General features: G+C 40.1%; 3 protein-coding genes across 3 annotated transcripts; 1 reads left to right on the top strand and 2 right to left on the bottom strand.

Moving 5' to 3' along the window:
* Nucleotides 1-33,303: 33,303 nt before the first annotated feature.
* On the bottom strand, nucleotides 33,304-36,369 carry LOC133290805 (probable GTP-binding protein OBGM, mitochondrial). The gene is made up of 6 exons (XM_061488919.1): nucleotides 36,251-36,369; nucleotides 35,591-35,809; nucleotides 35,367-35,475; nucleotides 34,717-34,799; nucleotides 34,565-34,627; nucleotides 33,304-34,449 (listed from the first exon to the last, which is right to left on the bottom strand). The coding sequence occupies exons 2-6, from the start codon at nucleotides 35,723-35,725 to the stop codon at nucleotides 33,304-33,306; spliced, it is 1,536 nt and encodes a 511-aa protein (XP_061344903.1). The 5' UTR covers nucleotides 35,726-35,809; nucleotides 36,251-36,369.
* A 6,959-nt stretch (nucleotides 36,370-43,328) lies between these two features.
* Nucleotides 43,329-44,567, bottom strand: LOC133290804 (uncharacterized). Its single transcript, XM_061488918.1, has one exon. It carries the CDS (start codon nucleotides 44,565-44,567, stop codon nucleotides 43,329-43,331), a length of 1,239 nt encoding a protein of 412 aa, XP_061344902.1.
* A 25,365-nt stretch (nucleotides 44,568-69,932) lies between these two features.
* Nucleotides 69,933-70,445, top strand: LOC133290803 (uncharacterized). Its single transcript, XM_061488916.1, has one exon. The coding sequence runs from the start codon at nucleotides 69,933-69,935 to the stop codon at nucleotides 70,443-70,445; it is 513 nt and encodes a 170-aa protein (XP_061344900.1).
* The last annotated feature ends 1,644 nt before the right edge of the window (nucleotides 70,446-72,089 follow it).

Below are 72,089 nucleotides of genomic sequence, written 5' to 3'. Positions count from 1 at the left end.
ATGAGCATATATGGATGCTCCCTCTATTATCCTGCATCTCAAGGAGTTGTATGATATTAAAGGCAGGCATGAAAGGTATGAGGCCTATAGAGAATTATTCTCTTGTAGGATGTCTGAGAGCATGTCTATGAGTAGTCATGTTCTTAAGATGATCAGACTCATTGAGAAGCTAGGAAATCTAGGCTTCATCATGGATGCCGAGCTAAGTAATGACTTAGTCCTCACCTCACTTCCACCTTCCTTTAGTCAATTCATTATGAATTACAACATGCATGGGATGCTTGTGAGCTTGCCTGAATTGTTAAGTATGTTAACAACTGCTGAAGTGTCTATCAAGAAGGATAGGACACAAGCTCTTCTGATTGGTGGGCCTAGCAAGGCCAAGGGTAAGGGCAAGGAGCCTGCGAAAGGCAACTCCCTTAAGCCCAAAGGAAAACTCAAGAAAAAGAAAGGAAAAAAGAAGGGTAAGAATGCATCCAAGGACAAAAGCGATGTTGAGTGCTTCCAATATGGCAAGAAAGGCCATTGGAAGAGGAATTGTCCAGACTACCTGAAGAGTGTGAAGGACAAGAAGCATGGTGATGCTTCTACCTCAGGTATTTACATGATTGAGATAAATTATTCTTGTGCTAATTTGACTTCATGGGTATTGGATACCGGTTGTGGTTCTCATATGTGCAATGTGTTGCAGGTGCTTAGGAACCCTAGAAGATTGGAGAAGAACGAGGTGGACCTCTGCGTTGTTGATGGAGCAAGAGTTGCTGCTAATGCTGTTGGAGACACCGACCTTATTTTGCCTACGGGCCTTTTGTTGCATTTGAATAATTGTCTTTATGTTTCTAGCATTTCTAGAAACATTATTTTTATTTCTTGTTTAGAACAAGATGGTTTTGCTTTCACTATTAGGGATGGTACATTTCTATCGTTTCGAATGATATTGTTTTTGGTACTGATTCTTTAATAAATGGCTTATATGTTTTGGAAATGAGAACTGAAGTGCTCAATGTAAATGTGAAACGACCTAGGATAGATAATCAATCTTATCTTTAGCACTGTAGGCTAGGGCACATAAACGAAACAAGATTGTCTAGGATGCATGCAAATGGATACCTAGATTCCATGGATTTGGAATCCTATGGACAATATGAATCTTGTCTAGCTGGGAAAATGACTTGTCACAAGCCCAAAGGGCTTGAGAGTCATAGGGCTAGTGAGTTATTAGAACTCATTCACTCTGATGTTTGTGGGCCAATCTCTATAGAGGCTAGAGGAGGATACTCCTATTTCATTACCTTTACTGACGATAAATCGAGATTTGGGTACGTGTACCTAATGAGATATAAATCTGAAGCTTTTGAAAAATTCAAAGAGTTTAGGAATGAAGTAGAGAAACAGCGTGGCAAGATGATTAAGACATTGCGATCAGATCGTGGTGGTGAATATCTGAGCCATGAGTTTCAAGATTATCTGAGAGAAAATAGAATTCTCTCGCAGTTTACTGCACTTTAGACACCACACCAAAATTGTGTCTCCGAAAGGAGAAACAGGACCTTGTTAGACATGGTCAGGTCTATGATGAGTGAGACTCAACTTCCAAAATCGTTTTTGGGATATGCCTTAGACACAGCGGCATACCTTCTAAATAGGGTACCGTCTAAATCTGTTCAGACCACACCATATGAGATATGGAATGGTAAGAGACCCAACCTGAGTTACCTCAGGGTATGGGGATCGCCAGCATATGTCAAAGCGTTGGCATCAGACAAGCTTAGTGCTGAAAGTACTAAATGTATATTTGTGGGGTATCCCAAAGGTACTAAGGGATACTACTTTTACTCTATGGATGAACACAAGGTGTTTGTGTCCAAAAATGCTGAGTTCCTTGAGAAGGATTTGATCTCTCAAGGAGCCAGTGGGAGTAAGATTGATCTTGAAGAAGTTCAAGGACCACAAGAACAGATTGAGGAACCCGAGTCTGCTCCACAGGCGACGTTCTCCAATGGAGAAGTAAACACACAACTCCGTAGGTCTACTAGGGTCATCCATCCACCTGAGAGGTATGGGTTTGTGATTGAGAATCAACAAACCGTCGAGGATGATGAACCTAGTAACTATGAGGAGGCGGTCAAGGATGTTGACTCCTCTAAATGGCTTGAAGCCATGGAATCTGAAATAGATTTGATGCATCAAAACAAGGTATGGACCTTGGTTCCTAAACCACAAGGAATAGTTCCTATCGATAATAAATGGGTCTTTAAAAGAAAGACTGATGCAAATGGCAACGTTCAAACCTGCAAAGCTAGGTTGGCTGTGGAAGGATATCGTCAAAGACACGGAGTTGACTATGATGATACTTTCTCAACAGTTGCCATGATCAAATCTATTAGGATCATGCTTGCAATAACAAGCATCAAGGAGTTGGAATATTCGTTTTGATGAAGTCGTTAGGAGTAACGGTTTCATCAAGAATGAGGATGAACCTTGTGTTTACAAGAAGGTTAGTCGGAGTAATGTCGTCTTCCTGGTACTTTATGTAGATGACATATTGCTAATAGGAAATGACATCCCCACATTACAAACAATGAAATACTGGCTTTCAAAAAGCTTCACCGTAAAGGATTTGGGAGAAGCGGCCTTTATACTTGGTATAAAGATCTATAGAGATAGATCCAAGAGGCTGCTGGGTTTATCTCAATCCACGTATGTTGACAAGATGCTAAAGAGGTTTAGCATGGAAAGGTCAAAAGGGGTTTTCTTCCTGTTAGTCATGGGGTACATCTTTCCAAGGCTATGTGTCCTAAGTCACAGCCTGAGAAGGATCGCATGAGTGGAATTCCATACGCTTCGGCTATTGGATCCATCATGTATGCCATGATATGTACGAGACCAGATGTCTCATATGCTTTGAGCATTACGAGCAGATACCAGTCTGACCCTGGAGAGGGTCACTGGACAGCAGTCAAGACCATCCTTAAGTACTTAAGAAGAACTAAGGATGCGTTTCTGGTCTATGGTGGGGTTGATGAGCTTTCAGTGAAAGGGTTCACTGATGCCAGCTTTCAGAGTGACAAAGATGACTGCAAGTCACAGTCAGGGTTCATATTCACCTTAAATGGTGGGGCAGTATCTTGGAAGAGTTCCAAGCAGGAGACAACAGCAGATTCAACGACAGAAGCTGAATACATTGCTGCTTCAGAAGCGGCTAAGGAGGCCGTGTGGATCAAGAAGTTCATATCTAAACTAAAGGTGGTTCCAAGCGTGGATGAGCCCATGCAGTTGTTTTGCGACAACACTGGAGCCATTGCGCAGTCAAAGGAACCTAGGTCTCATCAAAGATCTAAACACGTGCTCCACAGTTATCACCTGATTAGAGTAATCATTGATAGGATAGATGTAAAGATGGATTATGTTCCCATAGATAATAACCTATTTGATTCTCTTTCAAAGGTTGTTTCTCAGAGAAAACATGATAGTAATTATGAGGCTTTAGGTATACGACTTAGGTCAGATTGGCTCTAGGCCAAGTGGGAGCTTGTTAGTATATGGATGTCCTAGAGACAATCTTTTGATTAGATGAGGACATATGTGGACCTTTTATATTGTCGCAAATCAATAAAAATCACTCTTTATCCTGTTTCATACTTTGTTTCAATATTATAGTTAATATTTTATATGAGTAACTGGATGAACCCCTTGGAATAAAATAGGTATCTCTTGAGTATCTGTGATGAGATCACGATCATGAGGATTCAAGGATACTGGATGTTTATTCCTAATTTTATGTTCCTAGTCTAGAGACACTGAGAATGGGAATCAGTGATCTCGGGTAAGACTAGCACGACTAATCTACTTGTATTCGGATGCAAGGTAAAGACCTCATGAGTTACAGATATGGAGATGTCTTAGCTAAGGTCGTGGGTGGACCTATAAGAGTATAGCTCGCACTGAACAGACCCACAAAGAGACTCTATGAGGAAATCTTACAAAAGTATCATTAGAGAAGTCTCTTAATATTTGGGTATGTCTTTCCTTAGACCATAAGTTGTCACCTAGATTGTGTTCTAGAAGGCATGTTTTGATTGTATACCTCGTCTGTCTGAAACATGGAGACTCATAGGTATACTTTTGGGCATGTCCTGAAAGAGCACAAGCCTAGGGTGATAAGCTGAAGGAATTCGTCAAATCTCTGTAAAGGATTAGGTTATCTGTAAACCGGAGAAATAAGGATGACATTTACAGGACTCGGGAATCTATGCATAGTAAAAGAGATCATGAGATGATCTGTCTTTAGAGTTAGTAAATTGAAGATTTCCTATTTCGAATAAAGCTTACCCTAAACCGCAAGGGTTGATACGTTTCCTTGCCCTAGGTTTAATGGAAAGGTAACCGAGACAAAAGGAAATACATACGGTAACCAAAAATGTATAATAGGATGATTATGTCATTAACCTAACTATCTCTGGGGCAACAAAGCATTGCTAGTGCTCTGTGTTGTCATTAGATGGGTTGTGGGCTTGTTGGGCCCAAGCCCATTTATGTCAGTGGCTATGTTGGGTCTAATGGGTCACACACTAACACCTTATTGTCATAATGATATAGCATTAAAGGTATTGGGCCTAATAATGGTTGTTAGCCCAAGAAGAAGTTTGGAAGCCCACCTAAAAGGGAAAAGGGCACATGGATCATGTAATGGGCTTGGATGGTCCAGGACATTACTAATTAATTTAATTAGTTAAATTAATTATCAAATATTTAAATTTTGAATTTTGAATTTGAATTTTGAAATTCGAATTTTGAATTTTGAATTTTGAATTTTGAAATTTGAAATTTGAATTGGAATTTTGAAATTTGAATTTTGAATTTAGAATTTAAATTTTGAATTTGAATTTTGAATTTAAATGTTTGAACGTTTGAATTTAAATGTTTGAATTCGAATTTGAATTGGCTATGAAAAGTTGTTTCATAACAAAAGGATAAGATAAGATCTTGTTGGAACAAATCCCTAGGATCAAGAGGAGATCTTTGATCACATCCAAGGCTGAATTTGTGGCGCCACTTTGGTTGTTGTGAGTGTCATCTTGTCAACCAAATAAGCTCCAAATCAGATTTGGTTTGTTGAGAGAATCAGTGAGCTAGTTGGTTCAAATTTGAATGCAACTGCACAACGTATCTGGACTGTTTTTGGGGCTGAATTGGGCGCACCATATGGCTTGCCATATGATGGTTGTTAAGTCAGGTTTTTGTTAAGATATTGACTTGATATCATGAGGATATGATAGGAGGTTGTTGGCAAGATTTGATTTTGCAACAACTCTATTTTTCCTCTCTATTGGGCGCTACTTATGGTCAGATTTTTAGAGAAAAATCTGATCCAATTTTGATAGTTCTCTCATCTCCTTTGGTCATCCTTTTGTTAGGGTTTTTCTTAAGAGGTTTTGAAAAATAACCTAGCCATAGATCATCAAATCCATGCTCCACTTTTGTGAATTTTTAAGCTGAAAATTTCACTCTTCTAAACACTTTTACCTAGCCTCCTCCTTCACACATTGGACGCCTAGCAAGCTTTTGTGGTGATCAATTGGTGGCTTTTCAAGAAGAGTTCTTGCATCTTGACGTGGGGTGGTGTGGATCAACGTTAGAGGGTTTGAACCCTTCAAACCTGACACTGATCTCTTGGTGTTTAAATCACAAACAAAGGTAACATCATGTTGTCTTAAAGCATGAGTCTTGATTGCATGTGTGATTCCGCATGGAAAAATTTTGTTTTTCCTTCTCTTATGCTTCGGCCTTCAAGGTCATTTAACTTTCATCACGTGCGAAGGATTCACTACAACCTTGCGAAGTTGAGACACGTGAAACGCGTCTTGGGTGTTGTCCAAGTTCGGAGGTAAGGCAACCGGTAGGCAACAGATCCTACTCTACCACGTAACTGGTATGGCCCAATGAATTACGGGCTCAGTTTCCTCACTCCGAGTGCCCAAACAACACCAGTGACAATGAAAGTTTCACAAACACGTGCTCACCCGTACTGAACTCCAGTGGACGATGCTTTACATCGTAGTAACTCTTCTGGCGATTCTGCACCTGCTTCAGCTTTTCCCTGATCATCTGGATCTACATGGTGGTATCTTGGACGAAGTCCAAGCCAAACAACTCACGATCCCCAACCTCAGACCAGCAGGTAGGAGTACGACACCTCCTACCATACAACGCCTCGTAGGGTGCCATGCCCAGGCTAGCAAGGAAAAACACAATTGTACAAAACGCAACCGATGCCAGGTACCTATCCCATGTTGAGCCCTGCCCCAAAGTGCAAGCTCTCAGCATATCCTCCAAGATCTGGATGGTCCAACAGTCTGAGGGTGATAGGCTGTACTCAGTCTCAACTGAGTTCCAAAAGCTCTTCGCAGTGCCTCCCAGAACTGAGATGTGAACTTCGGGTCCCTATCGCAGAAGATACTCTCGGGCACCCCGTAAAGCCTCGCGATCTCGCGAACACACAGTTAGCTATGTCCTTCTTCATTCCTGACCACCAGAAATTTCTCTTCAAGTCTTGATACATCTTTGTCGCACCAGGGTGGACAGTAAACTGGCCCTTATGGGCCTCTGCCATAACCTCTTCAGTCAAAGGACCTCGAGGAGCGACAATCCTCTTCTGAAACAACAGAAGTCCATCCTCCTTCCAAGGCACACCGTCTTGGTTCTTCACGTAATCCAGGCACTCTCTCTGAACTTGCTCCTCTTGGATCTTATCCAAAGCTCATTCCTGACTCTCACAGTCTCCATCTCGAGAAGTGCACCCCCAACAAAGAGGTCACCGACAAAACTCGAAGTTTCACAATGACATAAAAAATGTCATTCAAATCTCTAGGATCACCAGTCACTCTCTCAAAAGAGGTGACCTAACCCAACAGCTCAAAAATCCACATAAAACTCGAGTGAGTTTGGTCCTATTCCATGACTCTAACATCGACAAGTCTCTCAATTTGATAAATCATTATTTTCAAAATAATTTCATATTCCTTTCACCATGAGAATTCACAATCAAGTTCATTTCAACTCATACATGTTAGTTAGCATGCTAATTCACACAGTAACGTACCTTAGTTCACGTACACCAGCAAAATTTTAAATCTTAATAATATAATAGTTCGAATACATAAAACACATTATACCTCAATCTCCATGGCATCTGCAAAATCAGAACTCAATTAAAGGTGAAATGACATTGATACATTACAACAACCTATCGTACTCATTTCATGCTTAACACTATCCATGATGTTAATATGCGAACAGCTTATGAAGTATATTAATAATCAATATAACAACTTAGAGTCATGGAGACCACTCAACTCACCAGTACTACTTCTACATGCACAAGCCTCGCATATACAAGATCACGCGTGGCCTTTGCCACAAATTCCAAGTGTTACACACTCAGTTTCTCTGAAGAGAATTTCACATTCTCACACAGAGCACCTTCACGCTTAAGTAATGGCGTAAGGCATCTTGCCTCAAAAACAACATGACCGGTGCTTCCCAAGGGGACACGCTCGGTCGGATGAAGTCTTTCGCCGAAAGACCCTCAGAACACTACTTCAACTCAACCAACTCTGGTGGCAACATCCGGTATGGAAGCTAGTAACAAGCCCCACACCAGGCAGCGATTCAATAGAGAACTCTATCTCCCTCTGAAGCGAAAACTCAGTAATCTCCTCCGGAAATACTTCGAGGAATTCTCTCACCACAGGAATGCCAGTGATATCCTTCTGTGTCCCACTCACCAAACCTCCCAACATGACATAACCAGTCAATAAAATGACCTAGGATCATGTGTCATGGCCTTATATAGGCCACTTAAGTTTTAATCGCGCAGTATTAGCATTAATATCTACGCTTAGAATTTTAATTTCAAACTTTGGAATCTGACCCTGCTCATTTTTCTAAGATTTATCATATTTTTATATTATTTTTCGCAGCACCTTTTTGGTACGCGCTTTTCATAGCCAGTATCAGTTTTTGGCACCAGTTCTCATTATTTTAACTTGAAACTTGTTTTACTAGTCCTATATAATATTCTAGGAATTATCATGCACTTATTATAATTTTCCGGGATACTTTTTTGGTACGCATTTATACCGAGTAGCAGAACCGGTATCTGCACTTTTCGTCCGAAAAGCAACTTGCAGCATTACTAACCACTTTCTATATTTATTTAAGCCTCATAATAATTATTAGGGTCAATTATGGAATTATTTCTTAATTTCACATAATTAATTAATTAACTTCCTTAATTAACGATGCGGGTTCTTACACAAAGGATTTTCACTCAATTTTCACCTCATACAATCTCATTATATCAACATACAATCATGCAACAACTCATCAATCCAATCCTAACACATTTCCAAAACTCAAAGTCTTGACATCCTAAAATTTTTCGAAGTTAAAATTTCATATTTTTCATCAATAATTTTTATTGCATTTATGGATACTACACATCATTCTAAGACACATTCATGTACAAACATTTTTCATTTGAGCTCTCTAAACACATCAATCAACCAAGCGCTCTTTAGGGTTCATGAAAACAAAACTCATCAAATCAACCATGAGAGGTGTTGAAACTTACCCACAATCAAGTCACAAGACTCCTTCTAGTGATCCCCAAGGAATGGCTTGAGCAATCAACTCCAAAAATCCCTTGAATTTCACTGTTGTTTTTGCCTCATATCTCTCAAATGAGAGGGTTTCAAGGAAAACTAATCGGTGGAACGGGTTTGGGTGGTCGTTTCCATCGAATCTCAAGACAAGAATCGTCCAATTTGGTTAAGAATCGATGAAGTTAGCAAGAAAACAAAATTGAATCTAATATGGTTCAGGGGGGCTGGTCGGTTTTGTGGTGAGAGAAAGAGATATGAGAGTGATAGTGAATAGTGACAAGCTTAGGTGTTTAAGTGACTTTAAGTGGGGTGGGTCCCCCGCCACCTCACGCGATTTAAAACTAATCCGAATTTCCACTAAACGTCCGTAATTTCACAACCTATTTTGAAACTCTAATTTTTAACAATAACCATTGTCCTTTAATTATACTTGATCAGATGAATCCGGAGTTTTTCGGTCGTTCGGAGAAAATGTTGTTTTAAGCTGTTGCGCGCGCCGTTGGCATGCTTCCCCAAACTCACTCATTTCCATCAAATTTATCAAAATTTATATTCCCTTGTTCTATAAACCATTTATAACTCATATTTAAAACCTAGAGCTCAAAACTCAATTGACACGTTTTACGGTGCAACTGTACCGCGGTATTTTGACCCGGTAAAACACTATCACTGAATTTTCTGAAACTTGCCTAACCACTCAATTTTTCATTCTGAATCCATTTCCAGGGTTATTTTTATCATCTGAGACCTTTTACTCAATTTTTATCTTCCTAGGGTTGCGTGTTGGTTAATTACCGTTTTGCCCTTTCTTTGTATTTTGGCCTAATTTTCAGGATTTTCACTAATCCTTCCCTTTAATTCTCACTTAATATTTTAATATTTGATTTAGAATTGCGAGGTGTTATAGAGGGTGCCTCAGTTGGATGTTCTAGGAACACGCCTTGGTTGAGACCCGTAGCCTTATATGCCGAGCCATTAGGCAGGACGTTGCGTGGTATTGGTAGCGACCATTCCAGCTTCGTTGTATTTTATATCCCTATGTTCCCCATTTTCACTCAATCCTTTGCTATGTCCCGTTTTCAAGATGTTATTTTATATTATTTATATGCATCGAAGTGAGCCATTGGGCGGAGTTTTCTCCGGAACCTCTGGGTTACTGAGATATATTCGTATATCTCACCCCGTCTTGGGGGCTTTATTTCAAGAGGTAGCAATGGTGCAGGAGCGGCGGGAAAGAAGCCCGTAGGATGACTAGATGGAGCATTTTATCTTTTGCATTTTGATGGCCACTGGGCCTAGGCTAGACTTAGGGCATGAACATTTCATATGTATGTAGGAGGAGATTCATAGTCATATTTGTTCATGTCATTTTGCCTAAGTCTAGTTGTAAATTGTATATATCATGGGAAGCCTTGTAAATTGTACATAAGTTGATGTAACTATGAAGTATATGCAATATGATCGAAGGGTCTTAGGCCTATTTTAGGATTATGATTATGTGTATGATTAGTAAATGCACGCAATTGGACTTTGATGATTGAAACGTGTTAAGTACTAATAAAAGAAGCAATGTGATACGTAGTGTATAATTAATATAAACTGTGATGGGTTGTAAGTGCCCCAAGGCATTATTAGTCCCTGTGTGTCACCCAATGATTATTAGGTACATTGAGGTCTTAGATCACATTGGAAAATTTGGGAATTTTTGTAAAAACAAAGGAAACTCTGGCGAAATTTCTAGAAATTGGCATAATTTAGGCAAACTTTGGGAGAGCATATCTCCCTCCATAGAGGTCCGATAGAGACGTGTCATACGCAATTTTGAAGCTTGAGATGTCCTCTATCTTGTGGTAAAATTTGATAAAAATCTGGTTTTGAAGTCGGCCTGTAGAAGTTAGGGAACGCAGACTGCCTGTTTGCTTACTGCACATGTGGCAGTTCTGGACTGGTTTTGGGAAATTAATTCCTGCTTCGTTCCTTGGTAAAATTAGGTGTATGATATATCAAATTGAAGCTTGAGGTGTCTAGTTTGTTGTATAAAAATGTGAGAGCAATTGTGTAACATCCCATATAATTAGGGGACAATGAGTAAACTACAATTAGAATTACGGAAGCTATTTGGATTCGAACTATGTATGCATAGCTCGAGTGGGATTAAAATTGGTTTAGGAAAAATTACATTGTTAGAGTTATGGGTGAGAAAATATATGTCTTAAGAATTGGGAACTCTAGTTAAAAATATAGAGCTAATGATATTACAATGTGTAAATATTTTAGTTAATAAATTAAGGGCACATGAAAAAATAAATAAGGGGATTATGTCCAGCCTTAATTATTTAGTGAGCCTCACACTTTATATTCCTTCTCATGCGCTGGTTGTAGGAGAAAATAAAAAGGAAATTCTAATTAAATTACTTGTTTGAGTGTCCCAAAGCAATTCACCTTGCCGCCCCATGCAGCCAATAAATTGAAAGTAATCCCTTGCATGTGATCCGATTGGCCAATGGCAGCCATCATCAAAATTGTGCATCCCTTATGTGTTGAGATATTCAAGTGTGATGAGTCCCACATTGGTTGGTAATGAGCTAAGTGAAGAGTATATAAGTGAAAGGACCCATGGACCCAATGCCTTAAGGTTTTGGGTTGAGACATGGTGTCGGATCCACTTGCTACGGTTGGTGTAGCCTTAGCTCATTGGTGGTGGTTCCCCGCCACGGGCTTCCCCTGGACCCGCTTGACATTGGAGTTTGAGGGAACGAATTTCCCAACAGTGGTATCGACGGGCTCTGAGGGAGACAAGATGGAGACCAGTGGCATAACTCATGATGGAGATATGTTCAAGTTGACCGCAGACAACTTCACTTATTGGAGACCGATGATGGAAGATCATCTCTACTGCAAAGATTTGCATGAGCTCATTATCCTTGATGAAAGACCGGCAGGCAAGACCGATAAGGAGTGGGAGATCCTGAGTCGGAAGGCGGTAGCCACGATCAAGAAATATATTGATAAAAGTCTCTTTGAGCACGTGTCCGAATTCACGAACGCATATGAGTTGTGGACGAAGCTGGAGTCCATGATTCAGAAGAAGACTCCCAAGAACAAAGCACACCTGGTTCGCCGACTTGTTAAGCTTGAATACAAGGACGGCACGAGCATGATTGAACACCTGAACACCTACAAAGGTATTGTGAATCAGCTGTCAAAGGCTGATATGAAAATTGATGAAGAATTGCAGGCATTGTTGCTGTTGAGCTCGCTGCCAGAAAGCTGGGATACTCTGGTGGTGACCCTGAATAACTCGACTCCAGATGGAAAATTGAAGATGGATGTCGTGACAGACAGCCTCCTGGGAGAAGAATCCAGGAGAAGAGAACGAGGTACTTCGCGTACGTCTGAGACCAACGTTGCTGAGAACAAAGGGAAATTCGACTCCCGCGGTAGAAGCAAAAGCCGAGGTAGAGGTCGTGACAGACGAGACAAGTCCAGAGGTTGGTCAAAGCCGAAATATGAGTTGAAGTGTTTTTACTGTGGAACGGTCACAAGAAGCCAGACTGTTGGACCCTGCAAAATGACGAGAAGAATGGCTCTGTGAAGCCGGATCAGATTATTCCCAAGAAGAGGGAAGACAAGAGCACCACTGCGGTGGCTGCAAACCCCGATGCCGAAATATTCCTCCTTGGTGAGGATAATTATTTGAATGTTGCTTATGATGACTGCACCTGGATTGTTGACTCTGGTGCCTCCTTCCACGTTACTCCACACAAAGGTTTTTTCTCCTCTTATCGAGGTGGTGATTTTGGAGTCGTGAAGATGGGAAATCAGGTGACCAGCAAGATTGTTGGTGTCGGTGATGTAACTCTGACCACAGATGTCGGATGCCGACTTGTGTTGAAAGATGTAAGGCATGTTCCTGACATGCGTTTGAACCTAATCTCGGTAGGCAAACTTGATGATGCCGGGTTAGTGAACTACTTCGGTAGTGTGAGATGGAAGCTGGCCAAGGGAAACTTGGTCGTGGCCCAAGGTAAGAAGGAAGGCTCCTTGTACGTGATGCAAGGAAAAATTAATGGCGGAGAAGCCAATTTTGTTCGAGATGAACCTAGCTTGGATCTATGGCACAAGCGCCTCGGCCACATGAGTGAGAAAGGCTACAGATACTGAACAAGAAAGGATTATTGACCGGGTTGAAAGGTCAAGCGTTGGAGAGTTGCACGCACTGCCTAGCTGGAAAACAGCACCGGGTTTCTTTTGTGAGACCGGATCAACCAAGAAGACGAAGGAATGTTCTTGACCTCGTCCATACTGATGTTTGCTCCATGTCGGAAAGATCCCTTGGAGGAGCTCAGTACTTTGTTTCATTTATTGATGACCATTCCCGCAAAGTGTGGGTGTATTTGTTGAAGACTAAAGACCAGGTACTCCAATCCTTTAAAGAATTCCATGCGATGGTTGAAAGGGAGACTGGCAAGAAATTGAAGGTGGTCTGATCTGATAATTGTGGTGAGTATTGCGGCCCATTTGATGCATACTGGCTGAGCGGATGAACAGAACTATTGAAGAGAAGGTCCGAAGCATGTTATCTAATGTCGGATTGCCGAAATCATTCTGGGGAGAAGCTGTCAAAACTCCTGTTGACTTGATCAACCTCTCACCATCACGGCCACTTGAAGGAGAAATTCCAGAAGAAGTCTGGACAGGTCGGAAAGCGGCCTATAATCAATTGAAAGTGTTTGGATGCCGAGCTTTCGTGCATATCCCTAAAGATGAAAGGGCCAAACTTGATACTAAGACTAAAGAATGCATTTATCTTGGTTCGCCGAGATGTGAGTTCGGGTTCCGACTTTGGGATCCAATCAATAAGAAGATAGTGAGAAGCCGAGATGTGATCTTTCATGAGCATGACAACATTCATGACATCTCGAAGCCCAAAGTCCGGGTTACTGTCAGACGTGAAGAACCCGTCCCTCCTGTCCGAGCTGAAGCAGGGGGAGAAAATCAAGATAATGAAGAAATTGATGACCAGCAACAAGCTGAAGATGACCAAGACATTGAGGTTCGAGTTGATGATGAGATCCGGGATGAAAATGATGAACCGGGTTCTCAAGCTGAAGAACAGCCGAGATATCCAACTCGAGAAAGAAGACCCTCTACAAGGTACCCATCTGATGAATACACCGTTGTTGCTGAAGACGGTGAGCCTCAGAGTTATGATGAGGTTGTGACTAGCTCAGAGAAAGAAGAATGGGAAAAGGCAATGCGAGACGAGATGAAGTCTCTGCACGAGAATCAGACTTATGAGCTGACCGAGTTGCCTAAAGGAAGACGAGCTTTGAAGAATAAATGGGTCTACAAGATTAAGAATGAAGAGAACGGGCAAAAGCCGAGATATAAAGCCCGGAGTGTAGTGAAAGGCTGCAATCAGAAGAAATGAGTTGATTTTGAGGAGATTTTTTCTCCTGTGGTGAAAATGACCTCGGTCCGAACCGTGTTAGCCATGGCGGCTTCAATGGACCTCGAGGTAGAACAAATGGACGTGAAGACGGCATTTCTTCACGGTGATTTAGAAGAAGAAATATATATGGAGCAACCTGAAGGATTCCAAGCTCCAGACCAATAAGACTTGGTATATCGTTTGAAAAAGAGCCTCTATGGCTTGAAGCAAGCACCTCGGCAGTGGTACAAGAAGTTTGAATCATTCATGACTGATCATAAGTTTGAAAAGACAGATGCCGACCACTGCGTATTTGTGAAGAGGTATGAGGGCAGAGATTTTCTGATATTGTTGTTATATGTTGATGACATGCTTATTGTAGGGAAAGACAAATCGAGGATAGCCGCCCTGAAAAAGGCGTTGAGCTCGTCCTTCGCAATGAAGGACCTCGGCCCTGCAAAGCAGATTCTCGGAATCAAGATCATCAGAGATAGACAGAAGAAGCTACTGTGGCTAAGTCAAGAGAAGTACATTGAGAAGATATTGAAGAGATTCAGCATGGACAAAGCCAAAACAGTGAGCACCCCCCTAGCCGGACACATAAAGCTGAACCAAGAGCAATGTCCGAGATCTGATGAAGACAAAGATGAGATGATGAAGGTCCCTTACCAATCCGCCGTCGGAAGCTTGATGTATGCAATGGTTTGCACTAGACCCGACTTGGCGTATGCTGTGGGAATGGTAAGCCGGTATTTGTCAAACCCCGGCAAAGAGCACTGGGAAGCAGTGAAGTGGATCTTCAAGTACCTCCGAGGTACGACAGACTTTTGTCTCCGATTTGGAGAAGGCAAAGCCAAGTTGCAAGGATACTTGGATTCTGATTTAGGGGGAGACGCCGACTCAAGGAAGTCGACTACAGGATATTTGATGAGATTTGCCGGAGGAGCTGTCTCTTGGCAATCAAAACTTCAGAAATGTGTTGCACTATCGACAACTGAGGCTGAGTACATTGCCGCTACTGAGGCAAGCAAAGAGATGCTGTGGATGAAGAAGTTCCTCATGAAACTCGGCCATGATCAAGACAAGTACGAGTTGGGTTGTGACAATCAAAGCGCAATCCATCTTGCAAAGAATTCTACCTATCACTCCCGCACAAAACATATTGATGTGAGGTATCACTGGATCCGGGATGTGGTGGAAGGTGGAGAACTCGAACTCGTCAAGGTGCACACTGACCAAAATTGGTCCGACATGATGACAAAGCCGGTTCTAGCAAGAAAATTTGAAGACTGCTGTGAAGGAGCCGGGTTGATGCTGAAGCCGACGCATTGAAGTCGGAGGGGGAGATTTGTTGGGCTTCCTCCTTCAATGCTAAGCCCAAGCCCATTTGAGGGGTTTCCTAAAAACCCTAACCCTAATTTCCACCTCATCTATATATACTCATTAGTTGAGGGTGGAGGCTAGGTTAGATTTTGAGAGGTCAGATTTGAGAGAACAAATTTGAGAAAATTATTTGATTGTTTGAGCAAAAGCTTTATGCTTTGCATTTGAGAGATCTCTAGAGAGAGTTTGAGTGAAACATCTCTAGGGTAGTTTGATTATCACCATTGTTGGAGAGGTTGAGTTAACCACCACATTGGTGTATTTGATTATTTGTAACCATTGTTTTCATAGTGGATTTCTGATCTGGACTAGGTCCCGTGGGTTTTTACTTCTTCATTGGAGAAGGTTTTCCCACGTTAAATCTGGTTGTGTTCTTCTGCTCTCTCTCTCCTGTGTTTACGTTTTGATTTTTCCGCTGCGCTGCCCGACCTGGTGAAGTTCAGGCCGAGGTATTGCCGAGATCCGAGATCAGGATCTTGTTGATTGACTTCCGCACAAAGGCCCCTGAGCCGAGCTTGAGGGAACCGAATTTCCCAACAGTGGTATCAGAGCCAGATTGGGCTCGAGCTAGCCTAGTGATTGGCTAGGAGGCGGGTCGAGTACTTTACGCTTCGGGTACTCGGTTGAGGGGGAGCATACCAATGGTGGGTCTCACACTTGAGGGGGAGATTGTTGAGATATTCAAGTGTGATGAGTCCCACATTGGTTGGTAATGAGCTAAGTGAAGAGTATATAAGTGAAAGGACCCATGGACCCAATGCCTTAAGGTTTTGGGTTGAGACATGGTGTCGGATTCACTTGCTACGGTTGGTGTAGCCTTAGCTCATTGGTGGTGGTTCCCCGCCACGGGCTTCCCCTGAACCCGCTTGACATTGGAGTTTGAGGGAACGAATTTCCCAACATTATGCGCATGGAGTGAGAAAACCGATTTGAAGTGTTAGCCTTTGGTTCAGAATTGTGGTCCAGTACTGTTCCTTCTCCTTATTCACGTTTTTGGCCAACCTCAATTCTTACATGCGCAAATTGAAAGGGGGAGTAAACTGATCCCTTCTCCTTAATCCTCCTGAATCAAACTCAGCTAAGTTCATCCTTCTTACCCCCCTGCGTAGACCAAAGAACCGTTCAAGAAATAGGATTGTCATTCTTGATTCAGATTACAATTAGTTTCCTTTATGGTCTCACTCACCACCGTAAGTCTCCATGAGAGACATCTCAAACCCTGCGTGCAACCTCTTTCTCTTCACTCCCTTAAAAACGTGAACACCATAAGAAAACCATGAAGTAACTTAGCAGCTTTTCCACCTCTCACTGTTCGGCTGAACCCCTTCGCCAAGGGAGTAATGTGTCCTCTCGGTTTCTAGTTCCCCATACACAGCTTTGGCTTGGGTGGAGTATTTCTCTTGCATACAGCTGCAGGCACGGTTCTTACTAGGAAAAATCGCTACTCTGAGTTCGGCACTACCATCCATTACATGCAAGAACAAGTGAGCCTTCTCCTACCTTCCTTGTTTTTGGTCTCAACGCATGAGATGTAAGAGTGAACTGTTTCTTATTCTGTTTCTGTTGTAATTCCTTGACATGGGGAGAGACGGAGGTGTTGCCATGAAGTTGGTGCTGTTTCTGCAATCCATTTGAGAGGTGTTGGTCGTATACCTTAAGGTACAACCGAAAAACAATCTTCTTGTGTCCACCTCCTTAGTCGGCCTTCATATGTGTGAATTAGGGAGATAACCTTTTTGTCAATCTTTTCTACCTGCTGTACAGCCGTGAACCATTTGGCTATTGATGAATACAAAACTTAAAGACTAAAACTTTGAAGCTTGAAGTACAGCCCCCTTAATGTTGTTAAATCGGTCCTTGGGTCTTGAAACTTGGTGGAACCGTGTTATACTAAAAATGTTTATACAGTTTGCTAATGATATTTTTTGCCCACTCAACCGTAAGCTTTATAAGAAGAAGGTTTCTTTTGTTTTGTCATTCTTGCCATTATTCTGCCCCTCTTTGAACAACATTGGAATTGATTCATATAAGCCAAAACAGAATTTTTGGTAAACTTGGAATATGGCTCTCTGTTTACATTATTGGACTTCCTATTTGATTAATCAAATTAATTAGATTCTGGCATGTATTAGACTTAAATGTACATCATGTTATAAGCCCCTTTAATGCACCATAAGCCTGGTGGGAAAAGGTTAGTCGTGTGACCAAATGGTGAGCTCTTAGTTGCTAGCCAAAAAAAAAAAAAAAACAATTCTGTTTGAGTTGGGATTTCTTTTCGCTGCTACATGTGGTCAATTAATCTGGAGTCAGAAATTGCTTAGAATAAGAACCATGGAAAGAACCTATTTGGATTACAAGAAAGATAAGCTTTTGTTAATTCTTTTCCCTCCTTGATTCTGCCCCTCTTGGAACCGTTTGGGTCTTATACTTCTAAGCTCACAGAGTCGTTTTAATAGTTGGAAAATAGCCTCTCGTAAATTGGGGGGCTGTTTTGTTGGTTTATATTGTGTAATTAGCTTTTCATGTTGTGTGTTTCATGGGGCAGCATGCCTAAAGACCCTCTTAGTGTAATCAGAGGTTTAGAAGAAGAGGCTTTGTGACAAAAAAAATATCTTGAGCACCTTTCCAACTTAAGGAAACCGAATCAGTAGGTGTGGGACTTAGGATTTTTCTACTGTTAACCAGTCATTATATTAGTATGAAGTCAGGAATGGGCTAGTATAAGAAGCATGTTAATCTGAGTAAAATACAAGAATTTGAAAGGCATGGAATTAGTATATGAATAATAGGAATGTATGAATAAAATTCTGACTTGTGGTGCACTTGATTAGGTGCGCACAAATTTATGTGAGTGGGCTGGATTTATGACTCAATTGGTTTAAAAGGCTGAACGCATCCAAGGTAGGTGTTAGGCGGTATTACCTGATGTGACTATTGACTAGTGTATGAATTGTGAATTGTTGCTCACATGTGCTTTATGATTATTCTGCCATAAATGATGAAATTATTCTGCCTATGGAAATGTTATGATTATGGAAATTCTGTCATGAAAAGAAAGAATGGCTTGGCAGTATGGCATCCAATGTACATGAAGTATATGTTATGAAATGATGATATATGCATGCACCGTACATCATACCGCACGTGTCTTTCTGTTTGTGTGTGACAACATAGCATGACATGCATGTACCAAATTCATGTTAGCCTTGAGTCTTAGAATAGTTATATATATAGGACCATGTGATTGAGCACGCATCATATAGGCATCCCTTGATATCAGGGTACTGGGACAGTTGGCGTCAGTCCGCATAGGCCACAGTGGAATTCCCCAAATGATGGTGTCGTGCATGGAATTTTCACTGTGTATGCACGCGCACAACGGTGCTATGAGCGTGATGAAGGCGTTATATACGCAATATGATATATGATGAAAAGGATATACGATGAAAAGGTTATATGATGAAAATGATTTCATGTTTGAAGCGACTGTTTATAATTTTGTGCCTAGTTTAATACTGTTGCATTATTGGTTTTGTTGCCACACTACTGGGATTTTTCTCACCCCTTTGGGGCTGCTATTAAAATGGCAGGAGGACGTAAAAGCTTTTGAGGACTTGGATATTTGCTGTTGGTTTCTACTGTTGGGCATGCTGCTGTGATTGTATTAATTTCATGGATGACTGTACTAATTGTGGATGTTTAAATTATTAGTGAACTATGTTTGCATTCTCTTTTAAGACTTTTGAGAACAGCAAGTGTTTTGAAACGGATTTCAGAAACGTTTTTACGAAAACTGATTCATGACGTTTTGAAAGCTAAGTTAAAACTGTTTGTGCGAGCATTTTGTAGGTTGGCGTCTCGGGGCTACAGACCTTCGATTTTCTTATAATTTATCTGCACGCGTAGCCCCAGGTGTCTAGTTTCATTATATAAAAACCTTTCAATGAAATTCTGAAAGCTCAATTTATTATGATTTTTGCAAGTCAGGTCGTTTTATATAAATTCACTGATTTTAACTCTCGCCTTACGAGTTATGTTTCGAGGGGAAAACGACCTTCAAATTACTATTATTTTATATGAACGCGAAGCCCCGGATGTCTAGTTTCTAGATTACAAAGAATATGTTTTTGAATCGTTGAAGTGAATTTTATACGAATTTTTAAATACAGCAAGGTCTGCCAGGAAAGTTATATTTTCAGTAGTTGAGAAATTTTGAAAGTATACTCTGATTTTTGTGACGAACCTGATTTCAATTATAAGTTTTTAATTGGCATTGTAAAAGTGATTTTCAATATTTGAAATATCATTAAAGAACTCTAATCCGCTTAGCAAATAACTCTCTTGGATGCATACAAGGGAGGGTGTTACAAATTGGTTGAGTGAATTTTCTGCAGTAATTCGTGGAGTGAGGAATGTTTAGAGCTGTTTTGGGGTTGGTTGGCAGTTTTGCTTGTCCAACTTCAAACGGCGATATCTATTTTGGTATGGCACGTCCCTATCGGATCTCTGTAGAGGGAGATATGCTCTCCCGAAGTTCGCCTAATTTATGCCAATTTCTAGAAAATTCGTCAAAGTTTCCTTTGTTTTTCCAATAATCTTCAAATTTGTACAATTGCCCTATGACCTCAAGTGTACCTAATAATCATTGGGTGGCACACACAAGGACCAACAATGCCTTGGGGCTGTTACAACCCATTACATTTTATATTAAATTACCCAATTCATACCACATTGCTTACTTTCTTAACACTTAACATATTTCAATCATCAAGGTTCATTTGCATGCATTTTCTAAATATACACATAATCATAATCCTAAAATAGGCCTATTGCCTTTTCATCATATTACATGCTTCCATATTACATCAAGTATTCATGTATAATTTACAACTTCCAAATGAAATATTACACTTTACAACCCATAATCTTTGAATACAACATAAATGAATAAACCTCAAAATGACATATGTAACTAGACTTAGGAAAAATGACATAAACAAATATGACAATAAATCTCCCCCTACAACCATATGCGATGTTCATGCCCTAAGTCTAGCCTAGACCCAATGGCCACCAAAATGCAAAATGGATAATCCTATGTCTTAGTCATCCCATGGGCTTCTTGCCCACCGCTCCTGCACCACTGCTACCTCCTGAAATAAAGCCCCCGAGACGGGGTGAGATATACGAATACATCTCAGTAACCCAGAGGTACTGGAGAATACTCCGCCCAATGGTTCACTTCGATGTATATAAATAACATAAAATAACATCTTGAAAACGGGATAAAGCAAGGGATTTAGAGAAATCAGGGAGCATAGGGATACAAAATACGATGAAGCTGGAATTGTCAATGCCAATACCACGCAACGTCCAGCCTATTGGCTCGGCATATAAGCCTACGAGTCTCAACCAAGGCGTGTTCCCAGAACATCAAACCAAGGCACCCTCCATCCATATCCACCCCAGACTTCCTAGTGTGCTCATATCTGGATCATACTCCACGACCCCAGGTCAACTGGAACTCCCTCTCGGAGACCTATCCAGTGGAAGTTCATAACGCCCGAAGGCAAAAAAGTCTACTGGCCAGAGACACGGTACATCTTGTGTACCAACACACATACAATATGCATGAACATGTTATCCTATATTATTTACATACACGCTTCCTACCATCACCCTCAACGGGCATGATGAAACACACAAGGGGATCAAACCCCAGTACCAAGAGGTTACCTGTGTAATCCTGTCAACGTAGCTCCACTGCAATATGTATTCGGAGCTCGTTACACAACAGAAATGCCTATACAGAGGACATTCCCAATTAATCACCATTCATACAAACTCATTCAAGTTATTAACTCTACAAGCATGGTTCCATAATACTCACCACAATACCACTTGGTCCGGGACCAAGGGCAACCCACCGAGCTCATGGTTCGGGGTTCAAATCCATGTACGACAACCTACGACGACCATATACGGATCGTCAGAACACGGTAATTCGATCAAAATACAAAAACGTCAAAATCCTCCCCCACTTCTAGGTACGTTCGGCCAACATAGTGTAATTTTACAAATTATTTTTCTTTATTTTCTTTCTTATTTTCTTAAGCATTCTTACGCTACCAAGATACCATTTTAGGTGCCAATTTGTATCCTACATCATTCAAATATCACTTTGCCTAATAATTTGCTCTAGGTCCAATTTCACAATTTCACACTATCCAATATTTTTCCATAGGTTCTCCTACCTTCCAACCATCACACAACCCTTCTAATTACCATACAATACACAACACATCATCCAAATAATTTTACAACATCTCATTCCTCTCTTGGCCGAATTCAACATAGACAAACCCCGAGGGATTTTCAGTCCAATTTAATTATTCCACACCTCATACAATCCTATTATAACATCATACAACCATACAACAACTCACCAACACCATCCTAACAATTTTCCAAATCACAAAGTCATGGCATCATCCAAAATTTTCTAAGTTAAAATCATATTTTCACCAATAATTTTTAATGCATTTATAGCTCTAACACATCATTCTAAGACATAATCATCTAATACACATTTTCCATTTGAGCTCTCTGACAACACAAATCAACCATACAAGCTCTAGGTTTTCATGAAAATAAATCATCAAATTAATCCATGAGAGGTGTTGAAACTTACCCATAATTAAGTCACAAGGCTCTTCCTAGCACTCCACAAACAATGGCTTAAGAAATCAACCCCAAAATCACAAAAAATCCAAGAAATTCGTGGCTGAAATCTCCCCTTTTCTCACAAATGAGAGGGTTTCAAGGGAAACTAATCGGTGGAATGGGTTCGGGTGGTGGTTTCCATCGAATTTCAAGACAAAAATCTCTCGATTCGGTTAAGATTTGATGAAGTTATGGAAGGAAGAAATAAAAAACTCCATGGACAAGGGGGGGCTGTCACGGTTTTTGAAAGGAGGAGGGGAGAGAGAAGATGATGAATAGGACATGTGCTTAGGTGTTTTAAGTGGTATAAGTGAGTGGGCCCACCGCCACCTCACGCGATTTCAAACTAAATTGAATTTTTTCTCCGATTCCACTAAACGTCCATAAATTCATAACCTATTTAGAAAATCTAATTTTAACATTAACCATTGTCCTTTACTTACTCTTGATCAGATGAATCTTGAGTTTTCCGAACGTTCAGAGAAAATGCAGTTTTAAGCTGTTACGCACGCCGTAGGCACGCTTCTCTAAACTTACTAATTTCCGTCAAATTTCATCAGAATCATATTTCCTAGTTCTATAAACCATTTATAACTTGTATTCAAAACCTAGAGCTCAAAACTCAATCGACACGTTTTACGGTGCAATCGTACCGTGATATTTTTACCCGGTAAAATACTATTCACTGAATTTTCTGAAACTTGCCTATCCACTCAATTTTTCGTTCTAAATCCATTTCCAGGATATTTTTATCATCTGAGACCTTCTACTCAATTTTACCTTCTTAGGGTTGTGTGTTTGGCAATTTACCGTTTTACCCTTTCTTTGTATTTTAGCCTAATTTTTCGGATTTTCACTAATCCATCCCTGAAATCCTTATTTAATATATTAATATATGACTTAGAAATGCGAGGTGTTATAAAAAAGGATGTTGCAGAGTACGTATCAAAGTGCTTGGTTTGTCAGAAAGTGAAGATAAAGCATCAAAAACCCGCGTATTTACTTCAGCCACTGGATATACCAGAGTGGAAATGGAAAAGCATCTGTATGAATTTTGTTGTTGGTTTTCCTCGAGCTCGAGTTGGTTACGATTCTATTTAGGTTATTGTGGACAGACTTACGAAGTCTGCACATTTTCTGTAACAGCCCAAAACCCTGTAGCATGATATTGTCCGCTTTGCCCTCGGGCTCACAGTTTTGTTTCTTGGGACACCCCACAAAAGGCCTCACACTAGAAGAGGTATCCACACCCTTATAAGGCATGCTTCGTTCCCCTCTCTAACTGATGTGGGACATTACATCCTCCCCCATTGGGAATACAACGTCCCCGCTGTACACACCGGTCCAGGGCCAGGCTCTGATACCAAATGTAACAGCCCAAAACCTTGTAGCATGATATTGTCCGCTTTGCCCTCGGGCTCACGGTTTTGTTTCTTGGGACACCCCACAAAAGGCCTCACACTAGAAGAGGTATCCACACCCTTATAAGGCATGCTTCGTTCCCCTCTCGATGTAATGTCCCACATCGGTTGGAGAGGGGAACGAAGCATGCCTTATAAGGGTGTGGATACCTCTTCTAGTGTGAGGCCTTTTGTGGGGTGTCCCAAGAAACAAAACCGTGAGCCCGAGGGCAAAGCGGACAATATCATGCTACAGGGTTTTGGGCTGTTACATTTTCTGCCGGTGCGAGTAGATTTCTCTACGGATAGATTAGCAAAACTTTATGTGAATGAGATTGTAAGGCTCCACGGGATTCCGGTTAGTATTGTAAGTAATCGGGACCCGAAATTTACTTCACGCTTTTGGGGAGCCTTGCAGCAGGCTTTTGGCACTCAGCTCGGGCTGAGAAATGTGTATCACCCGCAGACTGATGGTCAGACTGAGAGGACCATACAGACACTTCAGGATATGCTGAGAGCTTGCACACTGGAGTAGGGTACTGCTTGGGACAAATACTTGTCATTGGTGAAATTCTCGTATAATAACAATTTTCATTCCAGTCTGGGCATGGCACCGTATCAGGCATTGTATGGACATAGATGTCAAACTTCTACTTGTTGGACTGAGGTAGGTGATAAAGAAAGATTTGGTCCGAAATTTGTGCAGGAGACTACAGTGCAAATTGAGATAATCAGAGAAAAACTTAAACAGGCACAGAATCGGCAGAAAAGTTGTGATGACAATAAACATAGACCGCTTGAATTTGAAGAAGGTGACCATGTATTTGTGAGGTTATCTCCGCTCACGGGTGTTGGCCATGCATTGAGAGTAAGGAAGCTGAGTCCTTGGTTTATTGGGTCGTATAAGATCATGAAAAGAGTGGATTAGTGGCCTATCAGCTTGCCTTACCTCCACAGTTGTCGAATCTACACGACATTTTTCATGTGTCACAGCTGCAGTGTTATGTTCCGGATGAATCACATGTGATAATACCGGATGATATTGAAATTCGGGAGAACCTGAAGACTCCTGTAGGTCCAATTAAAGTACTTGACCGCAGTGAAAAGAGATTGAGAAGAAAAATAATTCCAATGTTATAGATTCAGTGGAAAGGATGCACACCTGAGAAGGCTACTTAGGAGCGGAGGATAAGATTCTTCGGCTGTATCCTGAGTTAGCGGACAGGTACAATTTAATTTTGCGGATAAAATTTCAAAAATGAGGGGTGAATATAACACCTCACAATTCAAAAATCACATAATTATATTTAAAATATGGATTAAAGGGTAGGATTGGTGAGAATCCTGAATTTGGAGTCAAAATACGTAAAAAGGGTAAAACAGTAATTTGCCAAACACGTAACCCTATAAAATGAAATGTGAGTAGAAGATCTCAAATGGAAAAAATAACCCTGGTAATTAATTCATAACAAAAAATTGAGTGGTTGGGCAAGTTTCTGAAAATTTGATAAATAGTGTTTTTATCGGGTAAAAATACAGCGGTACAGTTGCACCGAAAAGCGTGCCGAATGAATTTTGAGCTCTAGCTTTGGAAGTAAGTTATAATGGGTACATAGGTCTAGAAATTATGATTTCTGATGAAAATTGATTGAAATTAGGGTTTCTGGAGAAGCGTGCCCACAGTGCACATAACAGCTTATAACTGTGATTTCACTGAATGACCAGAAAACTCCGGATTCATCTGATCAAGGACAATTAAAGGACGTTGGTGAATGTTAAAAATTGTAGTTTCTAAATAGTCTAGGAATTAATAGACGTTTAGCGGATTAAGCGGGAGATTTGAATTAATTTGAATCGCGTGAGATGGCAGTGAGACCCACCCCACTTAAGTGGACAAAGCCACATGTGCATAGTCACTATTCACTCTCTCCTTCCCTCCTCCCTTCCTCTGCAACCCGCGGCCTTGCATGTTCTTTGTGCAAGTTTTTCAACTTTGATTTTCTCCATTAAAACTTAACCAAAATCAAAGTTCCTCCACACCAAACTTCAAATAAAATGCATTCTAAACCCAACCATAACCCTTGAAACTCACTAGATTGGGAGAAAACCTTGAACCATTGCCACAAATTTGTGTGAAAAAGTTGGTGTTCTTGGAGTTGTTTGATCCTCCATTGCTTGGGTATTGTGTGGAGGAGCCCTAGGCCTTGATTGTGGGTAAGTTTCAACACATTTCATTGGTTGATTTGTTGGATTTGATTTATGAACCCTAAAGCATGCTTGTATGGATTGATATGGTTGGAGACCTCAAATTGAAAATGTGAATTAGATAAAAGTGTCTTAGAATGATGTTTTATGATGATTGAGCTCATAAAAATATTTGATGAAAAGTTTAATAACTTAGGAAAAATTTTGATGAGTATGCAAGACCTTGTGAAATGGAATTGTTGTGGGATTGTATAATTGAGTTGTGGAGTAATTGTATGACTTCATTATAGGAATGTATGATGTGTGGAAGTATTGAATTGAATTGAAAACATTTGGGTATGTATCCATCAACAATTCGGCCATTCAACGAGAAATAAGGATGTATTCAAAAATCATGTAATTGGTGTTATGTGGTTGTGAGCTAAGTTTAAATGAGTTGTGTGTTGGTGTGATGCATTAGAATTGGAAGAAAAACCATTGGATGTGTGTGATGCTAATTTTTTGCCATAATGAGGTATTTTAGGAAAAATGGTGTTGAGATGTGATTGAATGGAGTTAAGGACTTGAATTGGTGTTATGGTGAGCTTAGAAAAATATTGGGACATTGTAATAAAATTAAGAGTAAACACCCTTTTTGGATCCCTAACAAAAAACATGGTCCCAACTTTAGTCCCTTACAAAAATAAATTAGTCAGTTAGTCCCTAACAAATTCAAAGTGGACCCATTTTAGTCCTTTTGAGGGACTAATATGTGTCATTTTTGAATTTGTGAGGAACCATGATTTCAACTATATGGGTCCACTTTGAATTTGTTAGGAACTAATTGACTAATTTATTTTTGTAAGGGACTAAAGTGGGGATCGTGTTTTTTGTTAGGGACCAAAAATGGTATTTACTCTAAAATTAACAACATGGTTAGATATTTTGAGGCCAAAGGGCCGAACCTATGTATGTAGGATTGGGAAGTGTTTGCTTTGTGATTCAACTTGAGTTACAATGTATTGATGATCCTTGTGTGGTTGATGGGATGAAAATTTGTTCCCATCTAAGCTCATTTTTGGCAGTAAAAGGCCATTCGTCCTTCATCTGGTGACCAATTTTTGCATTAAAAACACGTTTAGATCTTTATAACAAAAATAAATTAAGGAATGGATGATTAGGTAATCATTTGAGAAATATAGGAAAAAAGGGAATAGATTGGTTCATTAAATACACCTGCTCCACTAACTCAATCTCTCTGACCACTTTGCAAGAAACTTTGAAAAGAAGCTTCCAAAAAGTAGGAAGAAACATGTACAGCAGAGAATAAAGAGTTACCATTGGGTGAAACGAAAAACAAGCATGGGGAATACAGAAGAAAAGGCAAATCTCAACAATAAGTGTCTCATCCAGCAACTTGCCTCCCAGAAGAGCACTGTTCACACCGCCCCTTCATGCAGTCAAGAAAACAACTCAAATGAAATTACAAGCTTTGTCATCCACTCTTCTGGCCTACAAATAGGACGTTCCAACACGAAGAAATCATCGAATTCCTTAAGAAGAGATCACTTAAGATAGTTTCAATTTTTACTTTCTAGTTGTATAATTTTTAGCAATAGTTAAGTGACAACCTCCTCCATTCTATATCTTCTATTTGAGACTCCTCACGAGCAACTACCATACTTCTCCATTTTATTTTCTTGTAACCTAATCTTATTTTTTAATAATATAAGTTGTTATTTCTCTTCTCTTCCAGTCGATATCTCTGAACTGAATCTCGGGTCTATGAGACTTCAGTTTAGAATAATTATATTTATAGTTATAGCCATGGGCTAAGTTATTTATGGAACAGAAAAGTTGTGAAGTTCTTAAAGAACTATATTCAAAACTTTTGCACTAAAGCTTTTGTATTTCAGTGATTAAGTGGGCTTTATTCTTTGCATATCAATGGAAATTGAACTCAAACTGAGAAAAGAACTCCCATAAAGAAGGGATTTCAGATAACTTAATCAGAGGAGGAAGGAAGTGTTGTGAACACAACACTACTGGTTGCCTTAGGAATAAGGAATCACCCCGTTCACTGAAGGTTCTGAACTTAGTAACTGTTGGAGTATCCACTCAATTTTTCGTCCTGAGTCTGTTTCCGACATTATTTTTGTCATTTGAGGTCTTCAACTCAATTTTCATCAGCCTAGGGTTGCGTGTTGGCTAATTACTGTTTTTCCCTTTCTTTGTATTTTGGCCTAATTTCTAGGATTTTCACTAATCCTTCACTTAATTACTCATTTAAAATTTTAATATTTAATTTATAATTGCGAGGTGTTATACTATTCATCAAAATTTTCGAAACTTGCCTATCCACTCAATTTTTCGTCCTGAATCCATTTGCGGCATTATTTTTATCATTTGAGACCTCCTACTCAATTTTTCATGCCCCGGGTTACGTGTATGGTAATTTACCGTTTTGCCTTTTTCACACAGTTTGGCCTTAATTTCTGGATTTTCACTAATCCTTCCCTTTTAACCCACAATATAGCATATAATTTCATATTTAGATTTACGAGGTGTTATAATCATCATCACAAAGTTCCTTTCTAGGCAAGGCATGGTTAGTCTCATTAAATAAAATATTAATAGACTCTTCAATGACCATTGTTCTCTTATTATAGACTCTATAAGCTCTACTTATAAGTGAATAACCTAGAAATATGCCTTCATCGGCTTTAGATTCAAATTTTCCAAGGTTTTCTTTTTCATTGTTTAAAACAAAACATTTACAACCAAAGACATGAAAATATGAAATGTTGGGTTTTCTTCCTTTGTTTTAGTTCATAGGGTTTTTTTTAAAAAAAAAATAGGTCTAACTAAAGCACGGTTCATAACATAACAAGCGATGCCAACGACTTCCGCCCAAAAGTATTTTGGAAGATCATTTTCATTAAAGTCCATGAGCTGAGGAATCAGAGTTGGCAGTGAAAAGACCTGAACAAATTCAGAAGGGTTAAGTCTTGAGTTGAGAATATAGCCATTTAAAAATCGAATAGTGGATCTGTTCCTTGTGTTAAAAACTGTTTTTATCCATCATATTGTTGTTTCTTAAATATTGTTATCTTGTAGTTATTTCCTTTCATAAATCTTGTGACTATAAAATCAAAACCCCAATGAATCTTGTCATTCCTTCTCACATCAAGAAGAATTTGGTATATAACGATGCGAGGAGTTGTTTGGAGTCAGACTGAACTTACTATCTTTGTGGAATGTTTTCAAGATAGTAGGGAACGAATGACCAAATAGTTCAAATGTTGTGTTTTCTTTTCATATTAATTCTTTGTAAAATAGTTTAAGGTATTATTTAGAGTTTTATTCTCGTGAGAACGATAATCTGGGCATTAATAATCCCATTTATTACTTGATGCGTGCACTTGCGTAAATTTGGTTGATTTCAAGAGAACAAATGTGTTTCTCTTGATGAACTAAGTCAAGGGAACGTCCTTAAAAGAACATCTAAGCAACCAACAAGTTCATTAGGTACCAAGGCATTGTTGGTCTTTGAGTGCCACTCTTGTCTATTAGATGCCATTTGATGATAATAACAACCTTTTGATAAAGTGGGATATGTTGAATAAACAAAAGAGGTGCTGTTGAAATTTATATAAAATGGAAGTTTATGGGTTAACTTTGGGAGAGCATATCTCCCTTCACAGAGGTCCAATAGGGACGTTCCATACATTATTTCGAAGATTGAGATGTCAAATATGTTGTGTCAAAATTTGGTAGACATTGAAGTTATGCGCAGACCTGTAGAAGCATTTGAGTAAGGACTATCCAGAATGCTCTGCAGCAGGGCGCTGTCGGGTGGCAATTTTAGAAAATTTATTTCTCCCTCAATTATTGGTCACATTAGGCCTATGATATGTCAAATTTAAGCTTAAGGTGTCTAGTTTACTGTATAAAAATTTGAGAGCAATTGGTAAAGGGGTTTGTTCAGAATCGCAGAAATGGTGAGGTATGTTTAGTGTCCAGTTTAGGGTTGGCTGGCAGCTTTGCTTGTCCAACTTCAAACGATGATAACGAGAGCAAATGAGAACTTTATGGGGCGAGAGATACCTTGTTGGAAAGATAATTGAGTCTAGAATAACATACTAACATATGAGAGGCTTGTAACAACTAAATCTCTTGCAATGTCCAGATTACTGAACCATGTTCAGTTATGTAAAAACCGTAAAAGTGAGAATTATGCTAAGTGAGTTTATGGGAACCCCTTAGTGACTTAAGATAAGCATAGTGTGATGGTAAAACAATTACTTTAATTATTCTGCATTTAGATTTCAGTTATGATCACAGCTTTTATCATTACATTTTATTATTATTTTTAAATGTTTACGTAATGAAAAGGAAAAAGTTTACTCACATTTTTAACTAAGTTGCTGTGATTGTAACTGCGCTTAATATCATAATCAATGTTAACAATACTGATGTACTTTAATTCACCTCACTTAAAATCACTTAAATTCACCACTAATCTTCCATTAGTTCATGAACTATCCATTAAATCCAAAATTTAATATTCACCAAAGTCCTTTAATTGTCTTTGGACAGATGAATCCGGAGTTTTGTGGTTATTCGATGAAATCACAGTTTTAAATTGTTATGTGCATTGTGGGCACGCTTCCCTAAAATCCTAATTTTAATAAAATTTCTTCAGAAATCATAATTCTTAGTCCTATGTAGCATTTACAACTCATTTCCAAGCCTAGAGCTCAAAATTCATTTGGCACGCTTTTCGGTGCAACTGTACCACTGTATTTTTACCCGGTAAAAACATTGTTCATCAATTTTTCAGAAACTTGTCTAACCACTCAATTTTTCAGAAACTTGTCTAACCACTCAATTTTTCATTCTAAATCTATTTTTAGGGTTAATTTTCCCATTTGAGACCTCCTACTAACATTTTACTATTTAGGGTTACGTATTTGCCAATTTACCGTTTTACCATTTTTACGTATTTTGACCCAAAACTCAGGATTTTCACTAATCCTACCCTTTAATCCTTATTTTAAGTATAATTAAGTGTTTTGAAATTACAAGGTGTTATAGCAGCCTTATCAGGATGGCCCAAAGCTCAGCAAACAGGGGGGAACAAATACCAAATTTATACATAAAGCCAGCATCCACCGTCCTTTGTCATCCCTAAGTAGACCACCACAAGAAGCTGAAACTGGATTCTTCTTCACTACTGCATTGACATTAATTTCCCACCACCCTTGAGGGGGGACTTTCCACCTTTCCACACTATGTTGAACACTGTCTCTTTAAGGAAGAAATTGACAGGCGATAGCTCCTCTAATTTCTCCAATATAACCTTAGGTTATGACTTGAAGTAAATATGGTATGTTGGCACCTGAGCCCTTATACCAGTGTCTAAGGCGTGAACATTAGACTTGAAGTAAATTTTGTATACAGGAACTTGAACCCTTATACCGGTACCTAAGGCTTGAACCTTAGGTCAACAAAGTGATATTAAATTTGCGACATGAAACTTGGATCAGCGACATCTCAAAAGACTCTCAGGTATCTCGCAGAACGACATCAAAATAAATGAAGGTCAACAACACGACATCAAACTCAAACAAGCGACATCCAAACAAAACTTAAAGCGACGACACAAAATTCAGGATATCTTGCAAAACGACACAAAAAAAAAGATCCCGAAGTGAAGCAAACACGTACAAATATAGAAAGGTATGCAAATATATGAATTATGATATGTACATGTAAGGAGCAGGGCATAAATATTGTTGTGAAACACCCAAGCACCTGCAGAATACAAATCATAGTACAAAAAGAAAGCAAAGCGAAATGAATCTTCTAGGATTGATAAACAGACAAATCACCCCTGGAACTTATGCATCTCAATACTCATGCTCTTAGCATAAGCAACGAGCTGGGGGACCTTCTGATTTGGAATGAATATTGAATTACAAGGCCCATATTGAAAGCCTTCACCATTAAAAAAAGGCTCTGTCAACAAAGGCTGCTTGACATGATTGCTTCTACAAACTTCACCTCCAAGGAAAAAGCTTATCTCAGCCACCCACAAAAACCAATTGGAAAGCTTGCCGCCTCACCACTTGCAAGCTGGTCATCTCTTCTCATCTCTCCACCAAGCTGGACATCTATCTACTTAAATATGAATGTGTTAAACCATAGGTACACATATTTTCCTACATGAATAAACCAGCTTACACAAAATCTGACTTGAGCGTCAGAGTGTCTTGCAGGTACCCCCCCCCCCCCCCACATTGTTCCTGTGAAGACCCATGGATTAAAACTGCACCAACTCATTTGTACAGAGGAAGATCACATGATCAAGAAAAATGGTTCTTATGATCTAATAATAATAATAATAATATAATCATTTGCTCTATATCTATCCCCAATCATTGATGGATTTTTTCTTTATTTGTTTGGAACGGATTTTTCCATTAATAGAGATGGATATTTGCAAAGCAAATTTCATTCGTGACATTTGATTTTCTTAAAAATAATTATATTCAAAATTCAATTTTTTCTGGAAACGTAATATTAATTATCATTTAATATTCTTATACCAAATTCAAACGACAAAAAAATATAAAATAACTAATACTGAATGAAAACAAACCACTATAATACAATGTCTTAACGTGAATTCATGAATAATAATAAATGAATAAGCTCCTAATCACATGTAGGTATCATAATTAAGTCTCTAATTGCATTTTCTTAGCATCTTATTTTTTTTATTTGACCCAATAAACATATATTTAATTTAAAAATAGATCCCACATGGTTCGATGAAGTTATGACTATTGTTTTTAAGGAGAATATTTTGGTTTAAACATACCTTGTGCTTATGCATAAATTGAATAAAGTAAAATACTCAACTCCACGTTAATATATATATATATATATATATATATATATATATATATATATATATATATAGGGTAAGGATCATTTTACACCAGTGTAAGTTACACTATTAATCTTGTCCATTGATCTCATTTATATTTAAGGGCTCAAATTTTTTAGTAACGTGAGCCATTGGATACAAGTTGATCAATGGTCAAGATTGAGTGTAAGACTTCTAACTCTTACACCGGTGTAAGAATATCCTGCCCCATATATATATATATATAGGAGCAGAGTATTTTTACACCGGTGTAAGAGTTAGAAGTCTTACACTCAATCATGACTATTGATTCACTTGTATCCAATGGCTCACATTACTAAAAAATTTGAGCCCTTAGATATAAGTGGAATCAGTGGACAAAATTGAGAGTGTAACTTACACTAGTGTAAAATGATCCTAACCCATATATATATATATATATATATACCCCTAAAGATATCATGCAAATTTATTTACAAAAAAAAAAAAAAAAAAGATATCATGCAAATAACATTTTTAATTCTATCTTTCCTCGTATTAGGACATCTTGACATAGATTTACGAGTTGTTAATAATAATCTAAGCAAGCAAAATTTGATCTAGACAAAGGCTATCAGACATTTCACCATTGACAAGCATTCTAAGGCTGGCTTTAAGCGCTGGTATCCCTTCCCCCAAAACAGCACACACCGGAAAGATGGGAACACCGCGGACCCTTCTTTTTAACTCTATATACACTTCATTTGCACCTTCCTCGTCAATCTTATTTGCAACTATCAAGGATGGCCGATTGGATAAACCATCCTGATGGTACTCAAGCTCTATAATTAAGTCATGCAGCTGTTCCCAGGGTGGAATTCCCTTCCTTCCATCTAGTGCAGCAGACAAGTCTACCACATAAGCCAGAACCTTCGTGCGTTCTATGTGGCGCAGAAATGCATGTCCAAGTCCACGATTTTGGTGTGCACCCTTTATAAGTCCAGGAATATCAGCCACGGTTATTGAGAAATCGTCATAGTTCAAATTCCCCAAATTTGGCCTAAGAGTTGTGAACGCATAGTGACCAACGGTAGGCTTAGCCCTTGATATGGCCCCAAGTAAAGTGCTTTTACCAGCATTAGGCATGCCCACAAAGCTCACATCAGCAATGCTCTTGAGTTCTAATATGAGAACAGTCTCAGAACCAGGCAAACCTGCACTCATGGAGGAGTAAAAACTGTCAGAGTCCTGAAGATTAGATATGCGTTTACAGGTCCCTGCCTTCATAGTCATAGGCTTCCTTAAATAATCTTTGGAAATAGACACATTGCCTGGACCACCCTCTCCTCCACAAGCAATGATAATTTGTTGACCTTCTTCTGTCAATTCAAGAACATTGTATAATATCTCTTCTTGCTCTCCTATATCCTCTGTACCAAAATTGGGAGTTCCATTAGAAGTGGAAAGTTGAGAAAATACATTTGTTGATGCAACTTGCCTTGATTTTACAGATTTCTTAACATTTGTTTCAGCAGCTTGTGATGAAGAGCAGCCAGTAAGATGTATTGCTTTGACTTCTTCGCTAATAACATTGGAGGCAGAACCATTGCCAGGGTTAGGAAGATCATCAACGAGTGCACCAGGAATCTCCCAAGGATCTTCATCTGCTGAGGATTGAGTTTTGAATATAGAAGGAATTTCTCCACTAACAAGATGAAGTACAGTGCCGACTGGTACATGGACAACCTATAAAAACATGTGATTTTGGAAACGACTTGCAATTTGTGTGGCAAACATCGTAAATCAAAAGAAAATTTATCAAACATTTTAAAAGCTGAAAGTGAGGGTAAAGACCAATTACCTTATCAGCACCCTTGGTTCCTATCTTATTCTTCGATGATCCTCGTCCTCCTTTCTCTGCTATCTACGAGACACCATTAGTGTCACAGATCTTTTAGACATGATAAATTTCATCATTTCACAGAAATTTGCGAGAAGATTACAAGTGCATACTAGGTGATGCTGCAAACCACTGAAGTCCCAAACTCTGGGTGAGCATTCCAGAATCACGTCACCACCTCTCCCGCCATTTCCACCTAAATTAAACAAAAACATCAAAGTAGCATTGTCATCAGTTTCATCGCATACCATCTGGATTTCTTAACATCAATCTGATAATAGTATTAGAGATAGAAGTAAAGCACATTTCTGACGGCTGAATATTTACATTAGAAGAACAGTTATCAACAAAAGGGCCTAATAATATTAAACACTACTTCAACAACATCATCATCTTTATTCTAAACTAATTGACATCAACCGTCAATGAAACCAAGTAAAAAGCAAGAGCAGATTGAGAAAAAAAGAAATAATAAATAAGAAAAAATATATATACAATAATAATAAAAAAATCAATCATTAAAAATAGAGAAAAAATCTACTTCACAATATTAATAGCTTTTCTCCACTTCGTCCAAAGAGTAGGCTACAAGCTAATCTATTTTTCAATTCTAAGTCTTATTTTAATACTTTCCTAAGTAAGTTTGGTCCAAACTCTTTCTTTCTTTAAGCATGCTCTCTCAGAAGTGAAAATAAATGAATAAATTTTGAATAAACTACAACGGTATACAACTATACATAATAAAGACAAGTAGAGAATGCACCATCAGGTTTGCCCTGGCAATCATGTCGGCTACGGCGAAAGCTGGAGCAACCATGACCTCCATCACCTGCTTTCGCAAATACCTTAAACTTGTCTATCATTCTTCTCTCCTACAAATAAAGACCCCAAACCCCAATGCAGTGCTTAGAAAGAGAAAATAAATCACTATCCAATTTATTTTTTATGCAGTGAGCAAGTTGTAGAAAAAGCGAGTTGGGGATCAACCTGCAAAGGAGCAAGCTTAGACTTCTTGAGAGGAATATCCGAGTAACAAGAATAAAGTGTAATAAACCAACTAGATATACACGTTTGAGTATAAGCTTCTATATGTCGAATGGATCTTGCTTTAAAGACCAACATCTGTGTATGTTCAGTTATCTTTCAATAAAATGTAACTTCTTGGACTGGAACCAAGTCAGTCCTTTGTGTTTTGAAGCTTCACACCTACATAAAGAAATGCACAAAAGAAGATGGAAGATTTATATATAACATCAACACCAAGCATGTTATTTCATATAAAATTAGCCTTTTTTTTATAGGATTTCTCCTTGCGGAGTTTTATCAAGCAAGTGTCATGCATGGCCAGATTTCAAGGCTTCATTTTCTTTTTCTTTGGTTGAATAGATTAGAAAAGTTCTCTTAAAAAATTAGATTATAATACATGAGTCTGAGTGAAGACATTGGACCATCAACATTTTTAAGCACAAATCAACAATTCGGCCAACTCAAAGACAGAGATAAGCAAAATAAAACATATGGAAATGATTGAAGTAGCTTAGAAAACTGAAAATGAAACAACAAATAATGAGTCAAAGAAAATAAAAAGGAAATATAATGCAAAAGCAAGCTTCTATACAATTCGTTGTGAGCGAGGGATAACCAAACCTTAATTCAGCTGGTAAACCACCCGAAAGCTGTGCAGAAAATTCGAAAGTGCCTCCTAACTAGGATTCCGTAGCAGTAGGAGTTACGAGTTGGGTTTCGCCACTTGGCTCTAATTCTCCTGGCTATTGGGCTTAAAGTTTGTAATACTCCACCCCATTAAGCCCTAGTACATGTGGGTCCAAGCCAAAAAACCCACAAACATAAAAGTCTGCATCAGCCAAAAGCCAAGGGTTACGGCGAGGTTGTGGAGAAAAAAACATTTCAAACTTTTCAATTAGAAAATATTTAAAATTATTTTTCAGAAGATGCCCAATAAATAAAAGGAAAATAGTGTTCTCATTTTACCTGAGAAAATTTTTCTCATGTAAAATGAGAAAATTAATTCCCTAAATAAAATGTATGTTTTCTGCATCCACAATCATTCGTGTAAAGTCTAGATCACCTATCAAACATTCAATAGATACTTACTGATTTATTTGTATTGTTTCAATTAAATACCCTTTCCCAAACTATAATTCTGGTAAACATGCAAATGCATTAAATTCGGAATGACACAAAATTCGCACAACTAAAGACCATTTGCCAACAATACAAAGTGGATCGATATGCTGATTTTTAATTGAATGTAGTCATGTAGACTTGCTTTGCATCGGCATAATTACATAATTTCCAGTTCTTCAACAATACACGACACAGTAAAGGGGAATAAAAAGTTCAAGGGGAAATCAAGCAGGCATAATCATGTAATTTAGTTGCAAGTGTCTTGAATTTCAACTCTTTAGCACTGAAATCTGACAAGTGGTGGGAAATCAAGCAGGCATAATCATGTAATTTAGTTGCAAGTGTCTTGAATTTCAACTCTTTAGCACTGAAATCTGACAAGTGGTCTGTACCGTTGGAATCTATAAGCTCACTATGTTCCTTTTAGGGGGGTTGTCACTATATGGATGATACCACTAGCTTAGGTAAAGACCAGGCTAGATGGTATGATTCCAAGTATAACAAGTTAATAACAATAGAGGAATGATGGTTAAATATATGACTTAATAGAAATGGGCATAATAACGATACATAAGATACCCTCTGGTGTGCCCCTGGGGGGCTATTTATAAGAGAAGATTTTGCTTACTGGGTGAAGGTTGGTGGGGAGAAGGTCAACTCTCCTTGGGGTCTCATACCGATGGCAGTGTTGGGCGTGACAGGCGCTGCCATCGTAGCAGCGCTGTGCCTTCTGCATCCGGTGGTGCCAGCGTGGGTTACAGTGGGACAGCTTCCTCTTATGGCATTTGGGCGACTGCTTTCGGTAGTTGAGGTCCCAAGGTAGGATACTTTGGTGTTTAACCTTGGGAAGTTACCACGTTGGCGGGAGTGCGTTGCCCCAGCAAGTAGGGCTGACGTGGAAGCTTGGCGGGTGCTGGGCTTCGACCATTGGGCCTGACTCTTGTTGGGCCATCCAGAACAGGAGCCCCCCAGCTTGGCAGCGAGTGTAGGTTGGTGCCAAGGTGGACACGTTGACAACACCTTGTTTGGCGACACGAAAGTACTGGGCTCTAGTAGTTTGGCGATCTTGGTAACTAGTGTAGGTTGGTGCCAAGGTAGGCAACTTGACAACGCCTTGTTAGGCGATACGAAAGTACTGGGTGGGAGTCGTTCCTTCTGATGACAGCTGTAACATCCTAGTGGTTTGGCGGTGATTGGCTGAGGGTTTTTTAGAAAAAGCTGCCACCTCTGGTATTCTCGGGCTTTCCGGTTTTCGAGGAGCCGTCATGATGAGTTATTCCATCATTGAAATTTATTGCAGGTACCCAAGCGTCACGAGGCACATTGCATTAATGTGACGTGATGGGTGACCTGTCCTTTTAAGGTGACCATTTTGTCGTTCATCACAACCGCTCGTTGCACGATGACTATGTCATCTTACGGTTGGGTGAGGAGGGCTTACACGTGTATGTACGTGACCTTCCTCCTCCTCTTTCTATATAAAGGGGGAAACCCCTCGTTGGGGTCCTTCCTCACGCGAACTGTAAACTTTTGTGCCTCTGCCCTTCTGCTTGTTTCCTATCCTCAGTGAGTGTGATAGTGCCGGTCTTCTTTCTCTCACTTTCTGCAATTTCCCAGGTATAGTGTTTCTTGCTTCTTCCTTCATCATTTCGCTTCTTTGTTTTTGGTTTCCTTCTACGTCTTTTTCTGTTGCGTCGATGGTTAGGTTTACAAAACCCATCCCTGGTCTCATACTTCCTGAGTCGGAAGTGGAAATTAAGGAAGAGGAGTTTGATGAAGCCTTTGAGGCACTGGGAGATAGTGTGGTGGGGCCAGCAATGCAAGAGTATCTTGCTAGTTGCGCCCCAAGTCGTCCTTTAATTCCTGGGGTTGGGAAATTGCCCCATGGCAAAGTACCCGAACGTCTGGGTTTTAGTGAAGAGGAGATCCAAAATCCCCTTCCCGAAAGAGCTTTAAGGCCAGTTCTCCCGTATGTCAGTGAGGCGTCATGTTCTAATTTGCATAGTGGACGCCGTGGAGTGATTGGAGAGGGAAATTCCAGATCTGGGGGGCGTTCGTCTGCCAGGTCTAGGATACGGCGGTTAGGAGCATCAGTTGAGGGGGCCAGCCTTCGTTCTTCACGAAGAAATCATTCTAGGCCTTCTAGGCGCTCACGCGTCTCGAGGGTTGCTTCCCGTCGTCATGTTTCGCGGCGTTATGAACTTGGAGTTGGGCGACTTATTCGGCCCGTATCCAATATCAATCGCCAACCACAAAATCATCCTTTAGAGTATTATTTCAACCCTCGCCCTTCTTCAATTGCCTTTCGCACGTCACACAATCAAATTCCCCCCATCCCCCAATCTTTCCATCTTCGTATGTATAACGAGTCCGCAGAGAACCGGTTAGGTAGATACCACCCAGAGGATGGTCGCCTTATAAGGAATGGCGTGTGGGACGCCATCTTTGAAGACATAGGACTTTATAAGATACCGCCTTCCTGGTGGCCTTCTAATCTGAGCTATTCAGATTTTTATTCTTCAAGTTCCTCAGATACCTCAGATTCTGATGGTGAGTTAACTGTGTTTTGCACTATTTCTTTTTGTTGTGTTTGGCGTGGGGGCGTTGGTGGTGACAGGAGTGTTTGTAAGGCGTGGTGGGGTGTCCAGTTTCTCTTTGTAGTGGTCTTCTGGCGTCAGTGAAGTTTTGAGGATTGACTGTGTGTTTGTCGCTCCCAGGTAGGATTTGAACACTTTTTGACTTATGGTGGTTGCTCAATTGGACGACGGTCTTGAGGCGAGGAATTGGGTTGACTCGGTGGTGGCTACTACTTCTTCAAGTTATGCTGATCGGGACATGTTGTGCCGCCACTATAAATCTGAACTTAGCTTCACCATTACTGAAAATAGTGCATACGAGGCGAAGTGGCAACCGTGCGCGGTCAGTGCTGATCGCCGAGTTTGTGACGCGCCTCACATGGCGGCAAGAGCTTGATGGCGGTTTATGGTGTACAAGACTCATTTCACTGATCAGAAAGTGAGGTTTCCGCTGTCAGAGTTTGAGATAGGGGTATTATCCCACTTACAGGTCGTGCCTTCACAACTACATCCCAACGCTTGGGAGTTTGTTCGAGTGTTTGAGAGCATATGCCGGTAATTTGGTTGGGCGTACTCCGTACGATTGTTCTTTTACTGTTTTCAAGTGTCGTCGTCCAATAAGAAGCTTGGTTGGGTTTCGTTAAAGGCGGGTAATGTGATTGGATCAATCTTTGCCCAGTACGCCAATTCGTATAAGAACTGGACACACACTTTCTTCTGGATTGAACCTGTGTTGGGCGAGGGTGAACTTCCTTTTTTTGTTGACCGGTCGAGTAGGGAGTGTCGATTTCCCCTCTACTGGACTAAGGCCCATTACGAGACGCTTGTTGGTCAGTATTCATTTGCTCTAGGGGCCTTGTCTCCTGAGGAGGTACAGGTGATCGGTTGGTTTGTGGAGGTAAAGGAAGGTCTTGACCAGTGGCCCATGAAGCAAGTGTTGTGCCATGGAGGTGTGGTGGCGCTCTGTGTTGTTTTTTGTTTGTGATGACCTTGACTATTTTCTCTTGCGTTTGTCTTTACCAAAGTGATCTATATTACCCCTGTCTTTACTGCTTGTAGTTGGAAACATGGCGGCAGAGATGTTGAAGCTTGCTCGCGATGCGGCTGCTAAGCTGAAGGCCAAGCAGGGCGTGGCTCCTCAAACTCAGCCCATCCTTCTTTCGAAGAGGAAGGACACGGATAAAGGAAAGGATAAAGAGATCAGGGCTAAGAAGAAGAAAATTCGTTCTGCCGCTGACATCCCTGCTGGGGAGTTGGAGAAACGAGCCAATCGCTCGATTATTAAGGAACCCACTGGCGTGGTGGGCAACTCTTCGGCCAGCGAGTCGACGCTGGGATCCGGATCGTCGGCCCTCGAGGGGTCTAGGTTGAAAAGGGGTGCGAATGCAAGTTTGACACCGCCCCAAGCTTTCAAGGCAGCACGCAACGAATTATCTGGGGGTGGGCAGGGATGGTGCCTGTGAAAGTGACCAGGCGATCAACCATGCTTCTGGCGATAGAGGGGGCGACCATCCTCGCGTGACGTCTGAGACTGAAGATTCTCCTCCCCTTATGCAGAAATTACCGTGGGCAGGGCCCTAAGCTTGTCAGAGAGGGACCTTGTTAATGGATTCCCCAACGTTGGACGTCCTAAGATAGCGGTGCCTGAGCGTCTTGATCGTCAACAATTTATGAATTGCACCCAGGTGGTTATTGGCCGCATCTTAGGGATGCAGGAGATCGCCCTTGCTGTTGACGAACGGTGTTCCCTTCAGGAAGATCGCCTTGCCGATTTAGGGCGACAGGTGGACGGTCTGACCGCTGAGGTTGGGCGTCTTGGTAAAGAAGTTGCTGACAGGAAAGCTTCCAACCAATCTTTGTCTGGGCGGCTGAAGAAGGCAGATGATGAGGTTAAGCGGCTGTCCAACGAGAAGGATGACTTGAGTAAGTCATTGGAAGAAATTAGGAAAGAGAAGGAGGTTCTCCGGACATAAAGGGATCAACTTTCCTCCAACTCGTTTGCTGCACAGGGGAGCCTCCACGCCAAAGATGAGGACTTCAAGAAAGCTGCAGGGCAGGTGGAAAAGTTGGAGGAGGCTTTGGCCAACCTGATGTATCACTCTTTCAACAATGCCCTTCAGCAGGTTTCTGTCAGGTATCCTGATGCTGACTTGACTGGTTTGGATCCTGCTTATGATGTGGAGGATGGCACGATTATCGAGCTCCTGGAGAATGATGTCATAAGAGTGATTGAGGCAGCGCCGGAGACTGATGACGACGAAGGCGCGCGAGGCATGCTTCCAATGACTGATACTGATAGTTATCACGGGCAGGATGATGATGGGCGTGTCATGCAAGCTGAGCCTGTCGCCGAGACGTTGGATGAGCCTGTTTTGGCGGGTGTGGGGGGTGCTGTCTCTGAGCAGATGGTGGGTGTTCAAGCTCAAGCGGTGTTCGCTCCGGCAGTTGAGGAGGACGTGACTGATCAGGCTCAAGATGCTGAGACTGTTACGGCTGATGCTTAGGACTTAGATTTATTTTACCTTTTTTTTGTTGTGGTTGGCATGTAGACCACGAGCTTGTACCTTTATTTCTAAAATATCAATGAATTTCCTTTTCTTTTCCTGCTCTAGCTTCCACATCTTAAGAGTTTTAATTTCCTCTAGTTAGGTGGGTGTTGGCTGGGGTGAGGGCAATCCCAGTCCAACTATGGCGGGGGTGAGGACCATCTCGTTAGTTGGGTGTTGGCTTGTGGTGAGGACCATCCCAGTCTAATTACGGCGGGGGTGAGGACCATCCCACAACTTGTACGTTGGCTGGGGGTGAGGACCGTCCCAGTCCAACTATGGCAGGGGTGAGAACCATCCCGTTAGTTGGGCGTTGGCTGGGGGTGAGGACCATCCCAGTCCAACTACGGCGGGGTGAGAACCATCCCATAACTTGTACGTTGGCTGGGGGTGAGGACCATCCCAGTCCAACTATGGCGGGGGTGAGAACCATCCCGTTAGTTGGGCGTTGGCTGGGGGTAAGGACCATCCCAGTCCAACTACAGCGGGGGTGAAGACCATCCCACAACTTGTAGGTTGGCTGGGGGTGAGGACCGTCCCAGTCCAACGATGGCGGGGGTGAGAACCATCCTGTTAGTTGGGCGTTGGCTGGGGGTGAGGACCATCCCAGTCCAACTATGGCGGGGGTGAGAACCATCCCGTTACTTGTACGTTGGCTGGGGGTGAGGACCGTCCCATAGCTATACTTACAAAACTTCGAACGAAAGAGTAGTTTGACCCAAAATGATTTATTAATTGTTGGCTACCTGCCTCATTAAAAACCTTTCCAAGTAAAACCCAGTGGGATAAAAACTTGGAGAGGAAAAGAGTACAGTGTGAAGGTTACAATGTGATTCAACTGTAGTATCTGGGGAGCTTGTTAGCGTTCCAAGCCCTTGGAATAGGTTTCCCTTCTAATGTTTCCCGGGCGTAAGATCCCCCGCCAAGTACATTTGCTATTCGATACGATCCTTCCCAATTTGGGACGAGCTTGCCATCGCGTGCGTTCTTGTTTCCAATGTCGGCTCGCCTAAGAACGAGGTCAGCAGCTTGAAACTTCCTGAGGATAACTTTTTTGTTGTATCTACTGGCCAACCTCTCTTTCGACCGGCGTTCTGATTGCGTAGCCCGTTCTCAGATTTCCTCAAGCAGATCAAGTGCTTCATTGAGTCCCTGGCTGTTGGTTACTTCTGTTACCTGTTCCTTCTTCCAGGATGGTTCGCCAATCTCTACTGGTATCATTGCCTCCGTGCCGTAAGTCAAGCGGAAAGGGGTTTCTCTGGTGCTCGATTGGGCAGTTGTGCGATATCCCCACAAGAGGCCCTGTAGATTTTCAACCCAAGCTCCTTTATGGGAGACTAGCTTCTTTTTTATTCCTTTGGATAACATCTTGTTGGCTGATTCAACTAACCCATTAGACCGCAGATGTTCTACTGCTGCAAAATGGTGCCGAATTTGTAGGTCGGCCATCAGTTCTCAAAACTTGGAATCAGTGAACTGGGTGCCATTATCAGTAATGACCTCACCTGGAATGCCAAAACGGTAAACGATGTTTCGCCAGAAAAATTTCCTAACCTTCTGGGATGTGATGGTAGCAACTGGCTCAGCTTCTACCCATTTGGTGAAGTAGTCGATGGCGACAATCAGCCATTGCACACGCCCTGTGGCCTTTGGAAATGGTCTAAGAATGTCCATTCCCCATTTGTGAAATGGCCAGGGCGATGTGATCGACATTAACTCCTCTAACGGGGCTTTGTGTATGTCGACAAACCGTTGGCACTTTTCACATTTTTTAACATGGTTATGAGCATCTCGCTCCATGGTTGGCCAGTAGAATCCTGCTCTAAGTGCTTCCCTTGCCAGGGAGTGTCCATCGATGTGGTGGCCGTTGATTCCTTCGTGGATTTCCTCAAGCACGTATTCCACGTTGTCCGAGCTCAAACACTTCAGAAGTGGGGTTGAAAAACCTCTTTTGTATAACTGGCTGTTCATCATGCAGAAGTGGGCACTCCTTCGTACAGTCTTTTTGGCTTCTTTTTCGTCTGGCGGCAGCGTTCCTTCTACCAAGTAGTTTGCGATTGGAGTAAGCCATGAATCCTCGGCGATCGCGCCTTCCGCAACTGTAATACTCATGACGACGCATGGGTTTGGCAGATTATGCTGGATGACAGAACGATTATTACCTGGGCTCTTTGTACTGGCCAATTTTGCGAGGATGTAAGCACGCGTCTTTTCTGCCAGCCTAATGTGTTCAACCTTGACTGTCTTAAAGGTCGACATTATTTCTTTGACTCTTTTTAAGTATTTGCTCATCAGTGGGCCTTTGGCTTGATACTCGCCTGAAATTTGAAAGGTAACTAGCTGTGAATCGCTAAAAACCTTGAGGTGTTGGGCACCCAATTCTCTGGCTTGAAGCAGACCGGCTATCATAGCCTCATATTCAGCCTGGTTGTTGGTTGTGTTGAAATCAAAAGTCAAAGAATGTTCCATCACCACGCCATCTGGATTTTCGACTATCATACCGGCACCTGACCCTTTGGCGTTGGTCGAACCGTCAACATACAGTTTCCACGTCGCCTGGGTTTCACTATTCTGATTTTCCACTGCACCAGCGTGGGTCATCTCTGCTATGAAGTCTGTGAGGGCTTGAGCTTTTATGGAAGCCCTTGGTTCATAACTGATTTGGTATTCCGATAGTTCAATTGCACACGACATCATTCGCCCCGCCAGGTTGGCGAATGGGTTGATTAGTTCTGACGGTGATTGGATGACATTGGAAGTATGGTCGTAGTCTTCGTGCTGCAAAAATGAGCGTGAGGGTAACCTTTTCAATCTGCTGATACCTAAGCTCAGCACCCTATAGCACTTTGCTAACGAAATACACTAGTTTTTGAGCTTCCCCATTTGGCTCTCTGACCAACGCGGCGCTGATGGCCTCCATTTCGACGGCGAGATATAAATACAAAGTCTCTCCATCGTCTGGCTTCGTGAGGACAGGTGATATGCCTCTAGCATATATATGATTTTTAGCCAAAATGAGAAAGAAATCTTGATTAATCTTGGAAAAAAGGGCTAGAATTACTATTAATTTGATAAATCTCAATCAAAGATTGTGCAACTGATTTCCTTCAATTTTGTAGGAAACAGGACAAAAATAGGCACTTTTAGAAGTTCAGGCCAGAGTCCCACGCTAATAGCGTCAAACTACGCTAGTAGCGTGAGAATCCAGAGACATCCACGCTCATGGCGTGAAACTCACGCTAGTAGCGTCAGTCATTATTGCCATCCACGCTCATAGCGTGAGATCCGCGCTAGTAGCGTGAACATCCAGAGACATCCACGCTCATAGCGTGAAACTCACGCTAAGAGCGCCAGATTGCGAAATCACAGCACCGTGTTTTTAAAAGGGCAGTTTTGGAAGATGAAAAGAGGGACTATAAAAAGGATGCTCAGCACAGAATTAGGAATTCTGGACCTAAGGAGACCATCGTGCTTCAGAAGGAGAGCTCCGGAGAGAAATTCTTAATCTTCTTTATTCTTCCATCTACATTCTCAAGTAACATTGAATATTGAATTTATCAGCCATGATAATGGTTGGCTAAGTACTTTTTATTGTAGTTAGGATCACAAAACCTATGTGAACCCTTGTTACGACGAATTGGTTTATTTCTACTCATTTATATAAAGTTCTTTATCTTTACCTTGTGCGACATTTATATTCTCTTTATTAGAATTGATCAATCTGATAGTTGAGGATATTTTGAGGGTTAGAACCCTATATAGGAATATTGGGGTTTTCATCCTGAAAAGGGGGTAGGATAACTGTTCGTATGCATGCTAGGAATATATGTGTATTGAATTGCAGATGTTTGATTATCGTGTTCATTGCTTAATTCTCCTGAGAGGTTGCTAAGGGATTATGATTCCAATTGAGATTAAAGGGTTAAATTGCCAAGGGATTGGAATTTAACTAATTAATTTTATATGATAATTATCTGAGTATTTATATAATTAAATATTTTTAAATCAATCCAAAGTAATAAGTGGGGATCATAAGGTGAGTGCGCTCTGGCTATAATGCTTTTCTCATTTTTATAAATCAAATCATTCTTGTTCTTATTTTTATTCTTCATCACAGAAGAATTACAAAAACAAGTCTTTATTTCAGTTCTCAATTTTACACAACTCGACATTATTTGTCACAAACAAACTCTTCTCAACTTTTCCATTCTTGAAAGGAATATTAATTGATATTCGACCCAATCCCTGTGGAGACGATACTCTACTTACTTTCTATATTACTTGTGCGATCGGTATACTTGCTGGGAAGCATCAATTTTTTGGCGCCATTGCCGGGGATTGGCGTTTCTTATATCAATGAATTTTGATTTTTAAGATTGGATTTTATTTTTATTTTCTTATTTTTTTTTATATTTGAACGGTGCTACTACTCTCTTTTCTGAGTTGTATGCAAGGTAAAGAGCCAAGATTTCCACTTGATTTGGAGATTACCAAGACTGAAAAGAGATACAGAAAACTTGTTCGGCAGAAGCTTGCATTCGACAAGTTAGAAATTATTTCTTAAGAAGCATACACCATGGCAGCAAACGATGAAGCGGACAATCCGCTCATGGATACCATTCTGACTCCATCGTTCAACAGGCCCAATGCGGATATTGTTCAGCCGAATGTTGTCAACAATTGGGAGCTCAAGTCTTCCCTTATTCAATTGGTAGAGAGAGCTCAGTTTGGAGGAGAGAATAGTGAAGATCCTCATAGGTTTATTGACAGATTCTTGATGATCTGTGACTCCAACAAACATCCCCAGGTGTCTAACGATGCAATCCGATTAAGGCTGTTCCCTTTCGCTCTTAAGGGAAAGGCTCTTAGTTGGTTGGAACGACAGCCTGCTGCAAGCATTCCAACCTGGGATGATTTATCACAGAAGTTCTTTGCTCAGTTCTTCTTGATGGAGAAGTACAACCAGATGGTGAATGATATCACCAATTTCACTCAATCTGAGGGTGAATCAATGTGTGAAGCATGGAACCGGTTCAAGGATTTGATGAGAAGGTGTCCTTAGTATAACCTGACTGCTGGTAATCAGGTTAGAATCTTCTTCAATGGTTGCAAACATGAGGTTCAGATGGTGTTGAATGGTGCAACAAGAGGCACTATTAAAACTCTGAGAGCAAACGAGACTCTTGAGCTGATTGAGATGATGGCTGCCAATGAAAACCAAGTGTTGTCAACAAAGCCTAAGAGAGGTACCCTTCAACTGGAAGGTAATGATGCGGTGTTGGCTGAAAACAGTTTGTTTTCTCAGCAGGTAGCAAACTTAACATCAAGGCTTGACAAGATGCAGCTTGCTAGTGTTCAGGCTAAAGCTGCTGCTGTTGTGTGTGAATATTGCCAGGACAATCATGAGTCTAATGAATGCCCTTTGATGCCTTCTGATATTCACCTCAACAAGTACAAGTGAATGGCGTTTGGTATGATCAAAGACCTTCGTCACAAAATACTCCAAGAAATCAGAATTTTCCTTCTGGAAATAGCAATTTTCAGTGGAGAGGTCAAGGAGGTGGTCTTGATTATAGTTCTAACAATTATCTGCAGCCTCCACCAATTCCAGCTAAGGAACCCTCTGATTTGGATAAGCTAGTGGGACAGATGGCTCAACACTCCAATGCCTTTATGGAAGAGACTAGGGCTAATACCAAAAACATGAGAGCTTCTATCAGAAATCTGGAGAATCAAATTGGCCAGTTGGCCAAGCAAATTGCTGATAGAACTCCAGGTACTTTCCCTAGTAACACAGTCACCAATCCAAAGGAAGATTGCATGGCCATCACAATTAGAAGTGGTAAAGTACTTCCATCTCCTGAGATTGAAGAGAAGATGGATACTGCAGGTAAACCTGAAAAAGAAATTGAAAACCTGCTAAAGTTGTGAAGTCTCTGCAGAAAGGTGAAAAAGAAGAGCAACAGATTGTTGCTGAAAAAAAGAAATTTGAATTGAATCCTGATTATGTAAGAGCCATGGCACCCTATCCTGACAGATTCAAGCAGGATGCCTAGAAGCAACAATATGCCAGGTTCCTTGATATATTCAAAAAGCTTCATATCAATCTTCCATTTGCTGAAGCCTAGGCTAATATGCTCAATTATGCCAAGTTTATGAAGGACCTGTTGTCAAGAAAACACAAGCTGCAGAAATGTCAAACGGTGACACTCAGTGAGGAGTGTAGCGCTATCATTACAAAGAAGTTTCCTCCTAAGCGTCATGATCCAGGGAGCTTCAATATTTCTGTTGAAATTGGTAACACCAAAATTGGCAGGGCATTATGTGATCTAGGGGCTAGCATTAATTTGATGCCCCTTTCTGTTTGTAATTCCTTGGGGATCACCGAGTTGAAGCCTACTTTGGCATCTCTTCAACTTGCTGATAAGTCTATAAGGAAGCCTAGTGGAATAATAGAAGATGTTCTTGTGAAGGTGGACAAGTTCATCTTTCCTGCTGATTTTGTGGTGCTGGACATGGAAGGGGAGCTGAGATGCCTCTTTTGCTGGGTAGACCTTTCTTAGCTACATCTCGTGCCATGATTGACGTTGAGAATGAGAAGCTAGAGTTAAGGATGAATGATGAGTCCATTACCATCAATGTATTTGACTCTATGAAACAATCTTCTGGCAAAGGCGATTGTTTTAGACTCGAGCAAGTGGTGAAGGAAGAAAAATCTTCTAGTCAAGAGCTTGATGAAGAACTTGAGGCGCATAAGATTGTTCCTGCTAAGGGAAAAAAGAATGTAGTGTTTGAAGTTCCTGAAAAAGCAGATGATTACAAAGAAGATGGAAGCTTAAAAGTGGAATTGAAGGATCTTCCTCAAACTCTAAAAGATGATGTCAAAGAGGTGAGGACGCTTCAAAGGAGGCGTAATCCTACAAAGAAGAAGGCAATGAGAAAGGAAGTGGTGAAACTCTTTGATACGAGTTGGAAGAGACACCGGGAGCTGAAGTTTGACAAGAGACACCGAGACTCTATCTCTCGGAAAAATCAATGCTTCAAAGAGTTCTTAACATGGCTTCATAGTTTGGAACATATTTGGGAATGGTGGTCTCATACACCAAAGCATCCAGTACCACCGGGACTCTCCATTTGCTGAGTCATCCCACGTTGCTGAAGAGGATGATATGGAGGGTTGATTATATCCCCTTGCTGACAGAGGTTTTGTATATTAGTTTATTTTTCTGTTTTGTATTTTTAGTTACTTTGTGTTAGTATATCTCTCTCTGCTATTTTAACGTGCGCATTATAGTTTATCCTATATGTCACTGTTTGTTCCATTGTGCAGGTTTTTCTTCTTTCTTGTGGTTTAATTATTGCTGAGGACAGCAATTCTCTAAATCTGGGAATGGTAGGCTTGCATCTTAGAACTGCTGCAATTCTTCTAGCAGGGGAGATATTCTAACTCTTTTAATTTTATTAGTTATTTTTGTAGTATTTTGTGTGCCCTTGATTTAAAAAAAAATGATCTGTTTTTCAAGTAATTCTCAGGTTTAAATGTGTTTATCTAGTTAATGTGCTTGACTGAATTCTTGGAAGCATGTTGTATGACTTTCTGGCATGACATTGCATAGATACAATTGGATTACATGATTGCTCGTTTGCCTGAACTGATGTTGTGAAATTCTGATAATATCTGAGGTCAATTTTCTTAAGTCTATATTGATACCATAGTTGTGAGGTTTGAGCTTAAACACTGAATTTTCTTGTTGAGAGACCTCACTGTTGTAACACTCTAGAACTTAATCTGTTTCTCTGTTATGCATACATTGGTTGAAGTGATAAAGGCATTTTGTTCTTGTTAGCTATTAGCCAAAATAATCCACCTGTATGAAATTTTTCCATTGCTAGCCCCTTGAGCCTGAACTTAATTTTGTTGATAAATGACCTGTGCCTGATTGATGGCTTAGCCTATATCCATGTGACTTACCTTGATTGAGATTGAATTACTGATGTGTTGAAAATAAAACAAAGAAATTGAGGTAAGCTCCACCAAGGTCAAGTAATTAGGGGATGTAAATTTCATTTGTGCCCTTAAAAAAAGGGGAAAAAAAGCAAGAAAAAGAAAAAAGGGTGAATGTGCATAAAATGTGTTTTGCAGGAATTAATTCCCGAAATTCTGTGGGAATGTTAGTGGAGCAAAACCATTGAGTTGAATGCGTTAAAGTGAAATAATATCAGTTTTTCAAACTCATTGTTGTTTGAGCTACCGTCCATATATTCCTACCCTTTAACCCGGCCAAGTTACAACCTGTGAAGTCTTTTTGATCAATTGATGCATGTGTTTGATTCTTCATTTTTAAGAATTTTTGAGAATATGATCAAGCCTATGGTAGTGTTATAGCTGTGATTGATTGAGTGCTCATGATACCCTTAAACACTGAGTGTTGAGTGGACTTTATTTATCTGTGTGAGGGGTAATCAATGTAGACTTGTACCTTTAAGTAGCTGATGACATTGTTGGGAGTTTATGATATTGGGTCAGGCATGCATGGCATATTGTGTCTGAGAGTGTCTATGGATTGTTATGTTGGATTAATTGAATATGTCCTGGATCGAGTCTTGTACATTGTTGGGACAGCAACGTTTAAATTTGGGAATGATTTGATATGCCTCTAGCATATATATGATTTTTAGCCAAAATGAGAAAGAAATCTTGATTAATCTTGGAGAAAAAGGGCTAGAATTACTATTAATTTGATAAATCTCAATCAAAGATTGTGCAACTGATTTCCTTCAATTTTGTAGGAAACAGGACAAAAAGAGGCACTTTTAGAAGTTCAGGCCAGAGTCCCACGCTAATAGCGTGAAACTCACGCTAGTAGCGTGAGAATCCAGAGACATCCACGCTCATGGCGTGAAACTCACGCTAGTAGCGCCAGTCATTATTGCCATCCACGCTCATAGCGTGAGATCCGCGCTAGTAGCGTGAACATCCAGAGACATCCACGCTCATAGCGTGAAACTCACGCTAAGAGCGCCAGATTGCAAAATCACAGCACCGTGTTTTTAAAAGGGCAGTTTTGGAAGATGAAAAGAGGGACTATAAAAAGGATGCTCAGCACAGAATTAGGAATTCTGGACCTAAGGAGACCATCGTGCTTCAGAAGGAGAGCTCCGGAGAGAAATTCTTAATCTTCTTTATTCTTCCATCTACATTCTCAAGTAACATTGAATATTGAATTTATCAGCCATGATAATGGTTGGCTAAGTACTTTTTATTGTAGTTAGGATCACAAAACCTATGTGAACCCTTGTTACGACGAATTGGTTTATTTCTACTCATTTATATAAAGTTCTTTATCTTTACCTTGTGCGAAATTTATATTCTCTTTATTAGAATTGATCAATCTGATAGTTGAGGATAATTTGAGGGTTAGAACCCTAGATAAGAATATTGGGGTTTTCATCCTGAAAGGGGGTAGGATAACGGTTCGTATGCATGCTAGGAATAGATGTGTATTGAATTGCAGATGTTTGATTATCGTGTTCATTGCTTAATTCTCATGAGGGGTTGCTAAGGGATTAGGATTCCAATTGAGATTAAAGAGTTAAATTGCCAAGGGATTGGAATTTAACTAATTAATTTTATATGATAATTATCTAAGTATTTATATATAATTGAATATTTTTAAATCAATCCAAAGTAATAAGTGGGGATCATAAGGTGAGTGCGCTCAGGCTACAATGCTTTTCTCATTTTTATAAATCAAATCATTCTTGTTCTTATTTTTATTCATCATCACAGAAAAATTACAAAAATAAGTCTTTATTTCAGTTCTCAATTTTACACAACTCGACATTATTTGTCACAAACAAACTCTTGTGAACTTTTACATTCTTGAAAGGAATATTAATTGATGTTCGACCCAATCCCTGTGGAGACGATACTCTACTTACTTTCTATATTACTTGTGTGATCGGTATACTTGCCGAGAAGCATCAAGTTTTTGGCGCCGACGGCGAGATATAAATACAAAGTCTCTCCATCGTCTGGCTTCGTGAGGACTGAAAGTTCGAAATGGCCTTGAAGGCCGATGCATGCAAGAGGGAAAAACAAAATTTTTCTTTGCGGAATATACAAGCACATCAAGATCATGCTTTAAGAAAGCATGATGTTACCTTGTTCGTGAAATCACCAGATGATCAAGGCCGGTCTGAAGGGTTCAGACCCTCTAACGTTGATCCACACCACCCACTCGTCTAGTTGCAAGAACTCCTTCTTGTGAAGCCACCGGATGATCACCACAAAGAGGCTTGCTAGGCGCTCTATGTGTGAAGATGGAGGCTAGGTGAAAGTGTTTGAAAAAGTGAAGCTCTCAATGTGAAAGCTTCACAAGTGGCGCATGAGAGAGGAGAGAATAGGCTAGGTTTTCAAAAAAACCCTTGGAGGAACAACTGATCACATAGGCGCATAAGAGGAGAGTATTTAAAATAAAATACCAATCAGATTTTTCTCCTAAAAATCTGATCATTAGGCGCCAGATTGGAGAGAGAGAAGTGGATCTGTTTTATTTCAAAAATTGCTAACAGTCTCCCAGAATATTCTCTTGAGAATTGGTTCAAAACCTATTCAAAATTCTGTTCAGAAATCTTCATAAGATCAGCTATATGGTGCACCCCATATAGCCCAAAAAGGTGACCAGATACATCTGAGTAGTTGCATTCAAATTTGAATCAACTCACTCAGATTTTCTCCCAACTGACTGAATCTTCTGGAGCTGATTTTGATGAGCAAATCTTGCTCACCAACAACCCAAATCAGCGCCATATATGGCCTTGGATCTTGTCCAAAAGATTCTCTCATGATACTAGTGATTTGTTCCAACAAGATCTCATCTTATCCTTTTGTTATGAAACAACCTTTCATAGGCAATTCAAATTCAAATTCAAATATTTGAATTCAAACATTCAAATATTCAAATTCAAATTCAAAATTCAAATTTTCAAATTTCAAAATTCCAATTTCAAAATTCGAATTCAAAATCCAAATTTCAAAATTCAAATTTCAAAATTCAAATTTCAAATTTCAAATTCAAAATTCGAATTTCGAAATTCAAATTCAAAATTCAAAATTTCAAAATTCAAATTTCAAATTCCAAAATTCAAAATTTAAATGTTTGATAATTAATTTAACTAATAAAATTAATTAGTAATGTCTTGGACTATCCAAGCCCATTACAATGAACCACCCGCCTTCCACCCCTTTAGGTGGAGTTCCAAACAACTTCTTGGGCTAATAACTATTATTAGGCCCAATACCTTTAATGCTAGAGCATCTAGACGATTAGGTGTTTATGTGTGACCCATTAGGTCCAACTTAGCCACTGACATAAATGGGCTTGGGCCCAATAAGCCCACAACTCATCTAATGACAACAGAGAGCACTAGCAATGCTTTGTTGCCCCAGAACTAGTTAGATTAATGATTTGATCATCCTATTAAACATATTTGGTTGCCGTATATATTTCCTTTCGTCTCGGTTACCTTCCCATAAAACCTAGGGTAAGGAAGCGTATCAACCCCTGCGGTTTAGGGTAAGCTTTATTCGAAATAGGGAATCTTCAATTTACAGACTCTAAAGGCAGATCATCTCATGATCTCTTTTACTATGCATAGATTCCCGAGTCCCTGTAAATGTCATCCCGATTTCTCTGGTTTACAGATAACCTAATCTCTCACAGAGATTTGACGAATTCCTTCACCTTATCACCCTAGCCCTGTGTTCTTTCTGGACAAGCCCAACAGTATACCTATGAGTCTCCATGTTTCAGGCAGACGAGGTGCACAATCAAAGCATGCCTTCTAGAACACAGTCTAGGTAATAACTTCTTGTCTTAGGAAAGACATACCCAAATATAAAGAGACTACTCTAATGATACTCTCTGTGAGAGTTCCTCATAGAGTCTCTTTGTGGGTCCGTTCAGTGCGAGTTATACCCTTATAGGTCCACCCACGACTTTAGCTAAGACATCTCCATATCTGTAGCACATGAGGTCTATACCTTGTATCCATGTACAAATAGATAAGTCGTGCTAGTCTTACCCTAGATTACTGACCTCATTCTCAGTATCTCTAGACTAGGAACATAAAATTAGGAATAAACATCCGGTATTCTTGAATCCTCATGATTGTGATCTCATCACAGATACTCAAGAGATACCTATTTTATTCCACGGGGTTTATCAAGTTATTCATAATATATTAATATTAATATCGAGATATAATTATGAAACAAGATAAAGAGTGCTTTTATTTATTTGCGACAATATTAAAAAGGTCTACATCTCTGTCCTTATTTAATCATAAGATTGTCTCTAGGACACCCAAATACTAACAAGGACAGGCGGGCAGGATAACACTCTTTTGAACTCTTGGAAAGCTTTCTCACAGTCGTCGGTCCATTGAAAAGTACAACCTTTCCTCAGTAGGCTAAACAAAGGAAGGGACTTATAGGCCGAATTGGCTAAGAACCGAGTGAGTCACTATAAGATGTACCGTTGGAATCTATAAGCCCACTATGTTTCCTTTGGGGGGGTTGTCACTATATGGATGATACCACTAGCTTAGGTAAAGACCAGGCTAGATGGTATGATTCCAAGTATAACAAGTTAATAACAATGGAGGAATGATGGTTAAATATATGACTTAATAGAAATGGGCATAGTAACGATACATAAGATACCCTCTGGTGTGCCCCTGGGGGGGCTATTTATAAGAGAAGATTCTGCTTACTGGGTGAAGGTTGGTGGGGAGAAGGTCAACTCTCCTTGGGGTCTCATACCGATGGCAGTGTTGGGCGTGACAGGCACTGCCATCGTAGCAGTGCTGTGCCTTCTGCATCCGGTGGTGTCAGCGTGGGTTACAGGGGGACAACTTCCTCTTATGGCATCTGGGCGACTGCTTTCGGGAGTTGAGGTCCCAAGGTAGGATATTTTGGTGTTTAACCTTGGAAAGTTACCGCGTTGGGGGGTGTGCGTCGCCCCAGCAGGTAATGCTGACGTGGATGCTTGGCGGGTGCTGGGCTTCGACCATTGGGCTTGACTCTTGTTGGGCCATCCAAAACATGGTCACAACAATTATCCATTTGAAATATCTATTTGTGCTCCAAATTAATCTATTGCAGTCCTGCTATGTTGTTATGTACTCCTAAAATTGAAACCACTATAATGTAAAAGCATTTTTCCAAAATGTTAGCGGATAATATCATCAGGTTAGAGGAGGTGAAAGGTGTACCATATGCAAAAGGGTAAACATGCTATGTCAAAAACATCGTTAATATAAATAAAAAAAGGAAAAAATGTTTGTCATTTTAAATGACATAAAATTATGTCATTTTAAGAGAGAGATAGACACAGAAAAAAAAATTTATTTAAATTTTAAAATTAAAAAAAACCACTCACTTTCTCTCTCCCATGAATTCCATTTCTGTGTCTATCACTCTCCTAAAATGACATAACTTATGTCATTTAAAATGACAAACACCAAACCCATAAAAAAATGGGTTAAATAAAAAAAATGGGTTAAATAAAAAAAATCTTTAATATTCTGGACAAGTTGCTTAAGGAAGCTCTTTAATAAGGATGCCTTGAACAAGATTATCTCCCCAGGAGGATACGCATAGTTTATTCAAAAAAAAAATCTTGTTAATTTGATCTTTGATTTTATAAATCTGGAAGTATTGAACTTAAGAGTTCTAAAGTAACCAACTTGACTATATGACAACAATTTTGGAATAGATTTACCACAATTACTAATGCACACACAGAACTAGTTTTCAATTTTAATAACAATATTACAGCCCCCGAATGCCCTTATTTCTATATGCTATGAGCAGTGTAATATATTAATAGCTTGCGTACCTGAAACTTGATACAAATATGTGCGGCACTGTTTTTCTTATTTGAACAGTGAAGCATTGATTCAGTTATATCACTATTTGTATTAAACCAATATTTTTTGGAATGACAGTAATTTATCAAATATTACGGTAATTTATCAGATATATGTGAATGTGACCGACCAAGTACTAAGGAAAACAGAAATACAGCCCAAACTACAAGATTGGTATTAACACTGATTCTGAAGCTAAAACAAAAATGGATCTTGCAACAGACAAGACAAACAGTTACATAAAATTCAGTATAGCAAACACAATTTTTGGTAGGATTTCACTATTTTTCAAAATTCTTTACGGCAAGAATTCAAGACAAAACAGTAACACATATTCAAAAACTAGCTAATAACAGGAGAATACGGTTAAGAGCACTCACTAACGTACATATAAGACATTATGTAAAAACAAGCAGGGGGGGGGGACTAATCCAGTAGAAACAACCTGTTATGGACCCGTATAAGGGGCCCATTAAGTGATAAGCCCAATGAAGGGCAATCCAAGATCTGAATCAGTGATGATTACAGATAGATATCTATCAAGGATACTAATCCTAATACAACAGCATAGCAAGCAGGCCTGCGCCCTTATCAGAGGCACCAAAGGCCCATCCACACTACCCACAGGTAACCTCTATAAATACAAGGTAAACCCTAAAAGTACGGTACACTCTCTCTTAATGTTATGCTGTCATTGTGCGCACACACACCCCATTGGCTAACGCCGTTATAGTATTCTGTGCACAGTGATCTGCTTGACTCAAGGGTATCTCCTTCATAGATACCTTGGAGAGGGCACTAGATCCAAGAGAAACATACCAGCCTATTGGGCTGGACATCTCTGTCCCAAGGACAGAACATTGGCGCCGTTTGTGGGGAGTTCTTCTCTGAATTTGAAGTTCCCACCAATCTGACGAAGGATGACAATCCAAACAAGGAGCAGTAGCCAGCAGCCACCCCAAAACCAGAACCAACCGCTGGATCCAGTTCTGGAAGAGGTAAACCAGCCTCAACACCATCCAGGAAACGATGTGGATTATGATCATGACCATGTCAGTGAAGATGTCTCGGATAGTGCTTCCACTCCAGCGCGTCATGACAGGGGTGCAGCTCCAATTATGGCTCCGGTAAGGAATGATCCTCCCCAGCATCCTGGGGATTTTGCTGCGCGTGGCGGATCCAGACTCTCAGCTGACTCAGAATGCGTTTGCTGCAATTATGCAACGAATGACAGAGATGGAAAATCGTAATAACCTCCAGCGGCAACAGGACTTCCAAACGATACGAGAGGAAAATACCAGGGGAATGTGAGACCTGGAACAACGCTTAGTGGGGGTAACTGGACCAGGGCCGAGAGGAAACGAAGGCCAGGATGCCAGTGGCCGGGATGGAAATCGCAACTTGGTTCATCAGAACCGGGTTACTGAGGTGGAAAACCGTGAAAGGCCCAATCTGGTAAACACGATGAATCCGAACCTGGAAAACCAGACTTTGGATGGACAAAACGCTTCCATGCAGGCCTTGACTCAAAATGCTTTAGCATAAGCTAATGGGCAGAGAGACTGGGATAGAATCCACCCCAACCAGAATACACAGATCATCAGAGGGCGCGTGGAGCCCGGTGGGTACAGAAGGAAGTACAGCAGGGGGCAGTATAATAACAGCCCTTTCACTGGTAAAATATTGAACGCTCCTTTCCCAGAGGATTTCGATTCGGCACGCTTGCCGAAATACGATGGAAGCCAGGATCCACAGGTTCACATAGATGCTTTCGACACGAACATGTATATCCGAGGGATAGATGAACCCCTCATATCTCGGATATTTGCCATAACCTTAACTGGGGTAGCGCAGGCATGGTTTTCAACCCTTCCTGCTAATTCCATCGGCTCTTTTGAGGAATTTGGACAAAAATTCCTTTTAAACTTTGCAACCAGCAAAAAACATCCAAAGTCCGAGTTCGCACTTGGAAAGATACGTCAACAACTATAACACCTCGTAAATTTATAAATGTATTGTTGTATATGAAATGTGATTTAAAGGGTAGGATTAGTGAAAATCCTGAGATTAGGGTCAAATTGTATAAGAAGGGTAAAATGGTAATTTACCAAACACATAACCTGAGACAAGAAAAATTGAGTAGAAGGTCTTAAATAGTAAAAATAATGACGGAAATGGATTCAGAACGAAAGATAGGCAAGTTTCGAAAATTTTGGTGAATAGTTATTTTTCCGGTATAAAATACTGCGGTATAATTATACCGTTAAGCGTGAAAATATTATCAGTATTTTTAGGAAGTAAAAATATGACGTGAACGAGAAAAATACGTAGGTTATGAATTTGTGGTTGAAATTAGGTGATTAATTAAAGTTAAATCGCATGTGGGACCCACCTATGGTCTTAAATGACTTAAGTAGCTTGAAATCAGAATTTTTCCATCACTTTCTCTCTCCTCTCTTCTCTTCTTCCACGAGACTTTAGCCATTGGAGAGGGTTTTGGTTCTTTGAAATTCTAACTCCACTTTCTAGCCACTTTTGAGAGAAACTCCCAACTACAAAGTTGTTCCTCTTGAGATTGTGAATGACTTTCATGTAGAGTACACTTTGTGAGGATCATCGTGTGAAGAGTTATGCCTCATTTTCAGCCACGAAATTATATGAATTTTGGGGAATTTTTGGGAGTTTTTGTGTTGATTCATTGCTTGGAGATCATCCCCTTGGATCCTAGAAAGCTATTGGTGGTAAGATTTCTCACTCTCTTTGAGTTTTCATGGAGATCAGAAATTGGGTGAGGGTTTTGAAGTTGTAAGTTGAGTTATGGTAGTTAGGAGCTAGAAATGGTGTGTCTCCTTTGGAATTAAATGCTTAGACTGATAAATGATGATGATTGATGCAGTAAAAATTATTGTGATTTGGAAGATTGTAACTTAGTAAAATTTGAGTGGAATTTCAATACTTTGTGAGGTGGCATGATGATAGGATTGTGTATTTGAGTTATGGAGCAATTGTATGAAGTAATTGTATGATTATAGGATGTGTAGAAGTGTTGGAATGAGTTGAAAATCCTTTGGGACCCTAGCATGAAGAATTCGACCTATTGTGGTTATAAATGGTTGATGATGTAAAAATGATATAAATGGTGTTGTATGTTTGTGATTGGTGTTTAAATGGATGGTAGGTTGGTGTGATGTGTGGATTTGGATGGAAGAGCATTGGATATATATGTGTATGTGGAAATTTGACCTATAATGAAGATTAAGGAAAAATAAGTGTGGATAGCCCTTTAGCCTAAGTGAATGGGTTTTGGATATTGTATTTTGAAAGTGAATTGGTTGCCTTGAAATTGTGTTGATGATCATGTTGTTTGATCATTATAGGTTCCTCGCACGGACGCAATAGAAGCAGATTAAGCTTGGAGCTTACGTTGTGGAGCATTTGCTTCAGAGTTGAGGTAAACCTTTGGAACTTGGATTTTAATCCCTTGTGTCCTCCACCACACCTAGTGGAAGGTTGTGGTTGGATTTTGTGCCTTTGGACATTGTGTGAATATGTATGTTCATGCATTATTGCTTGATTGTGTGACATGCTTGGAGCATGTTGTGTGTGAATTGTTTGATCTCTGGCCAGTAGATGTGTGTTGGTTTGAACTTCCGCTGGAGATATATCCTTTCGGGATGCTGTTCGGGTTTTGCTGTGGGGCCGACTCTGGGAGCGGTACCAGGATGATCCAAACGTGAGACTTCCGCTGGATAGGTCTCATGAGGAGTTCCAGTTGGGTTTTTCCATGGGGTCGTCTCTCATCCATGGGAGAGGCACCAGGAAGATTTCAAGAGTTATATGATGGGGTCCTTGAATGAAATCCTGATGTGGATGTTCTTGGATTTGTCCCCAATTGTTTGTGATATTGTATGTTATGCATTTCATTCTATGTTATTGGTTGCACATTGATTGAGCCATGGGGTGGAGTGATCCTCTAGTACCCTTGGTTTACTGAGATATATTTGTATATCTCACCCCGCGTTTGGGGACATCATTTCAGGCTATAGCAAGCATGGAGGAGTTGGATCATGATGAGCATACGAAGAGCACATCATTTTGGAGGATTACATAGTATGCACATACTAGCATTTATTTTGTATCTTGGACTTAGGGTATAGACATTATTGGATTGCATGTGATTATATTTACCATGCATTGGTTGTTCATATGTGGTTCTAAGTCATTTGATCATGGTGTTGTATTTTGGTATATGAAATTGTATATGTCTCATGTTGTTACATTTTGGACATGTGTGAGCATGGGGGATGTCCATGCCACTTGGATTATGCTTAAGAACCAATTGTTGTACATGATGTTCTATGGAAGTTTCAATTGATGGAATGATTTATGAATTTATGGATTGGTTGAGCTGGGAAATAGTTAAGTGTATATTAAGATGAAAATGATTTAGGTATATAAATGAAGATTTGGTAAACGTTGAAAATACAAACATAGTGCTGCCCAATTTTCGTCTCATATATGATGGAATTGTACCTTTTGGCCTTCTTGGAAGTTATAGATCCTTCTTTTAGCTTTCCAAGAGACCAAGATTGCGTAAATAGGAGTTGTATAACTCAAGTTATGGGTAAAATACAAAAGTAGGTCAAATTGCCCTGTTTTGGTGTTTGTTGCAAAACTATGGCGCTATGAGTGTCAAGTTGACGTTATTAGTATAACACCTCACATTTTTAAATTAAATATTTAAAATATTAAGTGAGTATTTAAGTGAAGGATTAGTGAAAATCCTGAAGATTAGACCAAAATACAAAGAAAAAGCAAAACGGTAATTAGCCAACACGCAACCCTAGGAAGATAAAAAATTGAGTAGAAGGTCACAGATGATAAAAATAACCCTGGAGATGGATTCAAAACGAAAAATTGAGTGGATAGGCAAGTTTCAGAAAAATTAGTGAATAGTATTTTTCGCGGGTAAAAATACCCAGGGAAATGGATGATAAAACGTTCCAATTGAGTTTTGAGCTCTAAGTTTCAAATATGAGTTATAAATGGTCTATAGAACTAGGAAATATGATTTCTGATAATATTTGGTGGAATTAAGTCTGTTTGGGGAAGCATGCTAATCGCGCGCGCAACAGCTTAAAACAGTGTTTTCTCCGAACGACCGGAAAACCCCGGATTCATCTGATCAAGTATAATTAAAGGACAATGGTTAATATTAAAAATTAGAGTTTCTAAATAGGTTTTGAATTTATGGACGTTTAGTGGAAACGGAGGGAAATCCAAATGAGTTTGAAATCGCGTGAGGTGGCGGTGGGCCCCACCCCACTTAAGTGAACCTTGCCACATGGCAAAGCCACCATTACATCATCATCTTCCTCCCTCCTTCTTCTCCAAACCCGCAGCCCTTAATCATTGTGCAAAAATGGCTTTGGAAATTTCAATTCACCATAACTACACCGTTTCTTCACCAAATCAAGTGATTCTTGTCTTGAAATTTGATGGAAAAAACCTTCTAAACACATTGGCACTAGTGGCAAGCCTTGAATCCAGCTATATTTTGTGAAAATCCCTCCTCAAGGCCGTGGCTCATAGTTGGAGATTTGTGTTCATGGAGCTTCTAAGTGCTCCAATGGTGGAGTATGTTTAGGAGGAGCCTTGTACCTTCCATTTGGGTGAGTGTTCTTGCATTTTAATTGATTGAATGTGATGATTTGAATTTTGAACCCTAGACCTTGCATGGTTGATATGTGATGTTAGAGAGCTCAACTGGAAAATGTGTATTAGATGATAATGCCTTAGAATGATGTATTAAAGCTAGAAATGCAATGAAAATTTTAAGTCAAAATTGATGATTTTTAACTTGGTCGATTTTAAGGTCATGACTTTGGACTTTTGAGTTTTGTGTTGAGGCTTTGTTTAGTGAATTGTGGTATGATTATATGATGATATAATGGATTGTGTGAGGGTTAGAGTGATTAAAATTGAGTGGAAATCCTTGGAATGCTCTAGGTCACAACTTGGCCTTTAAAGGAAAAATTAAGGAATTGATGCTGTTGGAAATTGTCGAGTGATGAATTATGTGTTAAAAGGTAATTAGATGGGTTGTGTGGTGGTTGACAAGTGGAAGAATCAAGGTGAAATAATAAGTTGTGCAATTGACATAAAAGAACCTTGAGGGAAATATTTAGCGAAACGATGCGTAAAAGTCGTAAAACGGAAAAAACGGTGATTGAACTAGCGTCTTAGCAACCTAAGTCTAGCCTAGGCCGCACGACCAACAAAAGCAAAGTGTTAAGCACTCCACTGCTCACTCTGCGGGCCTCTTGCCCGCTGCTCCAGCTCCACTGCTACCTCCTGAAATAAATGCCCCGAGACGGGGTGAGATATACGAATATATCTCAGTAACCCAGAGGTTCTGAAGAAAACTCCGCCCAATGGTTCACATCGATGCATATCAATAGTATAAAACAACCACTTTCAAAACGGGATAAAGCAAGGGATTTAGAGAAACTGGGAAATATCGGGATACAAAATACGACGATGCGGGATGGTAGCTACCAATACCACGCACGCCCTGGGCATATATAAGCCTACGGGTATCATCCAAGGTGTGTTCCAAGAACCACAACCATGATGCCCAAACCAACCATAACACCCGAGACATTCCTAGTGTGCTCCTATCCGGATCACACACCACGACCCTAGGTCAACTGGAACTCCCTCTCGGAGACCTATCCAGTGGAAGTCTGAAATTGCCCGAAGGCTAAAAACTGTCTACTGGCCAGAGACTCGGTACATAAGTACCCACTGTAATAATGCATGCATGCTCATGTTGTTCTACACTACTCATATACACTTCCTATCGTTGCCATCAACTGGCAAGGTGGAACAGAAAAGGAGAACAAGCCCCAGTACCAAAAGGTTACCTTAAATAGTTTTCTCACAAGCTCTGCAACAGCTTATCCCTCAACTTGGTACACAGCAGAATGCCTACATAGAGGACATTCCCAATCACTCATAATTCAAACAATACATGCTAATTTACAATTATACATGCATTGAACCAATTACTTACCTCAATCCACTTGGTCCAGGACGAAGGGCAACTCACTGATTCAAGGTTCGGGATTCAAGTCGACGTATGGCAACCTATACAATCACATACAGCCATCAGTACGCGTCAAATAACGTCAAAATGCAAAATTCACAAAATCCTCCCCTTCCTCCATGAAGGTTCGGCCAAATGAGTGTTAAATTGAGATTTATTTTTCTAAATTTTCTTTCTCATTTTATTATGCTTCCTTAGGTTGCTAAGAGGCTAGTTCAATCGCCGTTTTTTCCGTTTTACGACTTTTACGCATCGTTTTGCTAAATATTTCCCTCAAGGTTCTTTTATGTCAATTACACAACTTATTATTTCACCTTGATTCTTTCACTTGCCAACCACCACACAACCCATCTAATTACCTTTTAACACATAATTCATCACTCAACAATTTCCAACAACATCAATTCCCTAATTTTTCCTTTAAAGGCCAAGTTGTGACCTAGAGCATTCCAAGGATTTCCACTCAATTTTAATCACTCCAACCCTCACACAATCCATTATATCATCATATAATCATACCACAATTCACCAAACAAAGCCTCAACACAAAACTCAAAAGTCCAAAGTCATGACCTCAAAATCCACTAAGTTAAAAATCATCAATTTTCACTTAAAATTTTCATTGCATTTCTAGCTTTAATACATCATTCTAAAGCATTATAATCTAATACACATTTTCCAATTGAGCTCTCTAACATCACATATCAACCATGCAAGGTCTAGGGTTCAAAATTCAAATCATCACATTCAATCAATTAAAATGCAAGAACACTTACCCAAATGGAAGGTACAAGGCTCCTCCTAAACATAATCCACCATTGGAGCACTTAGAAGCTCCATGAACACAAATCTCCAACTATGAGCCGCTGCCTTGAGGAGGGATTTTCGCAAAATATAGCTGGATTCAAGGCTTGCCACTAGTGCCAATGTGTTTAGAAGGTGTTTTCCATCAAATTTCAAGACAAGAATCACTTGATTTGGTGGAGAAATGGTGGTTATGGTGAATTGAAATTTCCGAAGCCATTTCTGCACAATGATGAAGGGCTGCGGGTTTGGAGAAGAAGGAGGGAGGAAGATGATGATGTAATGGTGGCTTTGCCATGTGGCAAGGTTAACTTAAGTGGGGTGGGGCCCACCGCCACCTCACGCGATTTCAAACTCATTTGAATTTTCCTCCGTTTCCACTAAACGTCCATAAATTCAAAACCTATTTAGAAAACTCTAAATTTTAACATTAACCATTGTCCTTTAATTATCACTGACACGTCTGCCAAGTTGCATTGACACCCATTAATTACAATAGTGCCTTCATCGTACATTTATCTTATGTCATCCATGGCGATATTCTCAATTTCTTCCTTCTACTCATACTACATAATTATTTCATCTCACCTATGTTTACTCAACACTAACTCCTTATGGATTTCAATCCCATATTTCAATATCTCTCACATTACCAATTGACCAGCATTATAATTTCAAGTGGTCAAATCCCATAGGATTAATCATCAATTATTCTATTTATTTCTCTGCATGAACCATCTCAATTTGTTTAAGTGTACATCATCCACCAAGGACTTATAACTTCTAATCAGTCATAGAATATTCAAACTCATACCTAAGCATACATGTTCCCCATTTTCAATAATCCAACAGGTTCTAAATCTCTCACCTTGATGAAGTCTATTCACCAAGTCCACTTGTACACACTATACTACACACATACTTGGAAGTTTCACCAACACCATTTCCATACTATGGACTCATCTGAATCATATATCTTTATTATTCATAGTATTACAAGGTTCACCCATGGTAATACCGTACATATCATAGATTTGTTTACAACTTTCACTTATAATCCAACTTATAAATTTCATCTACAAGGTCAGACAAAACATTTAAGTCTGTTTCCCTTAAGTCCTATAATATTCATATTTTACTTACTGCCATCTCTTGTCCATGGAGCAGTCAATACTGCAGCCACAACATCAAGCTAAGGACTTACATTCGGTGCTTCAGGGTTGCCATGCAGGCTTCTTACGATGACTACGCATGTAATACAAAGGAATGGGCTGATCAGACCCACACTAAGGAATCACATATGCAGTAATCGATAAGAATCTACATACAACTATGCAACACATAACACAACTATACATTATCAGAGTTCCCTAACAAAACTGCTCTGATACCATAGAATGTAACAACCTGTTGTACACCAGTATTGTTAACATTAATATGATATTAAGCGCAGTTACAATCACAGCAATTCATTTATAAAAATGCGAATAAACTTTTTCCGATTATTACGCGAGCATTTAAAACAATAAAAAGCGTAATAATTAAAAGCTGTGACTATAACTGTTAACTCTTGCAGAATATTTATTTTAACTATTTTTACATTACACTTTACTCAATATAAGTTACTAAGGGGTTCCCATAAACCCACTTAGCCAATTACTAAACTGTACGTTTTTACCCTTTCGAACATGGTTCACTCATTAATTTTCTGCGAACACACCGCTCGCAACCAGACCTTCTTCTCAGATTATATTTTTGTCTTACTTAATTCCCTTTTTAACAAGCTATCACACGCTCAATTCGGAGCTCATTTGCTCCGGTTATCGCCGTTTGAAGTTGGATAAGCAAAACAGCCAACCAACCCCAAAATAGCTATTTTGGGGTTGGTTGGCTGTTTTGCTTATCCAACTTCAAACGGCGATAACCGGAGCAAATGAGCTCCGAATTGAGCGTGATAGCTTGTTAAAAAGGGAATTAAGTAAGACAAAAATATAATCTGAGAAGAAGGTCTGGTTGCGAGCGGTGTGTTCGCAGAAAATTAATGAGTGAACCATGTTCGAAAGGGTAAAAACGTACAGTTTAGTAATTGGCTAAGTGGGTTTATGGGAACCCCTTAGTAACTTATATTGAGTAAAGTGTAATGTAAAAATAGTTAAAATAAATATTCTGCAAGAGTTAACAGTTATAGTCACAGCTTTTAATTATTATGATTTTTATTGTTTTAAATGCTCGCGTAATAATCGGAAAAAGTTTATTCGTATTTTAATAAATGAATTGCTGTGATTGTAACTGCGCTTAATATCATATTAATGTTAACAATACCGGTGTACAACGGGCTGTTACAATTAGCGCCAACCATCAGGGGGAGGTCGTAGCATTGACGCTATGGGCGTGAATCTGACGCTATGGGCGCCAACCTCTCTCTGCCTCCTGGGGCATTTTGTCGCTGTGAGCGTGAGACTGACGCTATGAGCGTAGGAGTCTTGGAGATTTCAGCATCCATTTTCTTATAAAAGTCATAACCTGGGCTACGGTGCTTCAAATTGAGCGCAATTTGAACCCACGCGAAGCTAACAAAGAAATCTATAACATATTAAAGAATGAGAAGCAATTGAGAGGTATAAAATTGTTAGAGTAAATAAAAAGGAGAAGGCATTTAGTGTTAAACATGGATAGAATGAGTTTTTAGCTTTGTTGGTTTATGGGGACCACTTAACGACCTTCAAATGTAAAATGAGTTATATTGAGCTAATGTATTCATAATTTCGCTATAAGTTTTGAGTTATGATCACAATTATTTCAAAGGTACAAACGATATTAAAAAGAAAAAGTTTTCCCGTAATTACAAATAAACGTTGTGATTGTAACTGCGCTTAATATCATTTTTGATGATAACACACTGGTCCGGTAATGGGGTGTTACAACAACCCGAAGAAATCCTCCAGAGATACCTCAATCGGTTCAAGGACGCTGCATTGCAGGTGCCGGGTTTACAAGAAAATGTCCACGTACATCTCATTGTGGCTGGCTTGGATGGAGCATCAAGGCTAGTCAAGTTGGTGTATAAGGACCCAGTGAAAACTTTGGAAGAATTCAGAACCTGTTCAAAGAAATACCTCAAACTCGAGCAAATGGAGGTTGCAAATGCGCAATATGAAGAAGGTAAAAGAGTTAGCCCGAGAAGGAGAAGCCTGGCCCGAAAGGAAAGGAATGAGTTGATAATAAGAAAAAAGACTCAAGCGCCAGAATCCCGGATGGCCGAGATCGAGTTGGAAGATATGACAAATACATACCGTTGAATGCACCACGCTCTCAAATCTAGAGGGAAGTGGCAATGACACCGGAGATGAAGAAAGTAGAAAGACCCTGGCACATATTTGACAGAGGAGGTTCAGACAAGTCCAAGTACTGTGCCTTTCATGATGGACCGGGTCACACTACTAACCAATGCTAGGATCTCCGAGATGCTGTGGAGAAATTTGTTAGAGATGGAAGATTACGCCAGTATGTGATCAAGACGCAGGGCTCCAAAAATAACAAAAGGAAGTCGGGAAACAAAAAGATAAGCAAAAGTCCGGTTCCTGAAAAGATAAAAAAAAGGTTGAAAGGAACTAGAAAGATGATTCCAATCATGATGAGTTCCAAGAGGCGGAATTTGACTGCAATGTAATTAGTGGAGCCCTTGGAGGAGGAGGAGAAACTGTGAGTGCTAGACAAAAATATTTGAAGGAAGTTCTCTCCATTCGGGATTGTCCTGAATTCAAGGAAGATCTAAGCACACCAAACCCTCCTCTACTGTATTTCACAAAGGAAGACATGCATGGTGTTCTTCCAGGACACGTAGACAAGTTGGTCATTGCTGGAACATTGGTAAACTGCCAAGTTAAGAAGATCTTCGTCGACGCAGGAAGTAGTGCCGACATTATACTGTGGGATGCCTTAAAAAAGATGAACCTTGATGAGGAGGATCTCAAACCTTGCAAAATGACCTTGATAGCTTTTAATGGAGAGCATACACCTCCTAAAGGCTATATAGACCTCAGGTTGACCCTGGGGACTAAAGAAGCGTTCAAATCAGAACGAGTCAGATTCTTCATAGTGGCAGACTTCCCGTCAGAATATAATATAATTCTGGGAAGACCAACCATACACCAATGGGACATGCTGGTTTCTATAAAGCACCAAAAAATAAAAATGGTAAGCAGTAAGAATGAAATAATTACTATTTGTGGAGATCAAAAGGAATCCAGAGGATACTATTTTGACATCGTCAAAGAAAACGAAGGCGGACATTCGAGCCCTCCCCGAATTCATCCAGGGGATAAACTCGGCAAGAACATAATTCCTCACCATTCAAGGAAGTCTGTTAATGTGGTTGAACTCGACATGAGAAAAGAAACAATCCCGAGGCCTGAGCCCGATGGAGAGTTAGAAAACCTCGCATTAGGGGAAGAACCGGGTCAATTTACCCAAATTGGTAAGACCATCGATCCTCAAATCAAAGAAGAGTTAGTCGGGTTCCTTAAGAGCAACACAGATGTATTTGCCTGGAAGGCTGGAAGTCATCAGAAATCCCAAGCATAGATCCCGCCTTCTGTTGCCACTAGCTGGCAGTTTATCCAGGATCCAAGCCGGTCTCTCAAAAGAAAAGGAAGTTAGGACCAGAAAGGAAACAAGTCTTGGAGGAACACGTGAAGGAGTTGCTGGATGCTGGTTTCATTCGGGAAATATAGTACATAACGTGGCTTGCGAACATGGTGATGGTGAAGAAACCAAACAGGAAATGGAGAGTCTGTACTGATTACACTGACGTGAACAAGGTCTGCCCAAAAGACTCTTACCCCATTCCTAATATAGACCAGCTGCTAGATAATTCGGCTGGATTTCGACTGTTGTCTTTTATGGATGCCTACTCTGGTTACAACCAGATTCCAATGTACCCAGGGGACCAAAAGAAAACCGCCTTTATTGCTGAAAAGGCTAATTACTGTTATAATGTGATGTCGTTTGGGCTTAAAAATTCAGGGGCAACTCTTCAAAGAATGATGAATAAAGTATTTAAAGATCATCTAGGCAAAAATGTAGAAGTATATATTGATGATATGATTGTAAAGTCATTCAATATGACAAGTCATGTCCAAGATCTTGAGTAGAATTTTCAGAAGCTCAGGAAGTATCGCATCCGTCTAAACCCGGTAAAATGTGCGTTGTGAGTCCCAACTGGGAAATTCTTGGGCTTTATGCTAACCCATAGAGGGATTAAAGCTAACCCCGACAACTGCAAAGCAATGCTTGACATGAAGGTGCCCCAGAATAAAAAAGAGGTTCAGCAGCTAATAGGTAGAATAGCTGCACTAACCCGGTTTTTACCAAAATTTGCTGAAAATGCTCTCCCATTCTTTAAATTGCTAAAATAAGAAGCAGTGGAAGATTGGAATCCGGAATGTCAAGCCGCATTTGAGAAAGTCAAGAAATGTTTGGCAACCCCACCAGTACTCTCAAAGCCAGAACCAGGAGATACTCTGATCATGTACCTGGCTGTGGGGGAAGAGGCAATAAGTGCTGTCCTGGTCAAGGAAACTGATAAAGGCCAAGAGCCAATTTATTTCATCAGCAGAGCCTTGCAAGGTGCAGAGGTCAGATATCATAAGCTAGAAAAGGTGGCCTTTGCTTTGCTAATCGCGGCTAGAAGATTATGGCCATATTTCCAGGGACATCAAATAATAGTTCGGACTAATCAACCTATACGGCAGGTGTTACACAAGCCAGACCTGGCAGGAAGAATGACTAACTGGGAAATTGAGCTCAGTGAATATGACATAGCATATGAAAGTCGAAAGGCCATCAAGTCACAAGCTCTGGCCGACTTTATAGTGGAGCAAACACTAGTGAACCCGGAACATAAAGAATCTGGGGATGCATGGAAGGTCTACGTAGATGGATCTTCCAACGATAAAGGAAGTGGAGCTGGAATCATACTCGAAAGCCCAGAAGGAGTGACAATAAAACACTCCTTGAACTTGGGATTCCTAACTTGGAACAATCAAGTAGAGTATGAAGCTTTGATAGCTGGATTAATGCAGGCTAAAGAACATGGAGCTAAGAAGGTAAAAATCTTCAGTGACTCATAATTGGTAACTTCGCAGATAGAAGGAAAGTATCAGGCCAAAGGTCCGCTACTGATGAAATACCTGAGCAAGGTTCAAAAGATGATGGCCGACTTCGATGAAGTGCAAGTTACTCATATTCCTCGAGGGGAAAATTGCCGAGCTGATATCTTGTCTAAATTGGCAAGTACCAAAAATCCAGGTAATCACAGAATTGTGGTACAACAGAGTATAAGTATGCCGAGTTGGATGATGATCATGACCTCGGCAAATGACTGGAGACAACCCACAATGGCATACCTTGAGAAAGGAACATTGTCGGAGGATCAACTGGAATCCAAGAAGCTGGTCCGAGATGCGACACAATACACAATTGTGAACGATCAGCTGTTTAGAAAGGGGTTGCACATTCCCATGCTGAAATGTTTGAACTCGGAAGAAGCAGAATATGTTCTAGCCGAGATACATGAAGGAATAAATGGACATCACATGGGAGGCAAAGCTTTGACTAGAAAGGCCCTTCAAGCCGGTTATTACTGGCCGACTATGGAGGCAGATTCTAATGAACATGTCAAGAGATGTGACAGTTACCAGAAGAACGCCAAGCAGATTCTTTGACCACCTGAAGAACTGAAATATATCTTGGCTCCATAGCCCTTTTTTCAAATGGGGAATGGATTTGCTGGGACCTTTCAAAGCTGCTGAAGGATAATTAAAGTGGTTGATTGTAGCTGTGGATTACTTCACAAAATGGATAGAAGCAGAACCGGTTACCACCATCACTTCGACTAGAGTACAAAGGTTCTTTGAACAGAATATTGTCTCCAGGTTTGGAATACCGGCCGAGGTGGTAGCTGATAATGGAACGCAGTTTGTGATAAAAGGTTCCAACAATTGATGAAAGACTTACAAGTCAAACATCGCTTCACATCTGTGGAGCACCCACAGTCGAATGGACAAGCTGAAGCAGCGAAAAAATTAATTGTGGAAGGTCTCAAAAAATAGATGTTTGATGCCGAAGAAAGCTAGGTTCAGCAGCTATACTTTGTCCTTTGAGGATACAGAACGAGTACCCAAACCGCATCAGGGGAAACCCTTTTTCGACTGACATATGGCTGCGAAGCCATGATCCCGGTAGAAATTGGAGAACCTTCGTGGAGGAGGATGAATAGTATCGAGCAAGGCGAGCAGCAGAACAACAAGCTACTCACTGCCGAGTTAGACCTTGCTGACGAAGCTCGGATTACAGCTCACTGCCGGGACATGATGGCTAAGCAGCAAATGGCAGCCAGGTATAACAAAAAAGTGAGGCCAAGAATCTTTAAGAAAAGTGATTTGATACTCAGGAGAGCGGATATTGTAAATAAAAATGCCAGAGATGGAAAGTTAGCTGCAAACTGGAAAGGACCATACCGAATTAAAGAAAAGCTTGGAAAAAGAGCCTGTATCCTAGAAACAGTGGAAGGCAAAGAAATTAAGAGGACCTAAAATGTGGATAAGCTGAAGATATACTACAGCTAAATCTGGAATCCGCCTTCTAAATATTTCAATATTTCAATTTCTTCAAAGTTTGTTAGATGAAGTTTTTTCCTCTATTAGGGATTTGACTAAAGCCGAATATGCCGGCAAATTCATGTAGCAAATAATTTGATATCAATAAATGAGGAATTTTTCTTTTTAAAGATTTGTCCTTGTCTATTTTCGATGCATCAATATGAAATCCGAGGTACAAGCACAATTTATCATAATGACTCTGATCAAGTCAAAATGCTCCTTATTTTGGTCTAACAACCAAAAGGGATAGGTGACAGTGTTGTCTTTACCTTAGATAAAGTTGAATTACAAAATTCAAATTATAGCAAATGGTTAAGTCAGAAAAAGACTAGATCCATTGTTAATACAGGCTTACCAAAACGGTTAAGTCAAAATAAACATGCGTATGGAAAATGACAGAAAGCAAAAACCGTACAATGCTTTGACCTCAGCCAGGTCAAGAATATAAAACTCGTAAAATGCACGGGTTTAATAAATTTATCCAAGTTGAAAAAATTGCCAATAAATGTTGGATAAAACTCAGATAAAACTTAACACAGAACTCGATAAAGCACGAGTTAAAAAAGTAAAATCTACCCGAGTTGAAATCCAACCAAGATGAAACCAACTCTGATAAGGTTTGAAATACATGAAAATTGCCTAAGTTATGAACTTAGATGATAAAGGCACAAGCCCACTTGTCATAAAACAATGTCATGCTAAATCTTT

This window comes from Gastrolobium bilobum, unplaced genomic scaffold (assembly GCF_033153095.1).
Source record: "Gastrolobium bilobum isolate Gb01-03AN ecotype WA unplaced genomic scaffold, APGP_CSIRO_Gbil_v1 utg78010, whole genome shotgun sequence".
In the NCBI taxonomy this organism is placed as follows: Eukaryota; Viridiplantae; Streptophyta; class Magnoliopsida; order Fabales; family Fabaceae; genus Gastrolobium; species Gastrolobium bilobum.
Note: the sequence above shows the minus strand (reverse complement) of the source record. Positions and strands in the feature narration are given on the sequence as shown.

What these genes read in the sequence shown, in the direction of transcription:
- LOC133290805 (XM_061488919.1), bottom strand. Translation starts at nt 35,725, where the DNA reads ATGTTGGTCTTTAAAGCAAGATCCATTCGACATATAGAAGCTTATACT. An exon ending in GTGGTTTGCAGCATCACCTA is followed by an intron (nt 34,628 to 34,716) that starts GTATGCACTTGT and finishes GGTGTCTCGTAG; the next exon opens with ATAGCAGAGAAAGGAGGACG. An exon ending in GAACCAAGGGTGCTGATAAG is followed by an intron (nt 34,450 to 34,564) that starts GTAATTGGTCTT and finishes ATGTTTTTATAG; the next exon opens with GTTGTCCATGTACCAGTCGG.
- LOC133290804 (XM_061488918.1), bottom strand. Translation starts at nt 44,567, where the DNA reads ATGTCGTGTGCAATTGAACTATCGGAATACCAAATCAGTTATGAACCA.
- LOC133290803 (XM_061488916.1), top strand. Translation starts at nt 69,933, where the DNA reads ATGGCCGACTTCGATGAAGTGCAAGTTACTCATATTCCTCGAGGGGAA.